Consider the following 72,089-nt stretch of genomic DNA (forward strand, 5'->3'; position numbering starts at 1 on the left):
TTATGAGGCAGACGCAATAACCCCTCCACCACCGAGCTGCCGACTTAAAGTCCTACTGAAGCCACTACTAGTGACCACGCAGTCTGATAGTTTATATATCAATGATGAAATCATAACATTGCAACACATGCCAATACGGCCGCTTTAGTTTAATAAATTGCAATATTAAATTTCCCGCGAGTTTCTTGTAGAAAACGTTGCGGACCAGCATGTTTTTCGATGGAGAAATTGTGATATATATCTTACCGAAGACATCAGTGGATTATTTGTTGTCCCGCAGCAGCTGTGAGCTTGGCTTCTCTGCTTCTCTCTGAGACCGTGTGTGTTTACCACAACCATCCCACCTTGAGGTATGTCTTTACAATCTTTACTTTACAATCTTTACAATCTCACTAAAACACTATTAAAACAATAAGCAGATAAGGGATCTTCCAGAATTGTCCTAGTAAATGTGACTAATAACATCTGAAACGCTAACACTGCCGTCACTTTTTTTTCTTTTCTCTATTACTTCACTATAAATATTTGTATTCACGAATCTTTAATCCTTGCTCAAATTAATGGGGAAATTGTCGCCTTCTCGGTCCGAATTGCTCCCCCTGCCGGTGGCTCCCATTAAAAACAATGGGAACACGTGTGGAGCCCTGCATTTCGCTGACATACTTCCGGTAAAGGCAGGGCCCCTCCACTAGCGACCAAAAGTTGCGGACTTCATGGTGGATGCTCTCCACCACATCCCTCCAGCAAAAATACGGCAATATCTCGATATTGCAAAAATATGGCAATATCACGATATTGCCATATTTTCGCTCAAAGGATCCAGTAGAGAACATCCACGACGAAGCTCGCAACCCCTGGTCACATGCAGCTAACATCCCTCCACAGTGTTTTAGCTACTTCTAAATCACTAATCCTGGCCTCCATGGCGATGAAGAAAGCAAGTTTCTTACAAGTAGCATTATCACTGGAGGACGAGGAATAGCTAAAGAAGCTTCACTACACAGCGTAGGATACAATAGCTCACCGCCGTCACAATGTAAACAAACGCCATGGGTGGATCTACACCTGACATCCACTGTAATGATACCAAGTACAAGAGCGTATCTAGTCGATACTACTATGATTACATCGATAATTTATCATCAAAACATATTTTTTCCTTTTTAAAAAGTCATATTATGCATATAAAGTCAGTAAATATGTCCCTGGACACATGATGAAAAATATCAATGTAATCATAGTAGTATCGATTAGATACGCTTTTGTACTTGATATCATTCCAGTGGATGTCAGGTGTAGATCCACCCATGGCGTTTGTTTACATTGTGACGGCGGTGAGCTATTGTATCCTACGCTGTGTAGTGAAGCTTCTTTAGCTATTCCTCGTCCTCCAGTGATAATGCTACTTGTAAGAAACTTGCTTTCTTCATCGCCATGGAGGCCAGGATTAGTGATTTAGAAGTAGCTAAAACACTGTGGAGGGATGTTAGCTGCATGTGTTAAAGCAGCTCTTCCTGAGGGTGTTTCAGTGTTAGAACTTCACCTTTATCTTCACTTTTTACAGCAAAATGCGTCCATTCTCCCTTTTCTGTCTCCACACTGTGTCTGCTTGTAAGTACTCTGTGTGTGTGCGCTGCCATACATGCTCCTAACAGCAGCAATGTCACCACGTGACGACGATGGGGGACCAGTACTTTTTAGAGGTGGTATCAATCAATCAATCAATCAATGTTTACTTATATAGCCCTAAATCACTAGTGTCTCAAAGGGCTGCATAGTACCGAATATGATGAATTAGTATGACGGTACTATACTAGTGGCGTTAAAGCACACAACCCTACCTCCAAATCTGACTTATGTTTGACTAGTGATGATGTCACTGATGTTACTGAAGTAAGAATGTTATTGCTGAATGTCCATGAAACACTGTGTCATGTCCTGATTGTGTCGGAAGGTGGAGTTGGAGTCAAAACATTACATCACACATTAAGAGTGTTACTAAAACAACTCTCTCATTTGAGTCATACATTAAGAGTGTTACTAAAACAACTCTCTCATTTGAGTCACACATTAAGAGTGTTACTAAAACAACTCTCTCATTTGAGTCACACATTAAGAGTGTTACTAAAACAACTCTCTCATTTGAGTCACACATTAAGAGTGTTACTAAAACAACTCTCTCCTTTGAGTCACACATTAAGAGTGTTACTAAAACAACTCTCTCCTTTGACTCACACATTAAGAGTGTTACTAAAACAACTCTCTCATTTGAGTCATACATTAAGAGTGTTACTAAAACAACTCTCTCATTTGAGTCATACATTAAGAGTGTTACTAAAACAACTCTCTCATTTGAGTCACACATTAAGAGTGTTACTAAAACAACTCTCTCATTTGAGTCACACATTAAGAGTGTTACTAAAACAACTCTCTCATTTGAGTCATACACCAGGAGTGTTACTAAAACAACTCTCTCATTTGAGTCACACATTAAGAGTGTTACTAAAACAACTCTCTCATTTGAGTCATACACCAAGAGTGTTACTAAAACAACTCTCTCATTTGAGTCATACACCAAGAGTGTTACTAAAACAAATCTCTCATTTGAGTCATACATTAAGAGTGTTACTAAAACAACTCTCTCATTTGAGTCACACATTAAGAGTGTTACTAAAACAACTCTCTCATTTGAGTCACACATTAAGAGTGTTACTAAAACAACTCTCTCATTTGAGTCATACATTAAGAGTGTTACTAAAACAACTCTCTCATTTGAGTCATACATTAAGAGTGTTACTAAAACAACTCTCTCATTTGAGTCACACATTAAGAGTGTTACTAAAACAACTCTCTCATTTGAGTCACACATTAAGAGTGTTACTAAAACAACTCTCTCATTTGAGTCACACATTAAGAGTGTTACTAAAACAACTCTCTCCTTTGAGTCACACATTAAGAGTGTTACTAAAACAACTCTCTCCTTTGACTCACACATTAAGAGTGTTACTAAAACAACTCTCTCATTTGAGTCATACATTAAGAGTGTTACTAAAACAACTCTCTCATTTGAGTCATACATTAAGAGTGTTACTAAAACAACTCTCTCATTTGAGTCACACATTAAGAGTGTTACTAAAACAACTCTCTCATTTGAGTCACACATTAAGAGTGTTACTAAAACAACTCTCTCATTTGAGTCATACACCAGGAGTGTTACTAAAACAACTCTCTCATTTGAGTCACACATTAAGAGTGTTACTAAAACAACTCTCTCATTTGAGTCATACACCAAGAGTGTTACTAAAACAAATCTCTCATTTGAGTCATACATTAAGAGTGTTACTAAAACAACTCTCTCATTTGAGTCACACATTAAGAGTGTTACTAAAACAACTCTCTCATTTGAGTCACACATTAAGAGTGTTACTAAAACAACTCTCTCATTTGAGTCATACATTAAGAGTGTTACTAAAACAACTCTCTCATTTGAGTCACACATTAAGAGTGTTACTAAAACAACTCTCTCATTTGAGTCACACATTAAGAGTGTTACTAAAACAACTCTCTCATTTGAGTCATACACCAAGAGTGTTACTAAAACAACTCTCTCATTTGAGTCATACATAAAGAGTGTTACTAAAACAACTCTCTCATTTGAGTCACACATTAAGAGTGTTACTAAAACAACTCTCTCATTTGAGTCACACATTAAGAGTGTTACTAAAACAACTCTCTCATTTGAGTCACACATTAAGAGTGTTACTAAAACAACTCTCTCCTTTGAGTCACACATTAAGAGTGTTACTAAAACAACTCTCTCCTTTGACTCACACATTAAGAGTGTTACTAAAACAACTCTCTCATTTGAGTCACACATTAAGAGTGTTACTAAAACAACTCTCTCATTTGAGTCATACATTAAGAGTGTTACTAAAACAACTCTCTCATTTGAGTCACACATTAAGAGTGTTACTAAAACAACTCTCTCATTTGAGTCACACATTAAGAGTGTTACTAAAACAACTCTCTCATTTGAGTCACACATTAAGAGTGTTACTAAAACAACTCTCTCATTTGAGTCACACATTAAGAGTGTTACTAAAACAACTCTCTCATTTGAGTCATACATTAAGAGTGTTACTAAAACAACTCTCTCATTTGAGTCACACATTAAGAGTGTTACTAAAACAACTCTCTCATTTGAGTCACACATTAAGAGTGTTACTAAAACAACTCTCTCATTTGAGTCACACATTAAGAGTGTTACTAAAACAACTCTCTCATTTGAGTCACACATTAAGAGTGTTACTAAAACAACTCTCTCATTTGAGTCACACATTAAGAGTGTTACTAAAACAACTCTCTCATTTGAGTCATACATTAAGAGTGTTACTAAAACCACTCTCTCATTTGAGTCACACATTAAGAGTGTTACTAAAACAACTCTCTCATTTGAGTCACACATTAAGAGTGTTACTAAAACAACTCTCTCATTTGAGTCACACATTAAGAGTGTTACTAAAACAACTCTCTCATTTGAGTCACACATTAAGAGTGTTACTAAAACAACTCTCTCCTTTGACTCACACATTAAGAGTGTTACTAAAACAACTCTCTCATTTGAGTCACACATTAAGAGTGTTACTAAAACAACTCTCTCATTTAAGTCACACATTAAGAGTGTTACTAAAACAACTCTCTCATTTGAGTCACACATTAAGAGTGTTACTAAAACAACTCTCTCATTTGAGTCACACATTAAGAGTGTTACTAAAACAACTCTCTCATTTGAGTCATACATTAAGAGTGTTACTAAAACAACTCTCTCATTTGAGTCACACATTAAGAGTGTTACTAAAACAACTCTCTCATTTGAGTCACACATTAAGAGTGTTACTAAAACAACTCTCTCATTTGAGTCACACATTAAGAGTGTTACTAAAACAACTCTCTCATTTGAGTCACACATTAAGAGTGTTACTAAAACAACTCTCTCATTTAAGTCACACATTAAGAGTGTTACTAAAACAACTCTCTCATTTGAGTCACACATTAAGAGTGTTACTAAAACAACTCTCTCATTTGAGTCACACATTAAGAGTGTTACTAAAACAACTCTCTCATTTGAGTCATACATTAAGAGTGTTACTAAAACAACTCTCTCATTTGAGTCACACATTAAGAGTGTTACTAAAACAACTCTCTCATTTGAGTCACACATTAAGAGTGTTACTAAAACAACTCTCTCATTTGAGTCACACATTAAGAGTGTTACTAAAACAACTCTCTCATTTGAGTCACACATTAAGAGTGTTACTAAAACAACTCTCTCCTTTGAGTCACACATTAAGAGTGTTACTAAAACAACTCTCTCCTTTGACTCACACATTAAGAGTGTTACTAAAACAACTCTCTCATTTGAGTCACACATTAAGAGTGTTACTAGAACAACTCTCTCATTTGAGTCATACATTAAGAGTGTTACTAAAACAACTCTCTCATTTGAGTCACACATTAAGAGTGTTACTAAAACAACTCTCTCATTTGAGTCACACATTAAGAGTGTTACTAAAACAACTCTCTCATTTGAGTCATACATTAAGAGTGTTACTAAAACAACTCTCTCATTTGAGTCATACATTAAGAGTGTTACTAAAACAACTCTCTCATTTGAGTCACACATTAAGAGTGTTACTAAAACAACTCTCTCATTTGAGTCACACATTAAGAGTGTTACTAAAACAACTCTCTCATTTGAGTCACACATTAAGAGTGTTACTAAAACAACTCTCTCATTTGAGTCACACATTAAGAGTTTTACTAAAACAACTCTCTCATTTGAGTCATACATTAAGAGTGTTACTAAAACAACTCTCTCATTTGAGTCATACATTAAGAGTGTTACTAAAACAACTCTCTCATTTGAGTCACACATTAAGAGTGTTACTAAAACAACTCTCTCATTTGAGTCACACATTAAGAGTGTTACTAAAACAACTCTCTCATTTGAGTCACACATTAAGAGTGTTACTAAAACAACTCTCTCCTTTGAGTCACACATTAAGAGTGTTACTAAAACAACTCTCTCCTTTGACTCGCACATTAAGAGTGTTACTAAAACAACTCTCTCATTTGAGTCACACATTAAGAGTGTTACTAAAACAACTCTCTCATTTGAGTCATACATTAAGAGTGTTACTAAAACAACTCTCTCATTTGAGTCACACATTAAGAGTGTTACTAAAACAACTCATCTCATTTGAGTCACACATTAAGAGTGTTACTAAAACAACTCTCTCATTTGAGTCATACATTAAGAGTGTTACTAAAACAACTCTCTCATTTGAGTCACACATTAAGAGTGTTACTAAAACAACTCTCTCATTTGAGTCACACATTAAGAGTGTTACTAAAACAACTCTCTCATTTGAGTCACACATTAAGAGTGTTACTAAAACAACTCTCTCATTTGAGTCACACATTAAGAGTGTTACTAAAACAACTCTCTCCTTGGAGTCACACATTAAGAGTGTTACTAAAACAACTCTCTCCTTTGACTCACACATTAAGAGTGTTACTAAAACAACTCTCTCATTTGAGTCATACATTAAGAGTGTTACTAAAACAACTCTCTCATTTGAGTCATACATTAAGAGTGTTACTAAAACAACTCTCTCATTTGAGTCACACATTAAGAGTGTTACTAAAACAACTCTCTCATTTGAGTCACACATTAAGAGTGTTACTAAAACAACTCTCTCATTTGAGTCACACATTAAGAGTGTTACTAAAACAACTCTCTCATTTGAGTCACACATTAAGAGTGTTACTAAAACAACTCTCTCATTTGAGTCATACATTAAGAGTGTTACTAAAACAACTCTCTCATTTGAGTCACACATTAAGAGTGTTACTAAAACAACTCTCTCATTTGAGTCACACATTAAGAGTGTTACTAAAACAACTCTCTCATTTGAGTCACACATTAAGAGTGTTACTAAAACAACTCTCTCATTTGAGTCACACATTAAGAGTGTTACTAAAACAACTCTCTCCTTTGAGTCACACATTAAGAGTGTTACTAAAACAACTCTCTCCTTTGACTCACACATTAAGAGTGTTACTAAAACAACTCTCTCATTTGAGTCATACATTAAGAGTGTTACTAAAACAACTCTCTCATTTGAGTCATACATTAAGAGTGTTACTAAAACAACTCTCTCATTTGAGTCACACATTAAGAGTGTTACTAAAACAACTCTCTCATTTGAGTCATACATTAAGAGTGTTACTAAAACAACTCTCTCATTTGAGTCACACATTAAGAGTGTTACTAAAACAACTCTCTCATTTGAGTCACACATTAAGAGTGTTACTAAAACAACTCTCTCATTTGAGTCACACATTAAGAGTGTTACTAAAACAACTCTCTCATTTGAGTCACACATTAAGAGTGTTACTAAAACAACTCTCTCATTTGAGTCATACATTAAGAGTGTTACTAAAACAACTCTCTCATTTGAGTCACACATTAAGAGTGTTACTAAAACAACTCTCTCATTTGAGTCACACATTAAGAGTGTTACTAAAACAACTCTCTCATTTGAGTCATACATTAAGAGTGTTACTAAAACAACTCTCTCATTTGAGTCACACATTAAGAGTGTTACTAAAACAACTCTCTCATTTGAGTCACACATTAAGAGTGTTACTAAAACAACTCTCTCCTTTGAGTCACACATTAAGAGTGTTACTAAAACAACTCTCTCCTTTGACTCACACATTAAGAGTGTTACTAAAACAACTCTCTCATTTGAGTCATACATTAAGAGTGTTACTAAAACAACTCTCTCATTTGAGTCATACATTAAGAGTGTTACTAAAACAACTCTCTCATTTGAGTCACACATTAAGAGTGTTACTAAAACAACTCTCTCATTTGAGTCACACATTAAGAGTGTTACTAAAACAACTCTCTCATTTGAGTCACACATTAAGAGTGTTACTAAAACAACTCTCTCATTTGAGTCACACATTAAGAGTGTTACTAAAACAACTCTCTCCTTTGACTCACACATTAAGAGTGTTACTAAAACAACTCTCTCCTTTGAGTCACACATTAAGAGTGTTACTAAAACAACTCTCTCATTTGAGTCACACATTAAGAGTGTTACTAAAACAACTCTCTCATTTGAGTCACACATTAAGAGTGTTACTAAAACAACTCTCTCATTTGAGTCATACATTAAGAGTGTTACTAAAACAACTCTCTCATTTGAGTCACACATTAAGAGTGTTACTAAAACAACTCTCTCATTTGAGTCACACATTAAGAGTGTTACTAAAACAACTCTCTCATTTGAGTCACACATTAAGAGTGTTACTAAAACAACTCTCTCATTTGAGTCACACATTAAGAGTGTTACTAAAACAACTCTCTCCTTTGAGTCACACATTAAGAGTGTTACTAAAACAACTCTCTCCTTTGACTCACACATTAAGAGTGTTACTAAAACAACTCTCTCATTTGAGTCATACATTAAGAGTGTTACTAAAACAACTCTCTCATTTGAGTCATACATTAAGAGTGTTACTAAAACAACTCTCTCATTTGAGTCACACATTAAGAGTGTTACTAAAACAACTCTCTCATTTGAGTCACACATTAAGAGTGTTACTAAAACAACTCTCTCATTTGAGTCACACATTAAGAGTGTTACTAAAACAACTCTCTCATTTGAGTCACACATTAAGAGTGTTACTAAAACAACTCTCTCCTTTGACTCACACATTAAGAGTGTTACTAAAACAACTCTCTCATTTGAGTCACACATTAAGAGTGTTACTAAAACAACTCTCTCATTTGAGTCACACATTAAGAGTGTTACTAAAACAACTCTCTCATTTGAGTCATACATTAAGAGTGTTACTAAAACAACTCTCTCATTTGAGTCATACATTAAGAGTGTTACTAAAACAACTCTCTCATTTGAGTCACACATTAAGAGTGTTACTAAAACAACTCTCTCATTTGAGTCACACATTAAGAGTGTTACTAAAACAACTCTCTCATTTGAGTCACACATTAAGAGTGTTACTAAAACAACTCTCTCCTTTGAGTCACACATTAAGAGTGTTACTAAAACAACTCTCTCCTTTGACTCACACATTAAGAGTGTTACTAAAACAACTCTCTCATTTGAGTCACACATTAAGAGTGTTACTAAAACAACTCTCTCATTTGAGTCACACATTAAGAGTGTTACTAAAACAACTCTCTCATTTGAGTCACACATTAAGAGTGTTACTAAAACAACTCTCTCATTTGAGTCACACATTAAGAGTGTTACTAAAACAACTCTCTCATTTGAGTCACACATTAAGAGTGTTACTAAAACAACTCTCTCATTTGAGTCACACATTAAGAGTGTTACTAAAACAACTCTCTCATTTGAGTCACACATTAAGAGTGTTACTAAAACAACTCTCTCATTTGAGTCATACATTAAGAGTGTTACTAAAACAACTCTATCATTTGAGTCATACATTAAGAGTGTTACTAAAACAACTCTCTCATTTGAGTCACACATTAAGAGTGTTACTAAAACAACTCTCTCATTTGAGTCACACATTAAGAGTGTTACTAAAACAACTCTCCCATTTGAGTCACACATTAAGAGTGTTACTAAAACAACTCTCTCATTTGAGTCATACATTAAGAGTGTTACTAAAACAACTCTCTCATTTGAGTCACACATTAAGAGTGTTACTAAAACAACTCTCTCATTTGAGTCATACACCAAGAGTGTTACTAAAACAACTCTCTCATTTGAGTCATACACCAAGAGTGTTACTAAAACAACTCTCTCATTTGAGTCACACATTAAGAGTGTTACTAAAACAACTCTCTCATTTGAGTCATACATTAAGAGTGTTACTAAAACAACTCTCTCATTTGAGTCACACATTAAGAGTGTTACTAAAACAACTCTCTCATTTGAGTCACACATTAAGAGTGTTACTAAAACAACTCTCTCATTTGAGTCACACATTAAGAGTGTTACTAAAACAACTCTCTCATTTGAGTCATACATTAAGAGTGTTACTAAAACAACTCTCTCATTTGAGTCACACATTAAGAGTGTTACTAAAACAACTCTCTCATTTGAGTCACACATTAAGAGTGTTACTAAAACAACTCTCTCATTGGAGTCACACATTAAGAGTGTTACTAAAACAACTCTCTCATTTGAGTCACACATTAAGAGTGTTACTAAAACAACTCTCTCATTTGAGTCATACACCAAGAGTGTTACTAAAACAACTCTCTCATTTGAGTCATACATAAAGAGTGTTACTAAAACAACTCTCTCATTTGAGTCACACATTAAGAGTGTTACTAAAACAACTCTCTCATTTGAGTCACACATTAAGAGTGTTACTAAAACAACTCTCTCATTTGAGTCACACATTAAGAGTGTTACTAAAACAACTCTCTCATTTGAGTCACACATTAAGAGTGTTACTAAAACAACTCTCTCATTTGAGTCATACATTAAGAGTGTTACTAAAACAACTCTCTCATTTGAGTCATACATTAAGAGTGTTACTAAAACAACTCTCTCATTTGAGTCACACATTAAGAGTGTTACTAAAACAACTCTCTCATTTGAGTCACACATTAAGAGTGTTACTAAAACAACTCTCTCATTTGAGTCACACATTAAGAGTGTTACTAAAACAACTCTCTCATTTGAGTCATACATTAAGAGTGTTACTAAAACAACTCTCTCATTTGAGTCACACATTAAGAGTGTTACTAAAACAACTCTCTCATTTGAGTCATACACCAAGAGTGTTACTAAAACAACTCTCTCATTTGAGTCATACATAAAGAGTGTTACTAAAACAACTCTCTCATTTGAGTCATACATTAAGAGTGTTACTAAAACAACTCTCTCATTTGAGTCACACATTAAGAGTGTTACTAAAACAACTCTCTCATTTGAGTCACACATTAAGAGTGTTACTAAAACAACTCTCTCATTTGAGTCACACATTAAGAGTGTTACTAAAACAACTCTCTCATTTGAGTCACACATTAAGAGTGTTACTAAAACAACTCTCTCATTTGAGTCATACATTAAGAGTGTTACTAAAACAACTCTCTCATTTGAGTCACACATTAAGAGTGTTACTAAAACAACTCTCTCATTTGAGTCACACATTAAGAGTGTTACCAAAACAACTCTCTCATTTGAGTCACACATTAAGAGTGTTACTAAAACAACTCTCTCATTTGAGTCACACATTAAGAGTGTTACTAAAACAACTCTCTCATTTGAGTCACACATTAAGAGTGTTACTAAAACAACTCTCTCATTTGAGTCATACACCAGGAGTGTTACTAAAACAACTCTCTCATTTGAGTCATACATAAAGAGTGTTACTAAAACAACTCTCTCATTTGAGTCATACATTAAGAGTGTTACTAAAACAACTCTCTCATTTGAGTCATACATTAAGAGTGTTACTAAAACAACTCTCTCATTTGAGTCATACATTAAGAGTGTTACTAAAACAACTCTCTCATTTGAGTCATAAATCAAGAGTGTTACTAAAACAACTCTCTCATTTGAGTCATACATTAAGAGTGTTACTAAAACAACTCTCTCATTTGAGTCATATAATAAGAGTATTACTAAAATGGCGTTCTTTCATCTCCCTAATATCGCTAAAATTTGTTCCATTTTGTCCACTAGCGACGCTGAGATCATTATTCATGTGTTCATTACGCCTCGTCTCGATTACTGTACTGTATTATTTTCATGTCTCCCCATGTCTAGCATTAAAAGATTACAGTTGGTACAAAATGCGGCTGCTAGACTTTTGACAAGAACAAGAAAGTTTGATCATATTATGCCTCTACTGTATATACCTTTACTTATATATATATATATATACATGTATATATATATATATATATATATATATATATATATATATATATATACTGTATATTCCTTTACATAGCTATACAATAGCCTAAGGTCTGGAACACACACACACACGCGAGGTGCAAGGGCATGGAGTAAAGCCAGCAAGTGTGTGACAATATTTAGCATCCTTGTGTCCGTGGTGGCAGCATGGTGGTACAGCGGTTGGTGGGTGTGGCTCACAATAAGAAGATCCTAAATTCGATCTTCCTGTTTGGGGTTTGCATGTTCTCTGCGTGGGTACTCCGGCTTCCTCCCACCTCCAAAGACATGCACCTGGGGATAGGCCCCTCCCACCTCCAAAGACATGCACCTGGGGATAGGCCCCTCCCACCTCCAAAGACATGCACCTGGGATAGGCCCCTCCCACCTCCAAAGACATGCACCTGGGGATAGGCCCCTCCCACCTCCAAAGACATGCACCTGGGGATAGGCCCCTCCCACCTCCAAAGACATGCACCTGGGGATAGGTTCCTCCCACCTCCAAAGACATGCACCTGGGGATAGGCCCCTCCCACCTCCAAAGACATGCACCTGGGGATAGGCCCCTCCCACCTCCAAAGACATGCACCTGGGGATAGGCCCCTCCCACCTCCAAAGACATGCACCTGGGGATAGGCCCCTCCCACCTCCAAAGACATGCACCTGGGGATAGGCCCCTCCCACCTCCAAAGACATGCACCTGGGGATAGGTTCCTCCCACCTCCAAAGACATGCACCTGGGGATAGGCCCCTCCCACCTCCAAAGACATGCACCTGGGGATAGGCCCCTCCCACCTCCAAAGACATGCACCTGGGGATAGGCCCCTCCCACCTCCAAAGACATGCACCTGGGGATAGGCCCCTCCCACCTCCAAAGACATGCACCTGGGGATAGGCCCCTCCCACCTGGGGATAGGTTGATTGGCAACACTAAATGGTCCCTCGCGTGTGAATGCTGTGTGTCTGCGATGAGGTGGCAACTTGTGCAGCTGGGATAGGCTCCAGCTACCCCTCGACCCCGAGAGGGACAAGCGGTAGAAAATGGATGGTTGGATGGCTGTGTCAACATTTGGGGCGTGTTGAGTCCAACAAGAGGTTCCTGTTGTGCACTTCCGCTAAATGTGGGTTGAGATCAGAGGTTGTGGTGGTTTGTGAGTCCTTGGAGTCATGTGACCAAGGGATTGATTGAGTGATCAAAACAGAAGTGAATGTGTGGAAGACATTGTAAGAGACAATTGTTGATATCATTTTTATTGGACTATTTTCTTAGAAAAACAAATATACATAAGAAAGGATAAATATAAAAGGAACTGCAGGAAGAGAAGAAGAGTCCAAAGTTAGAAAGTGAAAGCGTGCGCTCAGGTCACATGACGGCACCGAGTCACGTGACTTACAAAGTGAAGAAGAAGAAGCCAGGTCATGCAACTAACTCGCTCCACTTGATTGGTTGTGACCCCGCCCCCTGCGCTGCCATTGGCTGATTCTTGGAAGGGTCTGACCCTGCCCCCTTCGCTGATTCTTGGGACTCGCCCTGACTGAGCCAACCCTTTTCCTTGTGTGGGAGCCAATCAGCAGCTGGTATCTGATCACATGGGAGAAAGTCAGGCGGTGGGCTGAGCATCATGGGTAGTGTGGAGTGTGTGGAACCCGCCTTCAAGTTCCGCCTTCCTGTCTTGAGACCTCAACGCCTCACGCCAGGAAGACTCTTGTTTTATTGCAGGAAGCTCCGCCCACACCCGGAGACCGCCGTAGGATCTCGGCGGTCATGTGACCTCAGGGGGCAACCGAGTGACGGTCGGCCATGTTGGAGGATTGACCAATGAGAGAAGAGATGAGGTCATCAGAGGTCACAGAGCGTCCTGGTCCCAAAAGGTGGAGAAGAAAACTCTTCCATGTAAAGTGCTTGTTAGCTGTGGTTATTCTCCTCACTTCTAGAACATTCTCTCCCCCAGTGAAGGTGTGGTTATTCTTAGCTAAATACTCTCCTGTGTTACTCCTCACTTCTGGAATGTTCTCTCCCCCAGTGAAGGTGTGGTTATTCTTAGCTAAATACTCTCCAGTGTTACTCCTCACTTCTGGAACGTTCTCTCCCCCAGTGAAGGTGTGGTTATTCTTAGCTAAATACTCTCCACAAGTGTTCCACCTGACTTCTGGAATGTTCTGTCTGACACCTCCCCCAGTGTGTCAGGCTGAGCTGCTCCCGCTCCCGCCGGCCTGCAACAGGAGAGCAGCGTTAGTCACCCCTCACAGGTGCATCATGGGAACTGCCACAACCCCACAGGTTGGTTGGCCCACTGCCTTGGTAGCAAAGATGGCGTCCTGTGGTCACGCCAGTGGCTTTGGAGCAAACATCTTCTCCCATGGCTCAGACGCCTCCACGGGACTGTAGGGCGCCATCTTTGCTACAGGGCGCCATCTTTGCTACAGGGCGCCATCTTTGCTACAGGACGCCATCTTTGCTACAGGACGCCATCTTTGCTACAGGGCGCCATCTTTGCTACGGGACGCCATCTTTGCTACAGGACGCCATCTTTGCTACAGGACACCATCTTTGCTACAGGACACCATCTTTGCTACAGGGCGCCATCTTTGCTACAGGACGCCATCTTTGCTACAGGACGCCATCTTTGCTACAGGGCGCCATCTTTGCTACAGGACACCATCTTTGCTACAGGGCGCCATCTTTGCTACAGGACGCCATCTTTGCTACAGGACACCATCTTTGCTACAGGACGCCATCTTTGCTACAGGACACCATCTTTGCTACACATCTTTGCTACACATCTTTGCTACAGCCTAGAAAGCCAGTTGGTGTGCAACTAGAGCGAGGTGTCATACCGTGTGGTCACAGTGGTGCACGACCACTGGTTAAAGCACAGCGGTGACGTGTAAAGCAAACAGGAAGTGATGATGATGATGATGATGATGATGACGATGAGAAGTTAGCATGTAGCTGTTAGCGTGTCCGCTTCACATCCACAAGGAAGTCTGTTAGCATCCCGCCATTAGCAAACAGCATGCTTTGTGGTTAGCAGGCGGTCGTGCTTCCGTGGGCGTTGTCAGCGGGCTGCGTGGGAGGGGCGGAGCTTGGCGTGTGCAGCAGGCTGACAAACAGGAAGAGGGTGGAGGTGGGCAGGTAGACGCAGAGGAAGAGGACCACGTCCTCGCTGAGGCAGAGCGCCAAGTCGCCGTGCTCCATCAGCGCCCAGTCCACCAACACCCCCACCAGCAGGTAGTACACCTGGAACTCCTGAAGGTCCTCCCACTCGCCATTGACCACGCCTCCACCGCCGTCACTCACCATGGGCTTCATCTCGGCGCCCTCTGAGGAAGTGGCCTTCACTCTGCTGCGCCCGCGGCCGGCCACGCGCTCCAGGCGCCGGCTGCTCTCCACGAACTCCTGCGGAAGAGAGACAGGCGTCATCGCGGTCAACGGGCGGCATGCGGCGGGCGGCGGCCTCACCATCAGAGCCTTGTCCATGAAGAACTCCTTGCCCGGCGTGCCGTCGTTGTACTTGGTGTCGATGGCAAAGCACAGGAAGAGCACGTCCACCACCATCTCGAAGACAGACAGGAAGCAGTGCGCCGCCAGGAAGGCGAAGAGGCAGACGATGACCAGCGGCAGCAGCCACTCGGCGTAATCTCGCCGGGCGTTGAGCAGCAGCACGCCGGCGAACGCCGTCGTCGTAACGACGAGAATCTGCCAGAGGACAATGGTGGTCGGTGTCCGGGAGCTCCATGGCGGACGCACTCACCTTCCCCAGGAAGAGCACCAGGTCTCCGATGGCGTTGACGGTGGCGACTCGCAGGGCGTTCTCCACCAGGAGCACAAAAGCGTCTCGCGCTGACGTGCAGAAGCTGGTGCTGTTGATGGCGGTGGCGGCGTATGCGTTCTGCCCCGCGGACAGGAAGCCAGTGATTAGCAGGTGAGTGAAAGTCAAAGTGAAAGTCAAAGTGAAAGTCACCTGGTTGAGATAGTTGAGGCACTTCTCTAAACACCACAAGCAGCAGATGCAGGACTTCAACACACAGCGAGCGCAGGCGTTCTCCTGAAACACACCCAGGTCAGCTGACTGCCACCTTCGCCCCGTTCCATCACGCTACCTCGCCCTCTAGCTGACTGCCACCCTCGCCCCGTTCCATCACGCTACCTCGCCCCCTAGCTGACTGCCACTCTCGCCCCGTTCCATCACGCTACCTCGCCCCCTAGCTGACTGCCACTCTCGCCCCGTTCCATCACGCTACCTCGCCCCCTAGCTGACTGCCACCCTCGCCCCGTTCCATCACGCTAACTCGCCCCCTAGCTGCCTGCCACTCTCGGCCCGTTCCATCACGCTACCTCGCCCCCTAGCTGCCTGCCACCCTCGCCCCGTTCCATCACGCTACCTCGCCCCCTAGCTGCCTGCCACCCTCGCCCCGTTCCATCACGCTACCTCGCCCCCTAGCTGCCTGCCACTCTCGCCCCGTTCCATCACGCTACCTCGCCCCCTAGCTGCCTGCCACTCTCGCCCCGTTCCATCACGCTACCTCGCCCCCTAGCTGCCTGCCACTCTCGCCCCGTTCCATCACGCTACCTCGCCCCCTAGCTGCCTGCCACTCTCGCCCCGTTCCATCACGCTACCTCGCCCCCTAGCTGCCTGCCACTCTCGCCCCGTTCCATCACGCTACCTCGCCCCCTAGCTGCCTGCCACCCTCGCCCCGTTCCATCACGCTACCTCGCCCCCTAGCTGCCTGCCACCCTCGCCCCGTTCCATCACGCTACCTCGCCCCCTAGCTGCCTGCCACCCTCGCCCCGTTCCATCACGCTACCTCGCCCCCTAGCTGCCTGCCACTCTCGCCCCGTTCCATCACGCTACCTCGCCCCCTAGCTGCCTGCCACTCTCGCCCCGTTCCATCACGCTACCTCGCCCCCTAGCTGCCTGCCACTCTCGCCCCGTTCCATCACGCTACCTCGCCCCCTAGCTGCCTGCCACTCTCGCCCCGTTCCATCACGCTACCTCGCCCCCTAGCTGCCTGCCACTCTCGCCCCGTTCCATCACGCTACCTCGCCCCCTAGCTGCCTGCCACTCTCGCCCCGTTCCATCACGCTACCTCGCCCCCTAGCTGCCTGCCACTCTCGCCCCGTTCCATCACGCTACCTCGCCCCCTAGCTGCCTGCCACTCTCGCCCCGTTCCATCACGCTACCTCGCCCCCTAGCTGCCTGCCACCCTCGCCCCGTTCCATCACGCTACCTCGCCCCCTAGCTGCCTGCCACCCTCGCCCCGTTCCATCACGCTACCTCGCCCCCTAGCTGCCTGCCACTCTCGCCCCGTTCCATCACGCTACCTCGCCCCCTAGCTGCCTGCCACTCTCGCCCCGTTCCATCACGCTACCTCGCCCCCTAGCTGCCTGCCACTCTCGCCCCGTTCCATCACGCTACCTCGCCCCCTAGCTGCCTGCCACCCTCGCCCCGTTCCATCACGCTACCTCGCCCCCTAGCTGCCTGCCACTCTCGCCCCGTTCCATCACGCTACCTCGCCCCCTAGCTGCCTGCCACTCTCGCCCCGTTCCATCACGCTACCTCGCCCCCTAGCTGCCTGCCACTCTCGCCCCGTTCCATCACGCTACCTCGCCCCCTAGCTGACTGCCACTCTCGCCCCGTTCCATCACGCTACCTCGCCCCCTAGCTGACTGCCACCCTCGCCCCGTTCCATCACGCTACCTCGCCCCCTAGCTGACTGCCACCCTCGCCCCGTTCCATCACGCTACCTCGCCCCCTAGCTGACTGCCACCCTCGCCCCGTTCCATCACGCTACCTCGCCCCCTAGCTGCCTGCCACCCTCGCCCCGTTCCATCACGCTACCTCGCCCCCTAGCTGACTGCCACCCTCGCCCCGTTCCATCACGCTACCTCGCCCCCTAGCTGCCTGCCACCCTCGCCCCGTTCCATCACGCTACCTCGCCCCCTAGCTGCCTGCCACCCTCGCCCCGTTCCATCACGCTACCTCGCCCCCTAGCTGCCTGCCACCCTCGCCCCGTTCCGTCACGCTACCTCGCCCCCTAGCTGACTGCCACCCTCGCCCCGTTCCGTCACGCTACCTCGCCCCCTAGCTGACTGCCACCCTCGCCCCGTTCCGTCACGCTACCTCGCCCCCTAGCTGCCTGCCACCCTCGCCCCGTTCCGTCACGCTACCTCGCCCCCTAGCTGCCTGCCACCCTCGCCCCGTTCCGTCACGCTACCTCGCCCCCTAGCTGCCTGCCACCCTCGCCCCGTTCCGTCACGCTACCTCGCCCCCTAGCTGCCTGCCACCCTCGCCCCGTTCCGTCACGCTACCTCTCCCCCTAGCTGACTGCCACCCTCGCCCCGTTCCGTCACGCTACCTCGCCCCCTAGCTGACTGCCACCCTCGCCCCGTTCCGTCACGCTACCTCGCCCCCTAGCTGCCTGCCACCCTCGCCCCGTTCCATCACGCTACCTCGCCCCCTAGCTGCCTGCCACCCTCGCCCCGTTCCATCACGCTACCTCGCCCCCTAGCTGCCTGCCACCCTCGCCCCGTTCCATCACGCTACCTCGCCCCCTAGCTGCCTGCCACCCTCGCCCCGTTCCATCACGCTACCTCGCCCCCTAGCTGCCTGCCACCCTCGCCCCGTTCCATCACGCTACCTCGCCCCCTAGCTGCCTGCCACCCTCGCCCCGTTCCATCACGCTACCTCGCCCCCTAGCTGCCTGCCACCCTCGCCCCGTTCCATCACGCTACCTCGCCCCCTAGCTGCCTGCCACCCTCGCCCCGTTCCATCACGCTACCTCGCCCCCTAGCTGCCTGCCACCCTCGCCCCGTTCCATCACGCTACCTCGCCCCCTAGCTGCCTGCCACCCTCGCCCCGTTCCATCACGCTACCTCGCCCCCTAGCTGCCTGCCACCCTCGCCCCGTTCCATCACGCTACCTCGCCCCCTAGCTGCCTGCCACCCTCGCCCCGTTCCATCACGCTACCTCGCCCCCTAGCTGCCTGCCACCCTCGCCCCGTTCCATCACGCTACCTCGCCCTTCAGCTGACTGCCACCCTCGCCCCGTTCCATCACGCTACCTCTCCCCCTAGCTGCCTGCCACCCTCGCCCCGTTCCATCACGCTACCTCGCCCCCTAGCTGCCTGCCACCCTCGCCCCGTTCCATCACGCTACCTCGCCCCCTAGCTGCCTGCCACCCTCGCCCCGTTCCATCACGCTACCTCGCCCCCTAGCTGCCTGCCACCCTCGCCCCGTTCCATCACGCTACGTCACCCCCTAGCTGCCTGCCACCCTCGCCCCGTTCCATCACGCTACCTCGCCCCCTAGCTGCCTGCCACCCTCGCCCCGTTCCATCACGCTACCTCGCCCCCTAGCTGACTGCCACCCTCGCCCCGTTCCATCACGCTACCTCGCCCCCTAGCTGCCTGCCACCCTCGCCCCGTTCCATCACGCTACCTCGCCCCCTAGCTGCCTGCCACCCTCGCCCCGTTCCATCACGCTACCTCGCCCCCTAGCTGCCTGCCACCCTCGCCCCGTTCCATCACGCTACCTCGCCCCCTAGCTGCCTGCCACCCTCGCCCCGTTCCATCACGCTACGTCACCCCCTAGCTGCCTGCCACCCTCGCCCCGTTCCATCACGCTACCTCGCCCCCTAGCTGCCTGCCACCCTCGCCCCGTTCCATCACGCTACCTCGCCCCCTAGCTGACTGCCACCCTCGCCCCGTTCCATCACGCTACCTCGCCCCCTAGCTGCCTGCCACCCTCGCCCCGTTCCATCACGCTACCTCGCCCCCTAGCTGCCTGCCACTCTCGCCCCGTTCCATCACGCTACCTCGCCCCCTAGCTGCCTGCCACTCTCGCCCCGTTCCATCACGCTACCTCGCCCCCTAGCTGACTGCCACTCTCGCCCCGTTCCATCACGCTACCTCGCCCCCTAGCTGACTGCCACCCTCGCCCCGTTCCATCACGCTACCTCGCCCCCTAGCTGCCTGCCACTCTCGCCCCGTTCCATCACGCTACCTCGCCCCCTAGCTGCCTGCCACTCTCGCCCCGTTCCATCACGCTACCTCGCCCCCTAGCTGACTGCCACTCTCGCCCCGTTCCATCACGCTACCTCGCCCCCTAGCTGACTGCCACCCTCGCCCCGTTCCATCACGCTACCTCGCCCCCTAGCTGACTGCCACCCTCGCCCCGTTCCATCACGCTACCTCGCCCCCTAGCTGCCTGCCACCCTCGCCCCGTTCCATCACGCTACCTCGCCCCCTAGCTGACTGCCACTCTCGCCCCGTTTCATCACGCTACCTCGCCCCCTAGCTGCCTGCCACCCTCGCCCCGTTCCATCACGCTACCTCGCCCCCTAGCTGACTGCCACCCTCGCCCCGTTCCATCACGCTACCTCGCCCCCTAGCTGACTGCCACTCTCGCCCCGTTCCATCACGCTACCTCGCCCCCTAGCTGACTGCCACCCTCGCCCCGTTCCATCACGCTACATCGCCCCCTAGCTGCCTGCCACCCTCGCCCCGTTCCATCATGCTACCTCGCCCCCTAGCTGACTGCCACCCTCGCCCCGTTCCATCACGCTACCTCGCCCCCTAGCTGCCTGCCACTCTCGCCCCGTTCCATCACGCTACCTCGCCCCCTAGCTGACTGCCACTCTCGCCCCGTTCCATCACGCTACCTCGCCCCCTAGCTGCCTGCCACCCTCGCCCCGTTCCATCACGCTACCTCGCCCCCTAGCTGCCTGCCACCCTCGCCCCGTTCCATCATGCTACCTCGCCCCCTAGCTGCCTGCCACCCTCGCCCCGTTCCATCACGCTACCTCGCCCCCTAGCTGACTGCCACTCTCGCCCCGTTCCATCACGCTACCTCGCCCCCTAGCTGCCTGCCACCCTCGCCCCGTTCCATCACGCTACCTCGCCCCCTAGCTGCCTGCCACCCTCGCCCTGTTCCATCATGCTACCTCGCCCCCTAGCTGACTGCCACCCTCGCCCCGTTCCATCACGCTACCTCGCCCCCTAGCTGCCTGCCACTCTCGCCCCGTTCCATCACGCTACCTCGCCCCCTAGCTGCCTGCCACCCTCGCCCCGTTCCATCACGCTACCTCGCCCCCTAGCTGCCTGCCACCCTCGCCCCGTTCCATCATGCTACCTCGCCCCCTAGCTGACTGCCACCCTCGCCCCGTTCCATCACGCTACCTCGCCCCCTAGCTGCCTGCCACCCTCGCCCCGTTCCATCACGCTACCTCGCCCCCTAGCTGACTGCCACTCTCGCCCCGTTCCATCACGCTACCTCGCCCCCTAGCTGCCTGCCACCCTCGCCCCGTTCCATCACGCTACCTCGCCCCCTAGCTGACTGCCACCCTCGCCCCGTTCCATCACGCTACCTCGCCCCCTAGCTGACTGCCACTCTCGCCCCGTTCCATCACGCTACCTCGCCCCCTAGCTGACTGCCACCCTCGCCCCGTTCCATCACGCTACCTCGCCCCCTAGCTGCCTGCCACCCTCGCCCCGTTCCATCACGCTACCTCGCCCCCTAGCTGACTGCCACCCTCGCCCCGTTCCATCACGCTACCTCGCCCCCTAGCTGCCTGCCACCCTCGCCCCGTTCCATCACGCTACCTCGCCCCCTAGCTGCCTGCCACCCTCGCCCCGTTCCATCACGCTACCTCGCCCCCTAGCTGCCTGCCACCCTCGCCCCGTTCCATCACGCTACCTCGCCCCCTAGCTGCCTGCCACCCTCGCCCCGTTCCATCACGCTACCTCGCCCCCTAGCTGCCTGCCACCCTCGCCCCGTTCCATCACGCTACCTCGCCCCCTAGCTGACTGCCACTCTCGCCCCGTTCCATCACGCTACCTCGCCCCCTAGCTGCCTGCCACCCTCGCCCCGTTCCATCACGCTACCTCGCCCCCTAGCTGCCTGCCACCCTCGCCCCGTTCCATCACGCTACCTCGCCCCCTAGCTGCCTGCCACCCTCGCCCCGTTCCATCACGCTACCTTGCCCTTCAGCTGCCTGCTGACGTAGATGAGCATCAGACGAGGGACCTTCACCAGGGTGATGATGAAGGAGCCCTTGGCCACCGTGCCCACGTGGTACCTGAGCAGCCTCAGAGCCGCGTGCACAATGGGCCACGCAGGAAGTCGCTTCTTGTCCCTGCAGACAGCACACCTGGCCGTCAGCACACCTGGGTGCGCTCGTAGCTGCACCTGCACACACCTGGTGAAGTAGTAGGTGACCACCGCCCCCGCCACCGTCATCTGCTGGCACGCCAGGATGAACTCTGTGATCCACACCAGACCCACAGCGTGGTACCAGGTCAGGTACTCCAGAGGCCCCGTCAGACGGAACTCCGTCAGGCCCGTCTCCTCGTTGTGGACCGGCTCTCCTGCACGTCAAACACCACATCAGCAGCAGCTCCTACTGTCACGTTGCCATGGACACAACTCTCCCAGCCAATCAGATCGCAATGGCGGAACTGAAAAATCGTTATTTTATAATAGCATGGTGAAGGAATTAGCATGTTAAGACTCTCTGCTAATTTAGCAACCGCATACCACAAAGTCATATAACTTGCTACTGTTAGCATTATATTGCTTATAATAGCATGCTAACTTTTTAGCCAATTCTACCGCCGTGCAGCCATCACATAAGTTAGTACGTGACATATGTTAACTGTTAGCATGCTAACTTTGAATTGATAGGCTGTTAGCATTCTATCATGCTAACGTTAACATTAGCGTGCTATCAACCAATTTTACAGCTCAGAGTCATAAATAAATAGGCGATATATGTTGTTAGCATAGTAGCTTGCTAACTATTTGAGCCAGTTTTGCCACTGTACAGCACAGAGTCATAGAACTTGGTACAGGAAATATGTTAACTGTTAGCATGGGCGGGGCTTTCTACCGATCACCACCTGCTGGTGAGTTGGCTGCGATTGTGGGGGAGGATACTGGACAGACCTGGCAGACCCAAACGCCTTGTGAGGGTCTGCTGGGAACGTCAGAGAGAGTTTCAAATCCCACCTTTGGAAAAACTTGAACATGTCACGAGGGAGGTGCTGGACATTGAGTCCAAGTGGACCATGTTCTGTGCCTCCATTGTCGAGGCAGTTAATTGGAGGTGTGGCCGCAAGGTGGTTGGTGCTTGTCGTGGCGGTAATCCTAGAACCCCCTGGTGGAAAGAGTCCTATCGGGTTCTTTTGGCTCATAGGACTCCGGAGGCAGCAGACAGGTACCGACAGGCCAAGCGGTGTGCGGCTTCAGTGGTCGCGGAAGTAAAAACTCGGACATGGGAGGAGTTCAGGGAAACTATGGAAAACGACTTCCGGACGTCTTTAAAGCGATTCTGGACCACCATCCGCCGCCTCAGGAAGGGGAAGCTGTGCACTATCAACACCGTGTATGGTGCGGACGGTGTTCTGTTGACCTCAACTGTGGATGTTGTGGATCAGTGGAGGGAATACTTCGAAGACCTCCTCAATCCCACCAACACATCTTCCAAGGAGGAAGCAGTGCCTGGGGAGTCTGTGGTGGACTCTCCTATTTCTGGGGCTGAGGTCGGTGAGGTAGTTAAAAAGCTCCTCGGTGGCAAGAACCCGGGGGTGGATGAGACCCGCCCGGACTTCCTAAAGCTCTGGATGCTGTGGGGCTGTCTTGGTTGACAAGACTCTGCAGCATCGCGTGGACATCGGGGGCGGTACCTCTGGATTGGCAGACCGGGGTGGTGGTCCCTCTCTTTAAGAAGGGGGACCGGAGGGTGTGTTCCAACTACCGTGGGATCACACTCCTCAGCCTTCCCTGTAAGGTTTATTGAGGATAGTCTATGAGAATCAGCACCTCCAAGTCCGAGTCCATGGTTCTCGCCCAGAAAAGGGTGGAGTGCCACCTTCGGGTTGGGGAGGAGACCCTGCCCCAAGTGGAGGAGTTCAAGTACCTAGGAGTCTTGTTCACGAGTGAGGGAAGAGTGGATGGTGAGGTCAACAGGAGGATCGGTGCGGCGTCTTCAGTAATGCGGACGTTATACCGATCCGTTGTGGTGAAGAAGGAGCTGAGCCGGAAGGCAAAGCTCTCAATTTACCGGTCGATCTACGTTCCCATCCTCACCTATGGTCATGAGCTTTGGGTTATGACCGAAAGGATAAGATCACGGGTACAAGCGGCCCAAATGAGTTTGGGTCTCTCCCTTAGAGATAGGGTGAGAAGCTCTGCCATCCGGGAGGAACTCAAAGTAAAGCCGCTGCTCCTCCACATGGAGAGGAGCCAGATGAGGTGGTTCGGGCATCTGGTCAGGATGCCCGAACCACCTCCCTAGGGAGACCTCACCTCGGATAAGCAGGAGAAGATGGATGGATGAATAGATTCTTTTTTTTCTGCTTTAAGTGCTAGCTGTTGCTATGATAGCACGCTAGGATTATGGAGGTGATATGTGCTAGCTGTTGCTATGATAGCATGCTAAGATTATGGAGGTGATATGTGCTAGCTGTTGCTATGATAGCATGCTAAGATTATGGAGGTGATATGTGCTAGCTGTTGCTATGATAGCATGCTAACTTTCTCATCCAATGTTGCCACTGTACACCTTCGTCATGTTACTTGGGACATGACATAGGCCAACTGTTAGCATGATAGTGTTTTGAGTTGATTTTGCATGTCTCATCATAGAACTTGTCCATTCTGACCGTTGGCATGCTAATATTAGCATTTCAGTTGAATTGGCCCATGGTGTGTCATCTAGTTTGCATAATTGGTCATGCCGCAAGGGACGCACCGCTGGTCCCCAGGAAGAGCAGGACCAGGACCCAGTAGAGCCAGAAGAGGAGCAGCAGCAGGAAGGTGATGAAGGGCTGGAGGGTGAGGAGCGGCAGGTGGATGAAGACTTTGCCCGCCACGTGGAACAGAGCGATGGCCAACGCCACTCGCTTCCTCATGAAGAGCATCAGCAGCAGCAAGATGACCTGCAACCTCAACATTTGTCAGGACTTCAGAATAAAAGCACCGCTTGTTTACTGGGACCTACGGTGAAGACGCTGGCGGCGATGGCGTAGACCAGCAGCGTCTGGTTCGCGTCTGGCCTCGACGACTCCTCCTCCTCTTCCTCCGTCACCTTTGTGTGGGTGTCGTTGCCGTGGAGACGGTGGTCCACGTAGAACCACCACAGCACGCCGGTACCGCCTGAGACGGGATGACATGTCACGCTCTTGTTTTGAAAACAAGGCAGAAGTGAGCTCACCGAGAGAAGCCAGGACCGCCAAGGATGTGAGGATCCAGACCAGGACGGCCGAGATGTAGCGAATGATCACCATGAGGATCATGGACAGCACTGAGACCGAGAAAATGGCGGCTCAAGCTCGGGCATTTTCACAATAAGAGCGCCCTGTCCTAACTCACCCAACGCCAGAAGACAAAGTCCCACGATGACTTCTTTACTGGCCACCACGCCGGCGATGACTCGGTGCAGGAAGGAGTCGTCGCTGACGAAGGTGACCACGGCCTGTGCGAACTTGGTGTAGCACGCCAAGTCCAGCGGCGTGCAGCGGTTGAAGAGTGGCAGAGGCTTGCTGCACGGGACACACCACAGTTTCAAGGCGGGACACACCACAGTTTAAAGGCGGGACACACCACAGTTTAGAGGCGGGACACACCACAGTTTAAAGGCGGGACACACCACAGTTTAAAGGCGGGACAGACAAAGAGTGGCAGAGGCTTGCTGCATGGGACACACCACAGTTTAAAGGCGGGACACACCACAGTTTAAAGGCGGGACACACCACAGTTTAGAGGCGGGACACACCACAGTTTAAAGGCGGGACACACCACAGTTTAAAGGCGGGACACACCACAGTTTAGAGGCGGGACACACCACAGTTTAAAGGCGGGACACACCACAGTTTAAAGGCGGGACACACCACAGTTTAAAGGCGGGACACACCACAGTTTAAAGGCGGGACACACCACAGTTTAGAGGCGGGACACACCACAGTTTAAAGGCGGGACACACCACAGTTTAAAGGCGGGACACACCACAGTTTAAAGGCGGGACACACCACAGTTTAAAGGCGGGACACACCACAGTTTAAAGGCGGGACACACCACAGTTTAAAGGCGGGACACACCACAGTTTAAAGGCGGGACACACCACAGTTTAGAGGCGGGACACACCACAGTTTAGAGGCGGGACACACCACAGTTTAAAGGCGGGACACACCACAGTTTAAAGGCGGGACACACCACAGTTTAAAGGCGGGACAGACAAAGAGTGGCAGAGGCTTGCTGCATGGGACACACCACAGTTTAAAGGCGGGACACACCACAGTTTAAAGGCGGGACACACCACAGTTTAAAGGCGGGACACACCACAGTTTAAAGGCGGGACACACCACAGTTTAAAGGCGGGACACACCACAGTTTAAAGGCGGGACACACCACAGTTTAAAGGCGGGACACACCACAGTTTAAAGGCGGGACACACCACAGTTTAAAGGCGGGACACACCACAGTTTAAAGGCAGGACAGACAAAGAGTGGCAGAGGCTTGCTGCATGGGACACACCACAGTTTAAAGGCGGGACACACCACAGTTTAAAGGCGGGACACACCACAGTTTAAAGGCGGGACACACCACAGTTTAGAGGCGGGACACACCACAGTTTAAAGGCGGGACACACCACAGTTTAAAGGCGGGACACACCACAGTTTAGAGGCGGGACACACCACAGTTTAAAGGCGGGACACACCACAGTTTAAAGGCGGGACACACCACAGTTTAAAGGCGGGACACACCACAGTTTAGAGGCGGGACACACCACAGTTTAGAGGCGGGACACACCACAGTTTAAAGGCGGGACACACCACAGTTTAAAGGCGGGACACACCACAGTTTAAAGGCGGGACAGACAAAGAGTGGCAGAGGCTTGCTGCATGGGACACACCACAGTTTAAAGGCGGGACACACCACAGTTTAAAGGCGGGACACACCACAGTTTAAAGGCGGGACACACCACAGTTTAAAGGCGGGACACACCACAGTTTAAAGGCGGGACACACCACAGTTTAAAGGCGGGACACACCACAGTTTAAAGGCGGGACACACCACAGTTTAAAGGCGGGACACACCACAGTTTAAAGGCAGGACAGACAAAGAGTGGCAGAGGCTTGCTGCATGGGACACACCACAGTTTAAAGGCGGGACACACCACAGTTTAAAGGCGGGACACACCACAGTTTAAAGGCGGGACACACCACAGTTTAGAGGCGGGACACACCACAGTTTAAAGGCGGGACACACCACAGTTTAAAGGCGGGACACACCACAGTTTAAAGGCGGGACAGACAAAGAGTGGCAGAGGCTTGCTGCATGGGACACACCACAGTTTAAAGGCGGGACACACCACAGTTTAAAGGCGGGACACACCACAGTTTAAAGGCGGGACACACCACAGTTTAAAGGCGGGACACACCACAGTTTAAAGGCGGGACACACCACAGTTTAAAGGCGGGACACACCACAGTTTAAAGGCAGGACAGACAAAGAGTGGCAGAGGCTTGCTGCATGGGACACACCACAGTTTAAAGGCGGGACACACCACAGTTTAAAGGCGGGACACACCACAGTTTAAAGGCGGGACACACCACAGTTTAGAGGCGGGACACACCACAGTTTAGAGGCGGGACAGACAAAGAGTGGCAGAGGCTTGCTGCATGGGACACACCACAGTTTAAAGGCGGGACACACCACAGTTTAAAGGCGGGACACACCACAGTTTAAAGGCGGGACACACCACAGTTTAAAGGCGGGACACACCACAGTTTAAAGGCGGGACACACCACAGTTTAAAGGCGGGACACACCACAGTTTAAAGGCAGGACAGACAAAGAGTGGCAGAGGCTTGCTGCATGGGACACACCACAGTTTAAAGGCGGGACACACCACAGTTTAAAGGCGGGACACACCACAGTTTAAAGGCGGGACACACCACAGTTTAGAGGCGGGACACACCACAGTTTAGAGGCGGGACAGACAAAGAGTGGCAGAGGCTTGCTGCATGGGACACACCACAGTTTAAAGGCGGGACACACCACAGTTTAAAGGCGGGACACACCACAGTTTAGAGGCGGGACACACCACAGTTTAAAGGCGGGACACACCACAGTTTAAAGGTGGGACACACCACAGTTTAGAGGCGGGACACACCACAGTTTAAAGGCGGGACAGACAAAGAGTGGTAGAGGCTTGCTGCATGGGACACACCACAGTTTAAAGGCGGGACACACCACAGTTTAGAGGCGGGACACACCACAGTTTAAAGGCGGGACACACCACAGTTTAAAGGCAGGACACACCACAGTTTAAAGGCGGGACACACCACAGTTTAGAGGCGGGACACACCACAGTTTAGAGGCGGGACACACCACAGTTTAAAGGCGGGACACACCACAGTTTAAAGGCGGGACACACCACAGTTTAAAGGCGGGACAGACAAAGAGTGGCAGAGGCTTGCTGCATGGGACACACCACAGTTTAAAGGCGGGACACACCACAGTTTAAAGGCGGGACACACCACAGTTTAAAGGCGGGACACACCACAGTTTAAAGGCGGGACACACCACAGTTTAAAGGCGGGACACACCACAGTTTAAAGGCGGGACACACCACAGTTTAAAGGCAGGACAGACAAAGAGTGGCAGAGGCTTGCTGCATGGGACACACCACAGTTTAAAGGCGGGACACACCACAGTTTAAAGGCGGGACACACCACAGTTTAAAGGCGGGACACACCACAGTTTAGAGGCGGGACACACCACAGTTTAGAGGCGGGACAGACAAAGAGTGGCAGAGGCTGGCTGCATGGGACACACCACAGTTTAAAGGCGGGACACACCACAGTTTAAAGGCGGGACACACCACAGTTTAGAGGCGGGACACACCACAGTTTAAAGGCGGGACACACCACAGTTTAAAGGTGGGACACACCACAGTTTAGAGGCGGGACACACCACAGTTTAAAGGCGGGACAGACAAAGAGTGGCAGAGGCTTGCTGCATGGGACACACCACAGTTTAAAGGCGGGACACACCACAGTTTAAAGGCGGGACACACCACAGTTTAGAGGCGGGACAGACAAAGAGTGGCAGAGGCTTGCTGCATGGGACACACCACAGTTTAAAGGCGGGACACACCACAGTTTAAAGGCGGGACACACCACAGTTTAAAGGCGGGACACACCACAGTTTAAAGGCGGGACACACCACAGTTTAAAGGCGGGACACACCACAGTTTAAAGGCGGGACAGACAAAGAGTGGCAGAGGCTTGCTGCATGGGACACACCACAGTTTAAAGGCGGGACACACCACAGTTTAGAGGCGGGACAGACAAAGAGTGGCAGAGGCTTGCTGCATGGGACACACCACAGTTTAAAGGCGGGACACACCACAGTTTAAAGGCGGGACACACCACAGTTTAAAGGCGGGACACACCACAGTTTAGAGGTGGGACAAACAATGTTTAGAGGCGGGACAAACAAAGTTTAGAGGTGGGACAAACAAAGTTTAGAGGCGGGACAAAGCAAAGGCTAGAGGCGGGACAAAGCAAAGTTTAGAGGCGGGACAAAGCAAAGTTTAGAGGCGGGACAAAGCAAAGGCTAGAGGCGGGACAAAGCAAAGTTTAGAGGCGGGACAAAGCAAAGTTTAGAGGTGGGACAAAGCAAAGTTTAGAGGCGGGACACACCACAGTTTAAAGGCAGGACACACCACAGTTTAAAGGTGGGACACACCACAGTTTAGAGGCGGGACAGACAAAGAGTGGCAGAGGCTTGCTGCATGGGACACACCACAGTTTAAAGGCGGGACACACCACAGTTTAGAGGTGGGACAAACAAAGTTTAGAGGCGGGACAAACAAAGTTTAGAGGTGGGACAAACAAAGTTTAGAGGCGGGACAAAGCAAAGGCTAGAGGCGGGACAAAGCAAAGTTTAGAGGCGGGACAAAGCAAAGTTTAGAGGCGGGACAAAGCAAAGGCTAGAGGCGGGACAAAGCAAAGTTTAGAGGCGGGACAAAGCAAAGTTTAGAGGTGGGACAAAGCAAAGTTTAGAGGCGGGACAAACAAAGTTTAGAGGCGGGACAAAGCAAAGGCTAGAGGCGGGACAAAGCAAAGTTTAGAGGCGGGACAAAGCAAAGTTTAGAGGTGGGACAAAGCAAAGTTTAGAGGCGGGACAAAGCAAAGTTTAGAAGTGGGACAAAGCAAAGTTTAGAGGCGGGACAAAGCAAAGGCTAGAGGCGGGACAAAGCAAAGTTTAGAGGCGGGACAAAGCAAAGTTTAGAGGTGGGACAAAGCAAAGTTTAGAGGCGGGACAAAGCAAAGTCTAGAGGCGGGACAAAGCAAAGTTTAGAGGCGGGACAAAGACCGCTTGGAGACTGGACTCACCTGGGCGGGACAGGGAGTTTGGGACACTTGGAGAACCTCTCGGGCACAGCGGGGTACTTGTGACCAGCTAGCTCGTACGAGCACAACTCCGAACCTGAAAGTCATGTGACCATGTAACCATGACAACGTTTGAAAGAGGTTAAAACCCGTTTAAAATTCTCTGCCAAAGAAGTCTGGACCCATACCAAGTTATTTGTATATGGTAGGTGGGATGATGCGGACCCCTTTGTTACTGAATACTTCCCAACACTGCCTTGGAGACTTTGGATGTAACATCATTATTTATCTTAGTTCAGGGGTCTGCCACCTGCGGCTCTTTGGCAACTCTGATGCGGCTCAGCTGCACAATCGCCGACCCCCCAGATTGTTGCAGGGAGATTCCGGAATTCGATGCCTCTCCCGGACATCACCCGGAATCAACGTACTCCAATTTTCACTCGGACTACAATATTAAGGGCGTGCCGTGATGATATTACTCTTAACGTCCTCTTGAACGTCATACCGCCCGCCATTCACGGAATGCTATTTGCGTCCTCTTGAACGTCATCACGCCCGCCATTCACGGAATGCTATTTGCGTCCTCTTGAACGTCATCACGCCCGCCATTCGTGCGGACCTTACACATGCATTTTGCTGCTTCTATCGACACATGCATGAGATTGCAAAGCATACTGGGTGACACAGAGTACACTGACGGTTGTGATATAAACAACTTTCACACTCCTACTAATATGCGCCACATTGTGAACCCACACAAAAGAAGAATGACAAACTCATTTCGGGAGAAAATCCTCACAGTAACACAACATAAATGCAACACAACAAATACCCAGAATCCTTTGCATCCATGACACTTGGTGACTATGTTATGTCAATCACATGCAACATTACCCTGTCACTCACATGCAACATTACCCTGTCGCTCACATGCAATATTACCCTGTCACTCACATGCAACATGTGTTCATCACAGACATGACTTACACTCCACTACAGTGTCACTCACATGCAACATGTGTTCATCACAGACATGACTTACACTCCACTACAGTGTCACTCACATGCAACATGTGTTCATCACAGACATGACTTACACTCCACTACAGTGTCACTCACATGCAACATGTGTTCATCACAGACATGACTTACACTCCACTACAGTGTCACTCACATGCAACATCATGTGTTCATCACAGACATGACTTACACTCCACTACAGTGTCACTCACATGCAACATCATGTGTTCATCACAGACATGACTTACACTCCACTACAGTGTCACTCACATGCAACATGTGTTCATCATAGACATGACTTACACTCCACTACAGTGTCACTCACATGCAACATCATGTGTTCATCACAGACATGACTTACACTCCACTACAGTGTCACTCACATGCAACATCATGTGTTCATCACAGACATGACTTACACTCCACTACAGTGTCACTCACATGCAACATGTGTTCATCATAGACATGACTTACACTCCACTACAGTGTCACTCACATGCAACATCATGTGTTCATCACAGACATGACTTACACTCCACTACAGTGTCACTCACATGCAACATCATGTGTTCATCACAGACATCATCCTCAAGGCTTTGGTCAGGCTGATTACAAAAAGAAATACTCATCCAAAATAGTGCAAAAGGGACTCATTAAAAGTGATGAAAAAGTTCACATGCAATGATTTAGTGCCACAACTATTCAATGAATAATAAGTAGTTGATGAGTGAATGCTCCGAAGCTGAAGTTGAAGTGAAATGCCAACAAAACGTAGTTTGAATGGAAGAATAGTTTGGATGTTGGAATGTTTCAATGTTGAAGACTTTCCAGGAAAAGGGGATTTAGGTTTGGAAGTTGGGAAAGTGTGAGTGTGAATGTCCAGGAGGAGTGGATGTTGGAATTGTGTCAATCAGAAGGTGGCGATATTGGAAGGTGATGTGGTGATATTGGAAGGTGATGTGGTGATATTGGAAGGTGATGTGGTGATATTGGAAGGTGATGTGGTGATATTGGAAGGTGATGTGGTGATATTGGAAGGTGATGTGGTGATATTGGAAGGTGATGTGGTGATATTGGAAGGTGATGTGGTGATATTGGAAGGTGATGTGGTGATATTGGAAGGTGATGTGGTGATATTTGAAGGTGATGTGGTGATATTCTAAGGTGATGTGGTGATATTGGAAGGTGATGTGGTGATATTGGAAGGTGATGTGGTGATATTGGAAGGTGATGTGGTGATATTGGAAGGTGATGTGGTGATATTGGAAGGTGATGTGGTGATATTGGAAGGTGATGTGGTGATATCGGAAGGTGATGTGGTGATATCGGAAGGTGATGTGGTGATATTGGAAGGTGATGTGGTGATATTGGAAGGTGATGTGGTGATATTGGAAGGTGATGTGGTGATATTTGAAGGTGATGTGGTGATATTTGAAGGTGATGTGGTGATATTGGAAGGTGATGTGGTGATATTGGAAGGTGATGTGGTGATATTGGAAGGTGATGTGGTGATATTGGAAGGTGATGTGGTGATATTGGAAGGTGATGTGGTGATATTGGAAGGTGATGTGGTGATATTTGAAGGTGATGTGGTGATATTGGAAGGTGATGTGGTGATATTTGAAGGTGATGTGGTGATATTTGAAGGTGATGTGGTGATATTTGAAGGTGATGTGGTGATATTGGAAGGTGATGTGGTGATATTGGAAGGTGATGTGGTGATATTGGAAGGTGATGTGGTGATATTGGAAGGTGATGTGGTGATATTTGAAGGTGATGTGGTGATATTTGAAGGTGATGTGGTGATAATGGAAGGTGATGTGGTGATATTGGAAGGTGATGTGGTGATATTGGAAGGTGATGTGGTGATATTGGAAGGTGATGTGGTGATATTGGAAGGTGATGTGGTGATATTGGAAGGTGATGTGGTGATATTGGAAGGTGATGTGGTGATATTGGAAGGTGATGTGGTGATATTGGAAGGTGATGTGGTGATATTGGAAGGTGATGTGGTGATATTTGAAGGTGATGTGGTGATATTCTAAGGTGATGTGGTGATATTTGAAGGTGATGTGGTGATATTGGAAGGTGATGTGGTGATATTGGAAGGTGATGTGGTGATATTGGAAGGTGATGTGGTGATATTGGAAGGTGATGTGGTGATATTGGAAGGTGATGTGGTGATATCGGAAGGTGATGTGGTGATATCGGAAGGTGATGTGGTGATATTGGAAGGTGATGTGGTGATATTGGAAGGTGATGTGGTGATATTGGAAGGTGATGTGGTGATATTTGAAGGTGATGTGGTGATATTTGAAGGTGATGTGGTGATATTGGAAGGTGATGTGGTGATATTGGAAGGTGATGTGGTGATATTGGAAGGTGATGTGGTGATATTGGAAGGTGATGTGGTGATATTGGAAGGTGATGTGGTGATATTGGAAGGTGATGTGGTGATATTTGAAGGTGATGTGGTGATATTGGAAGGTGATGTGGTGATATTTGAAGGTGATGTGGTGATATTTGAAGGTGATGTGGTGATATTTGAAGGTGATGTGGTGATATTGGAAGGTGATGTGGTGATATTGGAAGGTGATGTGGTGATATTGGAAGGTGATGTGGTGATATTGGAAGGTGATGTGGTGATATTTGAAGGTGATGTGGTGATATTTGAAGGTGATGTGGTGATAATGGAAGGTGATGTGGTGATATTGGAAGGTGATGTGGTGATATTGGAAGGTGATGTGGTGATATTGGAAGGTGATGTGGTGATATTTGAAGGTGATGTGGTGATATTGGAAGGTGATGTGGTGATATTTGAAGGTGATGTGGTGATATCTGAAGGTGATGTGGTGATATTTGAAGGTGATGTGGTGATATTGGAAGGTGATGTGGTGATATTGGAAGGTGATGTGGTGATATTTGAAGGTGATGTGGTGATATTTGAAGGTGATGTGGTGATATTGGAAGGTGATGTGGTGATATTGGAAGGTGATGTGGTGATATTGGAAGGTGATGTGGTGATATTGGAAGGTGATGTGGTGATATTTGAAGGTGATGTGGTGATATTGGAAGGTGATGTGGTGATATTTGAAGGTGATGTGGTGATATTGGAAGGTGATGTGGTGATATTTGAAGGTGATCTGGTGATATCTGAAGGTGATGTGGTGATATTTGAAGGTGATGTGGTGATATTGGAAGGTGATGTGGTGATATTGGAAGGTGATGTGGTGATATTTGAAGGTGATGTGGTGATATTTGAAGGTGATGTGGTGATATTGGAAGGTGATGTGGTGATATTGGAAGGTGATGTGGTGATATTGGAAGGTGATGTGGTGATATTGGAAGGTGATGTGGTGATATTTGAAGGTGATGTGGTGATATTGGAAGGTGATGTGGTGATATTTGAAGGTGATGTGGTGATATTTGAAGGTGATGTGGTGATATTGGAAGGTGATGTGGTGATATGGAAGGTGATGTGGTGATATTGGAAGGTGATGTGGTGATATTGGAAGGTGATGTGGTGATATTGGAAGGTGATGTGGTGATATTGGAAGGTGATGTGGTGATATTGGAAGGTGATGTGGTGATATTGGAAGGTGATGTGGTGATATTTGAAGGTGATGTGGTGATATTTGAAGGTGATGTGGTGATAATGGAAGGTGATGTGGTGATATTGGAAGGTGATGTGGTGATATTGGAAGGTGATGTGGTGATATTGGAAGGTGATGTGGTGATATTTGAAGGTGATGTGGTGATATTGGAAGGTGATGTGGTGATATTTGAAGGTGATGTGGTGATATTTGAAGGTGATGTGGTGATAATGGAAGGTGATGTGGTGATATTGGAAGGTGATGTGGTGATATTGGAAGGTGATGTGGTGATATTGGAAGGTGATGTGGTGATATTTGAAGGTGATGTGATGATATTGGAAGGTGATGTGGTGATATTTGAAGGTGATCTGGTGATATCTGAAGGTGATGTGGTGATATTTGAAGGTGATGTGGTGATATTGGAAGGTGATGTGGTGATATTTGAAGGTGATCTGGTGATATCTGAAGGTGATGTGGTGATATTTGAAGGTGATGTGGTGATATTGGAAGGTGATGTGGTGATATTGGAAGGTGATGTGGTGATATTGGAAGGTGATGTGGTGATATTTGAAGGTGATGTGGTGATATTGGAAGGTGATGTGGTGATATTGGAAGGTGATGTGGTGATATTGGAAGGTGATGTGGTGATATTTGAAGGTGATGTGGTGATATTTGAAGGTGATGTGGTGATATTGGAAGGTGATGTGGTGATATTTGAAGGTGATGTGGTGATATTTGAAGGTGATGTGGTGATATTGGAAGGTGATGTGGTGATATTGGAAGGTGATGTGGTGATATTGGAAGGTGATGTGGTGATATTGGAAGGTGATGTGGTGATATTGGAAGGTGATGTGGTGATATTTGAAGGTGATGTGGTGATATTTGAAGGTGATGTGGTGATATTGGAAGGTGATGTGGTGATATTTGAAGGTGATGTGGTGATATTTGAAGGTGATGTGGTGATATTGGAAGGTGATGTGGTGATATTGGAAGGTGATGTGGTGATATTGGAAGGTGATGTGGTGATATTTGAAGGTGATGTGGTGATATTTGAAGGTGATGTGGTGATATTGGAAGGTGATGTGGTGATATTGGAAGGTGATGTGGTGATATTTGAAGGTGATGTGGTGATATTGGAAGGTGATGTGGTGATATTTGAAGGTGATGTGATGATATTGGAAGGTGATGTGGTGATATTTGAAGGTGATCTGGTGATATCTGAAGGTGATGTGGTGATATTTGAAGGTGATGTGGTGATATTGGAAGGTGATGTGGTGATATTTGAAGGTGATCTGGTGATATCTGAAGGTGATGTGGTGATATTTGAAGGTGATGTGGTGATATTGGAAGGTGATGTGGTGATATTGGAAGGTGATGTGGTGATATTGGAAGGTGATGTGGTGATATTTGAAGGTGATGTGGTGATATTGGAAGGTGATGTGGTGATATTGGAAGGTGATGTGGTGATATTGGAAGGTGATGTGGTTATATTTGAAGGTGATGTGGTGATATTTGAAGGTGATGTGGTGATATTGGAAGGTGATGTGGTGATATTTGAAGGTGATGTGGTGATATTTGAAGGTGATGTGGTGATATTGGAAGGTGATGTGGTGATATTGGAAGGTGATGTGGTGATATTGGAAGGTGATGTGGTGATATTGGAAGGTGATGTGGTGATATTGGAAGGTGATGTGGTGATATTTGAAGGTGATGTGGTGATATTTGAAGGTGATGTGGTGATATTGGAAGGTGATGTGGTGATATTTGAAGGTGATGTGGTGATATTTGAAGGTGATGTGGTGATATTGGAAGGTGATGTGGTGATATTGGAAGGTGATGTGGTGATATTGGAAGGTGATGTGGTGATATTGGAAGGTGATGTGGTGATATTTGAAGGGGATGTGGTGATATTGGAAGGTGATGTGGTGATATTTGAAGGTGATGTGGTGATATTTGAAGGTGATGTGGTGATATTGGAAGGTGATGTGGTGATATTGGAAGGTGATGTGGTGATATTGGAAGGTGATGTGGTGATATTGGAAGGTGATGTGGTGATATTGGAAGGTGATGTGGTGATATTTGAAGGTGATGTGGTGATATTGGAAGGTGATGTGGTGATATTGGAAGGTGATGTGGTGATATTGGAAGGTGATGTGGTGATATTGGAAGGTGATGTGGTGATATTGGAAGGTGATGTGGTGATATTGGAAGGTGATGTGGTGATATTGGAAGGTGATGTGGTGATATTGGAAGGTGATGTGGTGATATTTGAAGGTGATGTGGTGATATTTGAAGGTGATGTGGTGATAATGGAAGGTGATGTGGTGATATTGGAAGGTGATGTGGTGATATTGGAAGGTGATGTGGTGATATTTGAAGGTGATGTGGTGATAATGGAAGGTGATGTGGTGATATTGGAAGGTGATGTGGTGATATTGGAAGGTGATGTGGTGATATTTGAAGGTGATGTGGTGATATTGGAAGGTGATGTGGTGATATTTGAAGGTGATGTGGTGATATTTGAAGGTGATCTGGTGATATCTGAAGGTGATGTGGTGATATTGCTCCTGGACATTATGAAAGATGATATATAAGGTGATGTGTTTGTATTGCTCCTGGACATTATGAAAGATGATATATAAGGTGATGTGTTTGTATTGCTCCTGGACATTATGATTGGAGACTCACCGTTGACCATAGCGAACCTCTTGAGGTCCTGGTAGGTGTGCAGGACTTGAGGAGGACACAGGGACACGCACAACGCCAGCGACTTGATCTTCCTCTGAACGATGTCGATGTTGCAAGGATCCAAGAAGAAGACGAAGCTGGCAGGAAGACACATCACATTATGTCATCACATCTGCAAGTAAGCTGGCAGGAAGACACATCACATTATGTCATCACATCTGCAAGTAGTACATTGCAAACATGTTGTTCACATAACAGATAAATACACAGCAAGTTGCCCTCAATCCTACATTTTGCAGTAAAAAACTTTACTGGAAAAATACAGTGCTACCATTTTTGTAAAAAAAACAACCATACATTTTAGGATAATAAAGGAAAAAAAAGCCAGCTCAGTCGTCAGAATGTGAGGTTAAAACAACAAGTGTGTGAAGTAATCCAAAGTCCAAACAACTGTTGATTTGACCACAAAAACAACTAACAGCTGAGTTGCAACAATTGTAGTGTAAACAACATTTTTACAGTAAAACTTTCTTTTGGAGCATAAACACCGGCACTGTTTTTGCATTACAATGTGAAATCAACTGCAGATTTTACTGTCACCTGCTCGGTGGCTTAGTGGTGAGAGGGTCCGCCCTGACACTGCAAGGTTGTGAGTTCAAACCCCGGCCCAGTCACACCAAAGACTATAACAATGGGAGCCATTACCTGCCTGCTTGCCACTCAGCATCAAGGCTTGGACTTGGGGGTCCAACACCAGAAAGTATGGCCAATGCTGCTGCTCACTGCTCCCCTCACCTCCCAGGGGGTGAACAAGGGGATGGGACAAATATCACCACACCTAGTGTGTGCGTGTGTGTGTGTGTGTCTGTGTGTGTGTGTCATTGCTACTTTGACTTTAAAATCTCTGGTAAAAAAAAAAAAAAGAAGTGTGGTATTGTTTTTCCATTTCGACTATTTTACCCTAAAAAACAGTGCATCTGTTTTTTCATTTTCCAATAATATTTTACTCTAAAACTCTGGCAACTGTACTGTCAGTTCTTTACCTTAAATAATAGTAATATATATATATTTTTTTTTTAATTACAGTAATATGCTGAAAAAAACACAAATATTTATGGTTACAATTTGGCAACTGACCTGACTTTTTTTTTACCGTAAAAGCTACAACTGTTTTCTGTAGGAGGAACAAAAGAATAATAATATCAAAAGTTAAAAGAATATAATATTAAAAGTAAAAGGATAATAATATCGAAAGTTAAAAGAATATAATATTAAAAGTAAAAGAATAATAATATCGAAAGTATGATGTGAAATGACTACTAAAACTCCACACACAAACTAAAAGTGTTTTACTCACACACAAATATTCACTAGTCAAACTATTTTCTCCACCTTCAAACTTCTGTGATCTCATAACAGCCTCATTGACACTCTGCTACCTCAGTGAGTCTGTCATTGACACTCTGCTACCACAGTGAGTCTGTCATTGACACTCTGCTACCACAGTGAGTCTGTCATTGACACTCTGCTACCACAGTGAGTCTGTCATTGACACTCTGCTACCACAGTGAGTCTGTCATTGACACTCTGCTACCACAGTGAGTCTGTCATTGACACTGTGCTACCACAGTGAGTCTGTCATTGACACTCTGCTACCACAGTGAGTCTGTCATTGACACTCTGCTACCACAGTGAGTCTGTCATTGACACTGTGCTACCACAGTGAGTCTGTCATTGAATATTCATGTGTGAGAGTAAATTAGACACGAATATTCATGTGTAATATTACTGTTACACCTTATATGTGAATATCAGATCAATCAAACCAGATCAAGAAAAGCAGATCAATAAAACCAGATCAAGGAAAGGAATGTTGGCATGGCAACCCTCATGTGATGAGTCATGGTTTGTTGGAGCGAGTAGAAAAGTCCCAGGTCAAGTTGGCCAATCAGACTCACTTTCTGTCGGTGTGGTCCAGGCCGCTGAGCGGGACCTGGTCCAGGTGCTGGTTGGGGCGGCCGCAGGTGTTGCCGTAGCTGTCGTAGCCCATTACCAGGCGGGCGGCGCCACCTGTGACCACGGTGTAGGCGCACACGCTCCCCTGCCGGGCACAGGAAGTGGCTTAGCGTGCTGTAGCATCACAGGAAGTAGGTGATATAGCATTACAGGAAGTGGGTTAGCATGATGCCGCTTGAGAGGAAGTAGGTGGTGTAGCATGAGAGGAAGTAGGCGGTGTAGCATGAGAGGAAGTAGATGGTGTAGCATGACAGGAAGTAGGTGGTGTAGCATGAGAGGAAGTAAATGGTGTAGCATGAGAGGAAGTAGGTGGTGTAGCATGAGAGGAAGTAAGTGGTGTAGCATGAGAGGAAGTAGGTGATGTAGCATGAGAGGAAGTAAATGGTGTAGCATGAGAGGAAGTAGATGGTGTAGCATGAGAGGAAGTAGGTGATGTAGCATGAGAGGAAGTAGATGGTGTAGCATGAGAGGAAGTAGGTGATGTAGCATGAGAGGAAGTAGATGGTGTAGCATGAGAGGAAGTAGGTGATGTAGCATGAGAGGAAGTAGATGGTGTAGCATGAGAGGAAGTAGGCAATGTAGCATGAGAGGAAGTAGATGGTGTAGCATGAGAGGAAGTAGGTGATGTAGCATGAGAGGAAGTAGGCGATGTAGCATGAGAGGAAGTAGGCGATGTAGCATGAGAGGAAGTAGGCGATGTAGCATGAGAGGAAGTAGGCGATGTAGCATGAGAGGAAGTAGGCGATGTAGCATGAGAGGAAGTAGGCGATGTAGCATGAGAGGAAGTAGGTGATGTAGCATGAGAGGAAGTAAATGGTGTAGCATGAGAGGAAGTAGATGGTGAGCATGAGAGGAAGTAGGTGATGTAGCATGAGAGGAAGTAGATGGTGTAGCATGAGAGGAAGTAGGCAATGTAGCATGAGAGGAAGTAGATGGTGTAGCATGAGAGGAAGTAGGTGATGTAGCATGAGAGGAAGTAGGCGATTTAGCATGAGAGGAAGTAGGCGATGTAGCATGAGAGGAAGTAGGCGATGTAGCATGAGAGGAAGTAGGCGATGTAGCATGAGAGGAAGTAGGCGATGTAGCATGAGAGGAAGTAGGCGATGTAGCATGAGAGGAAGTAGGCGATGTAGCATGAGAGGAAGTAGGCGATGTAGCATGAGAGGAAGTAGGCGATGTAGCATGAGAGGAAGTAGGCGATGTAGCATGAGAGGAAGTAGGTGATGTAGCATGAGAGGAAGTAGGCGATGTAGCATGAGAGGAAGTAGGCGATGTAGCATGAGAGGAAGTAGGCGATGTAGCATGAGAGGAAGTAGGTTATAGTGTTACCATGCCGACGCAGAAGAGGGTGAAGAGCAGGAACCAGGGCAGGTCAGTGCAGCTTCTCTCCTCCAGTGGTCTCCATTCTCTCTTTGTCCTCTGCAGCGCGCACACACACACACACACACACACACACACACACACACACACACACACACACACACACACACACACACGCACGCGCACGTTAGCAGGCCAACTCACCGGCCAGGCGGCTAATTGGATGAATTCTTCTTCTTCTAATTGGATGAATTCTTCTTCTAATCACACGTCGGGCGCCGTGAAGGCGGACGACATCGACGACGACGAGCGAAGCCCGGCGGACTCACCTCCGCACTCCCGCAGCATCCCATCGCAGGCGGAGGGCGGGCGTGTCGGAGCGAGCAGCCCCGGGCCGAGGAGGCGACAGGCGGGCGGTCAGGATGGTCAGGATGGTCAGGATGGTCAGGGCGGGCGTGTCGGAGCGAGCAGCCCCGGGCCGAGGAGGCGGCAGGCGGATGGTCAGGATGGTCAGGGCGGGCGTGTCGGAGCGAGCAGCCCCGGGCCGAGGAGGCGACAGGCGGATGGTCAGGATGGTCAGGGCGGGCGTGTCGGAGCGAGCAGCCCCGGGCCGAGGAGGCGACAGGCGGATGGTCAGGATGGTCAGGGCGGGCGTGTCGGAGCGAGCAGCCCCGGGCCGAGGAGGCGACAGGCGGGCGGGGAACCCCGCAGACTGCCCGCATCAACCCAGGTCCCGGAGGCCGAATCCGGGTCGGAGCCGGTACCGACGCGGCCGGCGTCGCTGCCTCCTCCGATCTCAGTCGCAAAGGCCGCAGAACGTCGGATTATTTGTCCGCCACACTTCCTGGTGGGCTGTAAACGCGGCCGCCATTCATCTCATTGCGCATGCGCAATCCCACCACAACAAAGCCTGGACACCCGTGATGCAGTACCCGGCCGCACCGCTAGGGGGCGTCATCGCTCTCGCTTCTATTTTCTCTTCACTATTCTTCATTTCTTTCCGCATAAATACTTCTTTCTGTGACTCTTCTTGTTTTTCAGCAAACACTTTCCCAAAGAAGTGGTTTGAAGGCAACAAACCATTTATACAAACAAAGGAAATGATTAGCTTTTTATGCTATAGTTGACTAAGCAAATGAGTGTTATAGGTAATATTGTTAATTATTACGTCATTTCATTTGTCAAATAATTAAACAAGCCGCTGACCGAATGTGAAACAATATTTTCAGAAATATTTCTTAATTTTTTAAATCACTTTTATGGTCAATGAAGTTGTTTAGAGTTTAAAAATAAGATTGAAATAAAGCAATTATTAGCTTTGTGCTATAGTTGACAAAGTAAATTAGTGTCATCGCTAATGATGTTTATTATCAAGTCTCTTTAATTGTAAAATTGTAAAACAAAAATCTGCTGACCTGAAATGAAACATATTTCAAAATGAATGTTCATGATTTTGAATCATTTAATCATGACCAATAAATTAGTTTATGTCAAAAAACTATTATTGTCAATCTATTTGAAGGAACCATTAGCTAGAAGTCAGTGGTTGTTTCCACCAAGTACCACTTCAAGTAATACATAATTAAACACAGCAGTCAGCTAGACCTAAGTATTCATCAAGTACCACTTCAAGTAATACATCATTAAATACAGCAGTCAGCTAGACCTAAGTATTCATCAAGTACCACTTCAAGTAATACATCATTAAATACAGCAGTCAGTAGACCTAAGTATTCATCAAGTACCACTTCAAGTAATACATCATTAAATACAGCAGTCAGCTAGACCTAAGTATTCATCAAGTACCACTTCAAGTAATACATCATTAAATACAGCAGTCAGCTAGACCTAAGTATTCATCAAGTACCACTTCAAGTAATACATCATTAAATACAGCAGTCAGCTAGACCTAAGTATTCATCAAGTACCACTTCAAGTAATACATCATTAAATACAGCAGTCAGTAGACCTAAGTATTCATCAAGTACCACTTCAAGTAATACATCATTAAATACAGCAGTCAGCTAGACCTAAGTATTCATCAAGTACCACTTCAAGTAATACATCATTAAATACAGCAGTCAGCTAGACCTAAGTATTCATCAAGTACCACTTCAAGTAATACATCATTAAATACAGCAGTCAGCTAGACCTAAGTATTAATTAAGTAGCACCATCATGACAACATTAAATACAGTAGTGTAGTAGACCTAAGTATTAATTAAGTAGCACCATCATGACAACATTAAATACAGTAGTGTAGTAGACCTAAGTATTCATTAAGTACAACCATCATGACAACAATAAATACAGTAGTGTAGTAGACCTAAGTATTCATTAAGTACCACCATCATGACAACATTAAATACAGTAGTGTAGTAGACCTAAGTATTCATTAAGTACCACCATCATGACAACAATAAATACAGTAGTGTAGTAGACCTAAGTATTCATTAAGTACCAGCATCATGACAACATTAAATACAGTAGTGTAGTAGACCTAAGTATTCATTAAGTACCACCATAACACTCCTCTCTGAGCCGCCACCTTAACGTGGTAGAGGAGTGTGCGTGTCCCAATGATCCTAGGAGCTATGTTGTCCGAGGTCTTTATGCCCCCTGGTAGGGTCTCTCCAGACAAACAGGTCCCAGGTGAGGGATCAGACAAACAGAGGACCCAGATTTCCCTGGCCCAGATGCGGGTCACCGGGGTCCCCCTCTGGAGCCAGGCCCGAGGTGGACTATGATGTCCTGGGTCCTGACTGTTTGTGCTTACACGCCAACCAGCAGCTCAGACTACCACCCTGTTTGGATACACTGGAGGGTGGCAGCAGGTAGCTAACTGCTTTGTAGATGTCGGGAACGACCATGATGCTTTGCAGGTAAAAATGCTTCAACCAAAAAAAAAAAAAAAGGTGAGTGCCATGACAACCAGCACCAAAATAGGAGTGCAAGACAAGAAGTAAAATACTACACACAAGTAAACAGCAAACACGTCCAAATAAGTCAGGTAGTGATGTGACAGGTGGTGACAGTACACCTACTTTGAGACAAGAACTATACTGATACAGTACACCTACTTTGAGACAAGAACTATACTGATACAGTACATCTACTTTGAGACAAGAACTATATTGATACAGTACACCTACTTTGAGACAAGAACTATACTGATACAGTACACCTACTTTGAGACAAGAACTATACTGATACAGTACACCTACTTTGAGACAAGAACTATACTGATACAGTACATCTACTTTGAGACAAGAACTATACTGATACAGTACACCTACTTTGAGACAAGACCTATACTGATACAGTACACCTACTTTGAGACAAGAACTATACTGATACAGTACACCTACTTTGAGACAAGAACTATACTGATACAGTACACCTACTTTGAGACAAGAACTATACTGATACAGTACACCTACTTTGAGACAAGAACTATACTGATACAGTACATCTACTTTGAGACAAGAACTATATTGATACAGTACACCTACTTTGAGACAAGACCTATATTGATACAGTACACCTACTTTGAGACAAGAACTATACTGATACAGTACATCTACTTTGAGACAAGAACTATACTGATACAGTACACCTACTTTGAGACAAGAACTATACTGATACAGTACACCTACTTTGAGACAAGAACTATACTGATACAGTACATCTACTTTGAGACAAGAACTATACTGATACAGTACATCTACTTTGAGACAAGAACTATACTGATACAGTACACCTACTTTGAGACAAGAACTATACTGATACAGTACACCTACTTTGAGACAAGAACTATACTGATACAGTACATCTACTTTGAGACAAGAACTATATTGATACAGTACACCTACTTTGTGACAAGAACTATACTGATACAGTACACCTACTTTGAGACAAGAACTATACTGATACAGTACACCTACTTTGAGACAAGAACTATACTGATACAGTACACCTACTTTGAGACAAGAACTATACTGATACAGTACATCTACTTTGAGACAAGAACTATATTGATACAGTACACCTACTTTGAGACAAGACCTATATTGATACAGTACACCTACTTTGAGACAAGAACTATACTGATACAGTACACCTACTTTGAGACAAGAACTATACTGATACAGTACATCTACTTTGAGACAAGAACTATACTGATACAGTACATCTACTTTGAGACAAGAACTATACTGATACAGTACACCTACTTTGAGACAAGAACTATACTGATACAGTACATCTACTTTGAGACAAGAACTATATTGATACAGTACACCTACTTTGAGACAAGACCTATATTGATACAGTACACCTACTTTGAGACAAGAACTATACTGATACAGTACATCTACTTTGAGACAAGAACTATACTGATACAGTACACCTACTTTGAGACAAGAACTATACTGATACAGTACACCTACTTTGAGACAAGAACTATACTAATACAGTACATCTACTTTGAGACAAGAACTATACTGATACAGTACATCTACTTTGAGACAAGAACTATACTGATACAGTACACCTACTTTGAGACAAGAACTATACTGATACAGTACACCTACTTTGAGACAAGAACTATACTGATACAGTACATCTACTTTGAGACAAGAACTATATTGATACAGTACACCTACTTTGAGACAAGAACTATACTGATACAGTACACCTACTTTGAGACAAGAACTATACTGATACAGTACACCTACTTTGAGACAAGAACTATACTGATACAGTACACCTACTTTGAGACAAGAACTATACTGATACAGTACATCTACTTTGAGACAAGAACTATATTGATACAGTACACCTACTTTGAGACAAGACCTATATTGATACAGTACACCTACTTTGAGACAAGAACTATACTGATACAGTACACCTACTTTGAGACAAGAACTATACTGATACAGTACATCTACTTTGAGACAAGAACTATACTGATACAGTACATCTACTTTGAGACAAGAACTATACTGATACAGTACATCTACTTTGAGACAAGAACTATACTGATACAGTACATCTACTTTGAGACAAGAACTATACTGATACAGTACACCTACTTTGAGACAAGAACTATACTGATACAGTACATCTACTTTGAGACAAGAACTATACTGATACAGTACACCTACTTTGAGACAAGAACTATACTGATACAGTACACCTACTTTGAGACAAGAACTATACTGATACAGTACACCTACTTTGAGACAAGAACTATACTGATACAGTACACCTACTTTGAGACAAGAACTATACTGATACAGTACATCTACTTTGAGACAAGAACTATACTGATACAGTACACCTACTTTGAGACAAGACCTATACTGATACAGTACACCTACTTTGAGACAAGAACTATACTGATACAGTACACCTACTTTGAGACAAGAACTATACTGATACAGTACACCTACTTTGAGACAAGAACTATACTGATACAGTACACCTACTTTGAGACAAGAACTATACTGATACAGTACACCTACTTTGAGACAAGAACTATACTGATACAGTACACCTACTTTGAGACAAGAACTATACTGATACAGTACATCTACTTTGAGACAAGAACTATACTGATACAGTACACCTACTTTGAGAAAAGACCTATACTGATACAGTACACCTACTTTGAGACAAGACCTATACTGATACAGTACACCTACTTTGAGACAAGAACTATACTGATACAGTACACCTACTTTGAGACAAGACCTATACTGATACAGTACACCTACTTTGAGACAAGAACTATACTGATACAGTACACCTACTTTGAGACAAGAACTATACTGATACAGTACATCTACTTTGAGACAAGAACTATATTGATACAGTACACCTACTTTGAGACAAGACCTATATTGATACAGTACACCTACTTTGAGACAAGAACTATACTGATACAGTACACCTACTTTGAGACAAGAACTATACTGATACAGTACATCTACTTTGAGACAAGAACTATACTGATACAGTACACCTACTTTGAGACAAGAACTATACTGATACAGTACACCTACTTTGAGACAAGAACTATACTGATACAGTACATCTACTTTGAGACAAGAACTATACTGATACAGTACACCTACTTTGAGACAAGACCTATACTGATACAGTACACCTACTTTGAGACAAGACCTATACTGATACAGTACACCTACTTTGAGACAAGAACTATACTGATACAGTACACCTACTTTGAGACAAGAACTATACTGATACAGTACACCTACTTTGAGACAAGAACTATACTGATACAGTACACCTACTTTGAGACAAGAACTATACTGATACAGTACACCTACTTTGAGACAAGAACTATACTGATACAGTACATCTACTTTGAGACAAGAACTATACTGATACAGTACACCTACTTTGAGACAAGAACTATATTGATACAGTACATCTACTTTGAGACAAGAACTATACTGATACAGTACATCTACTTTGAGACAAGAACTATACTGATACAGTACACCTACTTTGAGACAAGAACTATACTGATACAGTACATCTACTTTGAGACAAGAACTATACTGATACAGTACACCTACTTTGAGACAAGACCTATATTGATACAGTACATCTACTTTGAGACAAGAACTATACTGATACAGTACACCTACTTTGAGACAAGAACTATACTGATACAGTACATCTACTTTGAGACAAGAACTATACTGATACAGTACATCTACTTTGAGACAAGAACTATACTGATACAGTACATCTACTTTGAGACAAGAACTATACTGATACAGTACACCTACTTTGAGACAAGAACTATACTGATACAGTACACCTACTTTGAGACAAGAACTATACTGATACAGTACACCTACTTTGAGACAAGAACTATACTGATACAGTACACCTACTTTGAGACAAGAACTATACTGATACAGTACATCTACTTTGAGACAAGAACTATACTGATACAGTACACCTACTTTGAGACAAGACCTATACTGATACAGTACACCTACTTTGAGACAAGACCTATACTGATACAGTACACCTACTTTGAGACAAGAACTATACTGATACAGTACTCCTACTTTGAGACAAGAACTATACTGATACAGTACACCTACTTTGAGACAAGAACTATACTGATACAGTACACCTACTTTGAGACAAGAACTATACTGATACAGTACATCTACTTTGAGACAAGAACTATACTGATACAGTACACCTACTTTGAGACAAGACCTATACTGATACAGTACACCTACTTTGAGACAAGACCTATACTGATACAGTACACCTACTTTGAGACAAGAACTATACTGATACAGTACACCTACTTTGAGACAAGAACTATACTGATACAGTACACCTACTTTGAGACAAGAACTATACTGATACAGTACACCTACTTTGAGACAAGAACTATACTGATACAGTACATCTACTTTGAGACAAGAACTATACTGATACAGTACACCTACTTTGAGACAAGAACTATATTGATACAGTACATCTACTTTGAGACAAGAACTATACTGATACAGTACATCTACTTTGAGACAAGAACTATACTGATACAGTACACCTACTTTGAGACAAGAACTATACTGATACAGTACATCTACTTTGAGACAAGAACTATATTGATACAGTACACCTACTTTGAGACAAGACCTATATTGATACAGTACACCTACTTTGAGACAAGACCTATACTGATACAGTACATCTACTTTGAGACAAGACGTATATTGATACAGTACATCTACTTTGAGACAAGACGTATATTGATACAGTACATCTACTTTGAGACAAGACCTATATTGATACAGTACATCTACTTTGAGACAAGACCTATATTGATACAGTACATCTACTTTGAGACAAGACGTATATTGATACAGTACATCTACTTTGAGACAAGACCTATATTGATACAGTACACCTACTTTGAGACAAGAACTATACGGATACAGTACATCTACTTTGAGACAAGACGTATATTGATACAGTACATCTACTTTGAGACAAGAACTATACTGATACAGTACATCTACTTTGAGACAAGACCTATATTGATACAGTACACCTACTTTGAGACAAGAACTATACTGATACAGTACACCTACTTTGAGACAAGACCTATACTGATACAGTACATCTACTTTGAGACAAGACGTATACTGATACAGTACACCTACTTTGAGACAAGACCTTTATTGATACAGTACATCTACTTTGAGACAAGAACTATATTGATACAGTACACCTACTTTGAGACAAGAACTATACTGATACAGTACACCTACTTTGAGACAAGAACTATACTGATACAGTACATCTACTTTGAGACAAGAACTATACTGATACAGTACATCTACTTTGAGACAAGAACTATACTGATACAGTACACCTACTTTGAGACAAGACCTATATTGATACAGTACATCTACTTTGAGACAAGAACTATATTGATACAGTACATCTACTTTGAGACAAGAACTATATTGATACAGTACATCTACTTTGAGACAAGACGTATATTGATACAGTACATCTACTTTGAGACAAGACGTATATTGATACAGTACATCTACTTTGAGACAAGACGTATATTGATACAGTACATCTACTTTGAGACAAGACGTATATTGATACAGTACATCTACTTTGAGACAAGACGTATATTGATACAGTACATCTACTTTGAGACAAGACCTATATTGATACAGTACACCTACTTTGAGACAAGAACTATACTGATACAGTACATCTACTTTGAGACAAGAACTATACTGATACAGTACACCTACTTTGAGACAAGAACTATACTGATACAGTACATCTACTTTGAGACAAGAACTATACTGATACAGTACACCTACTTTGAGACAAGAACTATATTGATACAGTACACCTACTTTGAGACAAGAACTATACTGATACAGTACATCTACTTTGAGACAAGAACTATACTGATACAGTACATCTACTTTGAGACAAGAACTATACTGATACAGTACACCTACTTTGAGACAAGAACTATATTGATACAGTACACCTACTTTGAGACAAGAACTATACTGATACAGTACATCTACTTTGAGACAAGAACTATATTGATACAGTACACCTACTTTGAGACAAGAACTATACTGATACAGTACACCTACTTTGAGACAAGAACTATACTGATACAGTACACCTACTTTGAGACAAGAACTATACTGATACAGTACACCTACTTTGAGACAAGGACTATACTGATACAGTACATCTACTTTGAGACAAGAACTATACTGATACAGTACACCTACTTTGAGACAAGAACTATACTGATACAGTACACCTACTTTGAGAAAAGAACTATACTGATACAGTACATCTACTTTGAGACAAGAACTATACTGATACAGTACACCTACTTTGAGACAAGAACTATACTGATACAGTACACCTACTTTGAGACAAGACCTATATTGATACAGTACACCTACTTTGAGACAAGAACTATACTGATACAGTACATCTACTTTGAGACAAGAACTATACTGATACAGTACACCTACTTTGAGACAAGAACTATACTGATACAGTACACCTACTTTGAGACAAGACCTATACTGATACAGTACATCTACTTTGAGACAAGAACTATACTGATACAGTACATCTACTTTGAGACAAGAACTATACTGATACAGTACACCTACTTTGAGACAAGAACTATACTGATACAGTACATCTACTTTGAGACAAGAACTATACTGATACAGTAGACCGACTTTGAGACAAGAACTATACTGATACAGTACATCTACTTTGAGACAAGACCTATATTGATACAGTACACCTACTTTGAAACAAGAACTATACTGATACAGTACACCTACTTTGAGACAAGACCTATACTGATACAGTACATCTACTTTGAGACAAGACGTATATTGATACAGTACATCTACTTTGAGACAAGAACTATACTGATACAGTACATCTACTTTGAGACAAGAACTATACTGATACAGTACACCTACTTTGAGACAAGAACTATACTGATACAGTACACCTACTTTGAGACAAGACCTATATTGATACAGTACACCTACTTTGAGACAAGACCTATACTGATACAGTACATCTACTTTGAGACAAGACGTATATTGATACAGTACATCTACTTTGAGACAAGACGTATATTGATACAGTACATCTACTTTGAGACAAGACCTATATTGATACAGTACATCTACTTTGAGACAAGACCTATATTGATACAGTACATCTACTTTGAGACAAGACGTATATTGATACAGTACATCTACTTTGAGACAAGACCTATATTGATACAGTACACCTACTTTGAGACAAGAACTATACTGATACAGTACATCTACTTTGAGACAAGACGTATATTGATACAGTACATCTACTTTGAGACAAGTACTATACTGATACAGTACATCTACTTTGAGACAAGACCTATATTGATACAGTACACCTACTTTGAGACAAGAACTATACTGATACAGTACACCTACTTTGAGACAAGAACTATACTGATACAGTACACCTACTTTGAGACAAGAACTATACTGATACAGTACACCTACTTTGAGACAAGAACTATACTGATACAGTACATCTACTTTGAGACAAGAACTATACTGATACAGTACACCTACTTTGAGACAAGAACTATATTGATACAGTACATCTACTTTGAGACAAGAACTATACTGATACAGTACATCTACTTTGAGACAAGAACTATACTGATACAGTACACCTACTTTGAGACAAGAACTATACTGATACAGTACATCTACTTTGAGACAAGAACTATACTGATACAGTACACCTACTTTGAGACAAGAACTATACTGATACAGTACACCTACTTTGAGACAAGACCTATATTGATACAGTACACCTACTTTGAGACAAGACCTATACTGATACAGTACATCTACTTTGAGACAAGACGTATATTGATACAGTACATCTACTTTGAGACAAGACGTATATTGATACAGTACATCTACTTTGAGACAAGACCTATATTGATACAGTACATCTACTTTGAGACAAGACCTATATTGATACAGTACATCTACTTTGAGACAAGACGTATATTGATACAGTACATCTACTTTGAGACAAGACCTATATTGATACAGTACACCTACTTTGAGACAAGAACTATACTGATACAGTACATCTACTTTGAGACAAGACGTATATTGATACAGTACATCTACTTTGAGACAAGAACTATACTGATACAGTACATCTACTTTGAGACAAGACCTATATTGATACAGTACACCTATTTTGAGACAAGAACTATACTGATACAGTACACCTACTTTGAGACAAGAACTATACTGATACAGTACATCTACTTTGAGACAAGAACTATATTGATACAGTACATCTACTTTGAGACAAGAACTATACTGATACAGTACACCTACTTTGAGACAAGAACTATACTGATACAGTACATCTACTTTGAGACAAGAACTATATTGATACAGTACACCTACTTTGAGACAAGAACTATACTGATACAGTACACCTACTTTGAGACAAGAACTATACTGATACAGTACATCTACTTTGAGACAAGAACTATACTGATACAGTACATCTACTTTGAGACAAGAACTATACTGATACAGTACACCTACTTTGAGACAAGACCTATATTGATACAGTACACCTACTTTGAGACAAGAACTATATTGATACAGTACATCTACTTTGAGACAAGAACTATATTGATACAGTACATCTACTTTGAGACAAGACGTATATTGATACAGTACATCTACTTTGAGACAAGACGTATATTGATACAGTACATCTACTTTGAGACAAGACCTATATTGATACAGTACATCTACTTTGAGACAAGACCTATATTGATACAGTACATCTACTTTGAGACAAGACGTATATTGATACAGTACATCTACTTTGAGACAAGACCTATATTGATACAGTACACCTACTTTGAGACAAGAACTATACTGATACAGTACATCTACTTTGAGACAAGAACTATACTGATACAGTACACCTACTTTGAGACAAGAACTATACTGATACAGTACATCTACTTTGAGACAAGAACTATACTGATACAGTACACCTACTTTGAGACAAGAACTATATTGATACAGTACACCTACTTTGAGACAAGAACTATACTGATACAGTACATCTACTTTGAGACAAGAACTATACTGATACAGTACATCTACTTTGAGACAAGAACTATACTGATACAGTACACCTACTTTGAGACAAGACCTATACTGATACAGTACATCTACTTTGAGACAAGACGTATATTGATACAGTACATCTACTTTGAGACAAGACGTATATTGATACAGTACATCTACTTTGAGACAAGACCTATATTGATACAGTACATCTACTTTGAGACAAGACCTATATTGATACAGTACATCTACTTTGAGACAAGACGTATATTGATACAGTACATCTACTTTGAGACAAGACCAATATTGATACAGTACATCTACTTTGAGACAAGACCTATATTGATACAGTACATCTACTTTGAGACAAGACGTATATTGATACAGTACATCTACTTTGAGACAAGAACTATACTGATACAGTACATCTACTTTGAGACAAGACCTATATTGATACAGTACACCTACTTTGAGACAAGAACTATACTGATACAGTACACCTACTTTGAGACAAGAACTATACTGATACAGTACACCTACTTTGAGACAAGAACTATACTGATACAGTACATCTACTTTGAGACAAGAACTATACTGATACAGTACACCTACTTTGAGACAAGACCTATATTGATACAGTACATCTACTTTGAGACAAGAACTATACTGATACAGTACATCTACTTTGAGACAAGAACTATATTGATACAGTACACCTACTTTGAGACAAGAACTATACTGATACAGTACACCTACTTTGAGACAAGAACTATACTGATACAGTACACCTACTTTGAGACAAGACCTTTATTGATACAGTACATCTACTTTGAGACAAGAACTATATTGATACAGTACACCTACTTTGAGACAAGAACTATACTGATACAGTACACCTACTTTGAGACAAGAACTATACTGATACAGTACATCTACTTTGAGACAAGAACTATACTGATACAGTACACCTACTTTGAGACAAGAACTATACTGATACAGTACACCTACTTTGAGACAAGACCTATATTGATACAGTACACCTACTTTGAGACAAGACCTATACTGATACAGTACATCTACTTTGAGACAAGACGTATATTGATACAGTACATCTACTTTGAGACAAGACCTATACTGATACAGTACATCTACTTTGAGACAAGACCTATATTGATACAGTACATCTACTTTGAGACAAGACCTATATTGATACAGTACATCTACTTTGAGACAAGACGTATATTGATACAGTACATCTACTTTGAGACAAGACGTATATTGATACAGTACATCTACTTTGAGACAAGACCTATATTGATACAGTACATCTACTTTGAGACAAGACCTATATAGATACAGTACATCTACTTTGAGACAAGACGTATATTGATACAGTACATCTACTTTGAGACAAGACCTATATTGATACAGTACACCTACTTTGAGACAAGAACTATACTGATACAGTACATCTACTTTGAGACAAGAACTATACTGATACAGTACATCTACTTTGAGACAAGACCTATATTGATACAGTACACCTACTTTGAGACAAGAACTATACTGATACAGTACACCTACTTTGAGACAAGAACTATACTGATACAGTACATCTACTTTGAGACAAGAACTATACTGATACAGTACATCTACTTTGAGACAAGAACTATATTGATACAGTACATCTACTTTGAGACAAGAACTATACTGATACAGTACACCTACTTTGAGACAAGAACTATACTGATACAGTACATCTACTTTGAGACAAGAACTATATTGATACAGTACACCTACTTTGAGACAAGACCTATATTGATACAGTACATCTACTTTGAGACAAGAACTATACTGATACAGTACACCTACTTTGAGACAAGAACTATACTGATACAGTACACCTACTTTGAGACAAGACCTTTATTGATACAGTACATCTACTTTGAGACAAGAACTATATTGATACAGTACACCTACTTTGAGACAAGACCTATATTGATACAGTACATCTACTTTGAGACAAGAACTATACTGATACAGTACACCTACTTTGAGACAAGAACTATACTGATACAGTACACCTACTTTGAGACAAGACCTTTATTGATACAGTACATCTACTTTGAGACAAGAACTATATTGATACAGTACACCTACTTTGAGACAAGAACTATACTGATACAGTACACCTACTTTGAGACAAGAACTATACTGATACAGTACATCTACTTTGAGACAAGAACTATACTGATACAGTACATCTACTTTGAGACAAGAACTATACTGATACAGTACACCTACTTTGAGACAAGAACTATACTGATACAGTACACCTACTTTGAGACAAGAACTATACTGATACAGTACACCTACTTTGAGACAAGAACTATACTGATACAGTACACCTACTTTGAGACAAGAACTATACTGATACAGTACACCTACTTTGAGACAAGAACTATACTGATACAGTACATCTACTTTGAGACAAGAACTATACTGATACAGTACACCTACTTTGAGACAAGACCTATACTGATACAGTACACCTACTTTGAGACAAGAACTATACTGATACAGTACATCTACTTTGAGACAAGAACTATACTGATACAGTACACCTACTTTGAGACAAGACCTATATTGATACAGTACATCTACTTTGAGACAAGAACTATATTGATAGAGTACACCTACTTTGAGACAAGAACTATACTGATACAGTACACCTACTTTGAGACAAGAACTATATTGATACAGTACACCTACTTTGAGACAAGACCTTTATTGATACAGTACACCTACTTTGAGACAAGAACTATACTGATACAGTACATCTACTTTGAGACAAGAACTATACTGATACAGTACACCTGCTTTGAGACAAGAACTATATTGATACAGTACACCTACTTTGAGACAAGACCTTTATTGATACAGTACACCTACTTTGAGACAAGAACTATACTGATACAGTACACCTACTTTGAGACAAGAACTATACTGATACAGTACATCTACTTTGAGACAAGAACTATACTGATACAGTACATCTACTTTGAGACAAGAACTATACTGATACAGTACACCTACTTTGAGACAAGAACTATATTGATACAGTACACCTACTTTGAGACAAGAACTATACTGATACAGTACACCTACTTTGAGACAAGAACTATACTGATACAGTACACCTACTTTGAGACAAGAACTATACTGATACAGTACATCTACTTTGAGACAAGAACTATACTGATACAGTACATCTACTTTGAGACAAGACCTATACTGATACAGTACACCTACTTTGAGACAAGACCTATATTGATACAGTACATCTACTTTGAGACAAGAACTATATTGATACAGTACACCTACTTTGAGACAAGACCTTTATTGATACAGTACATCTACTTTGAGACAAGAACTATACTGATACAGTACACCTACTTTGAGACAAGAACTATATTGATACAGTACACCTACTTTGAGACAAGAACTATACTGATACAGTACACCTACTTTGAGACAAGAACTATATTGATACAGTACACCTACTTTGAGACAAGAACTATACTGATACAGTACACCTACTTTGAGACAAGAACTATACTGATACAGTACATCTACTTTGAGACAAGAACTATACTGATACAGTACATCTACTTTGAGACAAGAACTATACTGATACAGTACATCTACTTTGAGACAAGACCTATATTGATACAGTACATCTACTTTGAGACGGTGTGGCGCAGTGGGAGAGTGGCCGTGCGCAACCCAAGGGTCCCTGGTTCAATCCCCACCTAGTACCAACCTCGTCATGTCTGTTGTGTCCTGAGCAAGACACTTCACCCTTGCTCCTGATGGGTGCTGGTTGGGGCCTTGCATGGCAGCTCCCTCCATCAGTGTGTGAATGTGTGTGTGAATGTGGAAGTAGTGTCAAAGTGCTTTGAGTACCTTGAAGGTAGAAAAGCGCTATACAAGTACAACCCATTTATCATATATTTATTTAGACAAGACCTATATTGATACAGTACATCTACTATGAGACAAGACTTACTGTATGTTGATACATGCTTGGTTATGATTGGAATTCATATCCAACAATTGCGACCACAACTTTTTATTGTCAATATCAACTTCTGAGTTTCATTTTGTAAAGAGTGGTGGTGGTGCTGGTGTGTCTTGGTAGTTTTGAAGTGAGAAAAATGTGCCAAAGCTCAGAAAAGGTAGAAGAAGACTGTTCTACTCGACAGGACATGATTTATTGAAATGATGTTCTACCTTCAGCCGGAAGTGAACCTGCTGCTGCTGCTTGGACTCCATGTCAGTGGTTCTGGTTCTGGATGAGACCGGTGAGGCCTGTAAGAGTCCTGGAGAGGCCTGGAAAGACCGGGGAAGACCTGGAGAGACCCGTGCAGTCATGGTGGTCCTGAGGGAGTGAGGACCGTGGTTCTGATCACACAGAGACCTTTGTCCTTTTGTTGACACTTGTACCAGGCTGTGTGTGTGTCTGTGTGTGTGTGTCTGTGTCTGTCTGTGTGTGTGTGTGTGTGTATATGTGTGTGTGTGTGTGTGTGTGTGTGTGTGTGTGTGTGTGTGTGTGTGTGTGTGTGTGTGTGTGTGTGTGTGTGTGTGTGTGTGTGTGTGTGTGTGCTAACCCTAAGATGTCAGCAGAAGATCCTGGGCATGACAAGTGAGGACAGAGTGCGGCACACAGAAGTGCTGGAGAGGTCATGCAGCTGCAGTGTGGCGTCCATCATGAGCCAACATCAAGTCATGTCATCTGGATGTCCATCCATAGACCGCCACGCAACATCCTCTATGGTCACTTACACCTGGGCCAACATCCTCTATGGTCACTTACACCTGGGCCAACACAGTGCTGGTGGGCAGAAGAAGCGGTTCAAAGACCAAATGAAGACCACACTGAAGAGATGCCAGATCAACCCCTCTTCACTGGAGGAACTTGCTTACTGCCGAGACCTCTGCTGCTCCCACTCCTCACAGGGAGTGCATCATATAGAGGAACAGGGAGTGGATCATATAGAGGAACAGGGAGTGGATCATATAGAGGAACAGGGAGTGGATCATATAGAGGAACAGGGAGTGCATCATATAGAGGAACAGGGAGTGGATCATATAGAGGAACAGGGAGTGGATCATATAGAGGAACAGGGAGTGGATCATATAGAGGAACAGGGAGTGGATCATATAGAGGAACAGCGTGCAGCAAAGAGGCATGCTCACCAAGCCACCCAGCACCTCCTTCACATGCCCGCTCTGTAACCGCATCTGTGGATCCAGGATCAAACATCAGCAGACTGACAAATAAAAGCAGATGGTCATCATCGAATGGATGGACAACCATAAACAAGTCAGTAAGTGTGTGTGTACAAACACATCATTTTCTTGAGGAAAACACTTTCCTTGATGATCACTGATCAGAATAGTAAGCACAACTTGCATTGATTAGTGAATCATTTCTGCAAAAGAATCATTTCTGCAATTGAATCCTCAGCCTGCCAAATGCAAGAAGTTTGAGCAGAGCGCCCTCCTGTGGCAAAGAGGGGACGTGTCGTGACGTCATCACAGCAGTGGGCCGATACCAAATACATGGCGAGATATTGATGGACTTTGTATAGATGGCTGTATCGCTGGGGATTGTGATAAATACAAAACATGGGATTGTGATGAATACAAAACATGGGATTGTGATAAATACAAAACACACTACATGGATTTCTTCAGCAAACTTATTTGCTATCAATTTGATGGATTACACAAATAATATTTTTTGTTGCAAAATAAGTGAACAAAAGCAAAAACTACTATTGACTTTGATTCAAATCCTTTGGTTTTTGCCCTCAAAATGATCCTGTGTCCAAAATGCGTTGCAGACAAAATAACAACGGGAAAAAATGAATGCAAGACCAACACAACAGGAACACCAAAAGTTTATAAGGACAACTAGAAATATATCAACATGATATTGATCGTATTGAACCGATACTGCTACTACCGTTGATATCGAACTGGACTTTTCGAAAGTAGTCTACTATGGAGGTCAAACAGGCAACACATTTTTTTTTAAATCCTCAAATAATTCAACTATAATTTGTATTATATATTCATAAATGTGACATTGATTTTTTTTTAATCATCTTGATTAAGCATATAGTTAGTTATTCAAGCAAGTAACTATTATTTTTTTTCTGGATTTATTTAAATATTTGTTTGATGAAGCGGTCATCATTAATGACCGGTAACTGTATCTGTCAAAGTCAGCCATCAAAGTCAGGGGGCGGGGCTAACAGGACTCTCGTCCAATGATTGCTCTTTGGAAAGAAGGCGGCTAAAACAAATATACACCTGCTTTTTGGGGAGTTGCTGGTCAATAAGTCAGACCTTGCAAGGCTGAAAGTAGACCAAAGTTGGCACATTTACACCAAGATATTTTGGGGAGTTGCTGGTCAATAAGTCAGACCTTGCAAGGCTGAAAGTAGACCAAAGTTGGCACATTTACACCAAGATATCATCGAGCGCTTCGCGGCTCCAAGCAGTGGCAAGTAGCCAATCAGGTGATAGGACCCGCCCACTGACTTTGATCTATCATTATAGCATTCATGAATCATTTATTAAACAGTGTAATAATTGATTACATCGTAAAATAAATATTGAAATATTTAATTCAATATTTACTTAAGGAATTCTGAATTTACTTGAGATTAATTGTTGAAGCATTTGATAACAAATATTTGTTTGATTCTGATTACAACGCCATTGTTTAAGTAATTATTCAATTATTCGTCTTCTATTTCTGCACCTGCAGTTTTATGTGATGTACTTACACTTGTCTGTATGTTGGGAGTTGTCCTTTATTTTGGAGGAGCACACTCTTCGACCGGACGTGGGCGATACCGGAAAGGTCAACATTCTTATCACAGGTTATGTTGATATTATGTTGTTGCAACAGCTCTGGATCACAACACCAACAGGAAGTTAAATCACTATTTATTTGCCAGTTGAGATGAGATTTTTTTTCTGGAAGGAAAATGCGAAGTAAAACATCGGGAAAGAAAACTTATCTGCAGGTGTCTGCGTGAATGATGAGTACTTAAACGGCGGCTGTGTGAATGTGTGAATGTGGAAATAGTGTCCCAAGCGCTTGGCGAACCTTGAAGGTAGGAAAGCGCTAGAACCCATAGACGTCGTTGTCTTATTTTGAAAGTCCGGACGGAAGCAGCAGATGTGCTGAGTGCGGCGAACATCACTGATCCGAGCGGAGCAGGCGGACTTGTCACTTGGAGCTCACTTGCTCCCGACTCAAGCTACAAGACGACAACACAACACAACAACAACAACACAACACGAAACAACAACAACAACAACAGAAGAAGAAGAGCTGCGGTAGACTGGTAAGTGGCCATGACGTCATGTGTGTGTTTAGCAGCAAGACAAGGTGATTGTTCACTAAAGTGTGTGGCAGCAACTTGACTAAAACCGCCGAAGAGCCACAAATGAGAAGTAAGAAAAGAGCAAAAGTGTTTTTGTGTCACGTCTCAGCAACTTGATGGACTTCTTCGATAAGACTTTTGTCAATCAGTCAATCAATCAATGATTAATCACTTGCTTATTTCTGCAAACGGGTCATTCTTTCTCTTTTTACACAACAGAAATATGGATTAGCTTTACTCATCTCCATATTTAACTTAGTGGATTCATTTATAACCTTTACATTTTACAAATTAATAAACAAAAAGTACTTCAAACATTAGCCACGCTAATCTACTTGCTAATTATGTATATTGATAGCCAAGCTAATAAACATGCTAATGAATCTATAATGTTTGCCACCCTAATGAACTTTCTAATTATGTATAATGTTAGCCGAGCTAATTAACGGAACCTCCAATGTTAGCCACGCTAATGAACATGCCAATGAATCTATAATGTTAGACATGCTAATTAACATAAGCTAATATGTCAGACATGCTAATGAATCTATAATGTTAAACATGCTAATTAACATAAGCTAATATGTTAGCCATGCTAATGAACATGCTAAAGAATCTATAATTTTAGACATGCTAATTAACATAAGCTAATATGTTAGCCATGCTAATGAACATGCTAAAGAATCTATAATTTTAGACATGCTAATTAACATAAGCTAATATGTTTGACATGCTAATAAATCTATACTGTTAAACATGCTAATTAACATAAGCTAATATGATTGCCATGCTAATGAATCTATAATGTTAAACATGCTAATTAACATAAGCTAATATGTTAGCCATGCTAATGAACATGCTAAAGAATCTATAATTTTAGACATGCTAATTAACATAAGCTAATATGTTAGCCATGCTAATGAACATGCTAAAGAATCTATAATTTTAGACATGCTAATTAACATAAGCCAATATGTTTGCCATGCTAATAAATCTATAATCTTCCATTTTTTCTACCGCTTATTCCCTAATTAACATAAGCCAATGTGTTAGCCATGCTAATGAACATGCTAAAGAATCTATAATTTTAGACATGCTAATTAACATAAGCTAATATGTTTGACATGCTAATAAATCTATACTGTTAAACATGCTAATTAACATAAGCTAATATGATTGCCATGCTAATGAATCTATAATGTTAAACATGCTAATTAACATAAGATAATATGTTAGCCATGCTAATGAACATGCTAAAGAATCTATAATTTTAGACATGCTAATTAACATAAGATAATGTTAGCCATGCTAATGAATCTATAATGTTAGACATGCTAATTAACATGAGCTATAATGTTAGCCACACTAATGAACTTTAATTATGTATAATGTTAGCCGAGCTAATTAACGGAACCTCGAATGTTAGCCACGCTAATGAACATGCTAATGAAACTATAATGTCAGACATGCTAATTAACATAAGCTAATACGTCAGACATGCTAATGAATCTATAATGTTAGACATGCTAAATAACATAAACTATAATGTTAACCATGCTAATGAACATGCTAAAGAAACTATAATTTTAGACATGCTAATTAACATAATCTAATATGTTAGCCATGCTAATGAACATGCTAATGAATCTATAATGTTAGACATGCTAATTAACATGAGCTATAATGTTAGCCACACTAATGAACTTTCTATTTATGTATAATGTTAGCCGAGCTAATTAACGGAACCTCGAATGTTAGCCACGCTAATGAACGTGCTAATAAAACTATAATGTTAGACATGCCAATTAACATGCTATTGAATCTATAATATTAGACATGCTAATTAACATATGCTATAATGTTAGCCATGCTAATGAACATGCTAATGAATATATAATGTTAGACATGCTAATTAATGTGAGCTATATTATTAGACATGCTAAGGAAGTGAAGTGAATTATATTTATATAGCGCTTTTCTCTAGTAACTCAAAGCGCTTTACATAGTGAAAGCCAAGATTTAAGTTCCATTTAAAGCAGTGTGGGTGGTCCTGTGTCTTACCCAAGGACACAATGGCAGTGACTAGGATGGCGGAAGTGGGGATCGAACCTGGAACCATCAGGTTGCTGGCACAGCCACTCTACTACCCGAGCTATACTGCCTGTGCTAATTAATGTATAATTTTAGCCCTGCTATTAAAAGTAACACAATTAACCCATGATGTTAGTCACATATTAATGAACATACTAATGAATGTATAATGTTAGCCATGTGCTAATGGACATGCTAATCATGTTAGCCACATGTTAATGAACAAGCTAATGAAAGTATGTTAGCCACATGCTAATGAAGGTATGTTAGCCACATGCTAATGAAGGTGTGTTAGCCACATGCTAATGAAGGTATGTTAGCCACATGCCAATGAAGGTGTCTTAGCCACATGCTATAGAAGGTATGTTAGCCACATGCTATAGAAGGTATGTTAGCCACATGCTAATGAAGGTATGTTAGCCACATGCTAATGAAGGTGTGTTAGCCACATGCTAATGAAGGTGTGTTAGCCACATGCTAATGAAGGTGTGTTAGCCACATGCTAATGAAGGTGTGTTAGCCACATGCTATAAAAGTATGTTAGCCACATGCCAATGAAGGTATGTTAGCCGCATGCTAATGAAGGTATGTTAGCCACATGCTAATGAAGGTATGTTAGCCACATGCTAATGAAGGTGTGTTAGCCACATGCTAATGAAAGTGTGTTAGCCACATGCTAATGAAGGTGTGTTAGCCACATGCTAATGAAGAAGTGAGCAGGTAGTAGGAGTTAGATGCTTATGTTGATGAGGTTTTTTTTTTTTACATTTTCTGTAACATTGGCATGTTTATTGATGGATGGTGTTTCTGATCACCTGACCATGGTGACACCAGGAGGACACAACATTAGGAACACTTTCCATGTCAACATGGACAAGTTATTGATTATTGATCAGTGGAAGATTATCAAGGGTTCCTAAAATAATGACCGGCTGTAACAAGATAGTGTGTGTGTGTGTGTGTGTGTGTGTGTGTGTATGTGATCAGCACCTTGACTATCTGACTGTTGACCTTTGACCCTTGAGAGGTGCTGTTAAAGGTTGCTGCTGCGCTGCTTCCTCACATTGTGTGTCGACATGTCTGACTGGACTCAGCTGGCTCTGCTGCTCTGGAAGAACTTCACCTACAGACGACGCCAGACTGTGAGACGCGCACACACACACACACACACACACACACACACACACACACACACACACACACACACACACACACACGTATGAACATCTGCTGTCAATCAATCTATTGATTCTTTGTGGACTTTAAGCGTTTGGGACAACACTGTTTGTGAAGTGATCATGTACACACACACACATGCACATTCACACACACACACACACACACACACACACACACACACACACACCCCTTTAGGACCAGCCTTTCTAGACGTATAAATAATAGGACATACAACATGAATACTATTTGGGACAACACTGTCTGTGAAGTGATCGTGTACACACACCCACACACACACATACACACACACCCACCCCTTTAGGACCAGCCTTTCTAGACGTATAAATAATAGGACATACAACATGAATAATATATACATACCATAGCAAATATAAAACAGCTTGTTGTGAAAAATGAGTTGGAATTTCACAAGAAAAACATAGAATTATGGCAGTTTTATAGTAAAAGTCCTCATTTTACTCCACACAAGTCCATCCATCCATCCATCTTCCTCCGCTTATCGGAAAAACTGAACATTGGTGCAATATTATGATAACCGTTGGAATTTTACTCAATAACAGTCGCAATTGTACAAGAAAAGATGAACATTTTGGCAATTTAATGAAAAAAGTTAAATAAATAAATGGTAAATGGGTTGTACTTGTATAGCACTTTTCTACCTTCAAGGTACTCAAAGCACTTTGACACTACTTCCACATTCACACACACATTCACACACTGATGGAGGGAGCTGCCATGCAAGGCGCTAACCAGCAGCCATCAGGAGCAAGGGTGAAGTGTCTTGCTCAGGACACAACGGACGTGACGAGGTTGGTACTAGGTGGGGATTGAACCAGGGACCCTCAAGTTGCGCACGGCCACTCTTCCACTGCGCCACGCCGTCCCCAAGTTGTCATTTTACTCAACAAAAGTCAGTTTTCCAAGAAAACTTTTATAATGTTGGCAATATTATAATAATAATCGGAATTTTACTTTGTAAAATGATGACAAAAGTCATTATTTTACCCCAAAAATGTCAAGAACAACCAAATAATTGACAATATTGTGATAAGTCAGAATTTTATATGACCCCTATCACCATTTTGCAATAAAACGTAATCAGTTTACATAAATAAAGTAATAAGTTTACAAGCAAATGTTGCAATATTACACAAACAGAAAGAATATGAGAAATTGTTCCTAATTTTATAGGAAAAAAGTCAGCACATTGTGAGAAAAAGACTGCTTTTAGTTCTTTTTGAAAAAGAAAAAAAAATGTGTTTGTAATTGTTTTTTAATCTTCATTATTTACTTCAAGTTACTACAGAATGTCTCTATATACATATTTATTTATCAATTTTGGCCAAAGGGGGCGCATTTCAATTTCTTACACACACTTGTTATTTCATATGTTGACCAGAGGGGGAGCACTTTTAAAAGCGACCCACAGTCAATGTGACAATCCCTCCTTTTTTGGGAGCACCCTCATGTTGATGATGTCACATTGTCTACTGCAGTGGTTCTCCACCTTTTTTCAGTCATGTACCCCCTGTCAACATGTTCTTCATTCAAGTACCCCCTAATCACAGCAAAGCATTTTTGGTTGAAAAAAAGAAGAGTTAAAGAAGTAAAATACAGCAGTATGTGTAACCGGTGGTCTTTTCCTCTGCGTTGTGTGTGATTTATGGAACACCACTGCACTTTACTGATAATACAGAATACAATTGTCATGGACAACTTTCTGCCATCGTGGAGCTCCTCTCCCGTTATCCTAGACAAAAAGGGAAGTTGGAGGGCGTGTCCAAGACAGGTGTCACAGTAATTATTGCAGTAGGAGGGACAAGGAGACAGTGGTTCCACATTGACAAAACATCAAACAACATTCAGGTATTTACATGTAACTTACATAGTTTGTGTAATTATGACAATAATAAAACATTAGAAAATACATTATTTACAAGACGAAATTGACCCTGTTACATATGTCATCAGTTTCTGATTTATTATATTGTATAACAGTGCAAAATATTGCTCATTTGTAGTGGTCTTTCTTCAACTATTTGGGAAAGAAGATATAAAAAATAACTAAAAATTTGTTGAAAAATAAACAAGTGATTCAATTATAAATAAAGATTTCTAATCATCAAGTTAAAGTGTCCTCTTTGGGGATTGTAATAAAGATCCATCTGGATTCATCAACTTACTTCTAGACATTTCTTCACAAAAAAAGAAATCTTTAACATCAATATTTATGGAACATGTCCACAGAAAATCTAGCTGTCAACACTGAATATTGCATTGTTGCATTTCTTTTCACACTTTATGAACTTACATTCATATTTTGTTGAAGTATTATTCAATAAATATATTTAGAAAGGATTTTTAAACTGTTGCTATTTTTAGAATATTTTTAAACAATCTCACGTACCCCTTGGCATACCTTCAAGTACCCCCAGGGGTACACGTACCTCCATTTGAGAACCACTGCTCTAGTGGATGCAATCTTATTGTGTCATCACTTGTTCACACCTCCTCATATGGAAGATACTTTTCCTTCTTCACGCCTCAAGAAGGCTAGAAATACAGGAACACACACCCAATGAAATGTGAATGTTTCATGATGAGGTGAAATGTGATTGTAAAGAAGGTTGGTGTTGCAGCTCCAACTGCTGGTGGAGATCCTCTGGCCGCTCTTCATCTTCTTCATCCTCATCGCCGTGCGACTCAGTTACCCGCCCTACGAGCAACATGAGTGTGAGTGCTCCTTTCTTTCCTGCAACTCTCATATTAACTCTTCATCTGGACACCACACTAACTCTCATCTTAACTCTTCATGTTTACATCACACTAACTCTCATAACAACTATTCATGTTTACATCACACTAACTCTCATCTTAACTCTTCATGTTTACACCACACTAACTCTCTCATCTTAACTCTTCATGTTTACATCACACTAACTCTCTCATCTTAACTCTTCATGTTTACATCACACTAACTCTCATAACAACTATTCATGTTTACATCACAGTAACTCTGTCATCTTAACTCTTCATGTTTACATCACACTAACTCTCTCATCTTAAGTCTTCATGTTTACATCACACTAACTCTCTCATCTTAAGTCTTCATGTTTACATCACACTAACTCTCTCATCTTAACTCTTCATGTTTACATCACACTAACTCTCATAACAACTATTCATGTTTACATCACAGTAACTCTGTCATCTTAACTCTTCATGTTTACATCACACTAACTCTCTCATCTTAAGTCTTCATGTTTACATCACACTAACTCTCTCATCTTAAGTCTTCATGTTTACATCACACTAACTCTTTCATCTTAACTCTTCATGTTTACATCACACTAACTCTGTCATCCTAACTCTTCATGTTTACATCACACTAACTCTCTCATATTACCTCTTCATCTTTACACCACACTAACCCTGTCATCTTAACTATTCATGTTTACATCACACTAACTCTGTCATCTTAACTCTTCATGTTTACATTACACTAACTCTGTCATAATAACTCTTCATGTTTACATCACCCTAGCTCTGTCATCTTAACTCTCTGTTTACATCACACTAACTCTGTCATCTTAACTCTTCATTTTTACATTACGCTAACTCTGTCATATTAACTCTTCATGTTTACATTACACTAACTTTGTCATATTACCTCTTCATGTTTACATCGCACTGACTCTGTCATATTAACGCTTCATGTTTACATCATGAGTGTGACTGCATCTTTCTGTCTATTCACACAATATGTCAAATTGGGTGTTTGTCCACTCACATACAGGCAGGCCCACATGCACCATGTAAATGTGTCTGTCTATTCACACACTATGTCAAAGTGGGTGTCTGTCCACTCACATACAGGCAGGCCCACATGCGCCATGTAAATGTGTCTGTCTATTCACACACTATGTCAAAGTGGGTGTCTGTCCACTCACATACAGGCAGGCCCACATGCACCATGTAAATGTGTCCGTCTATTCACACACTATGTCAAAGTGGGTGTCTGTCCACTCACATACAGGCAGGCCCACATGCACCATGTAAATGTGTCTGTCTATTCACACACTATGTCAAAGTGGGTGTCTGTCCACTCACATACAGGCAGGTCCACATGCACCATCTAAATGTGTCTGTCTATTCACACACTATGTCAAAGTGGGTGTTTGTCCACTCACATACAGGCAGGTCCACATGCACCATCTAAATGTGTCTGTCTATTCACACACTATGTCAAAGTGGGTGTTTGTCCACTCACATGCAGGCAGGCCCACATGCACAATGTAAATGTGTCAGTCTATTCACACATTATGTCAAAGTGGGTGTCTGTCCACTCACATACAGGCAGGCCTACATGCACCATGTAAATGTGTCTGTCTATTCACACACTATGTCAAAGTGGTTGTCTGTCCACTCACATACAGGCAGGCCCACATGCACCATCTAAATGTGTCTGTCTATTCACACACTATGTCAAAGTGGGTGTTTGTCCACTCACATGCAGGCAGGCCCACATGCACAATGTAAATGTGTCAGTCTATTCACACATTATGTCAAAGTGGGTGTCTGTCCACTCACATACAGGCAGGCCTACATGCACCATGTAAATGTGTCTTTCTATTCACACACTATGTCAAAGTGGTTGTCTGTCCACTCACATACAGGCAGGCCCACATGCACCATCTAAATGTGTCTGTCTATTCACACACTATGTCAAAGTGGGTGTTTGTCCACTCACATACAGGCAGGTCCACATGCACCATCTAAATGTGTCTGTTTATTCACACACTATGTAAAAGTGGGTGTTTGTCCACTCACATGCAGGCAGGCCTACATGCACCATGTAAATGTGTCAGTCTATTCACACATTATGTCAAAGTGGGTGTCTGTCCACTCACATACAGGCAGGCCTACATGCACCATGTAAATGGGTCTGTCTGTTCACACACTATGGCAAAATGAGTGTTTGTCCGCTCACAGGCACACACCTAGTAAACAGGTCTGTGCATTCACACACACATTTCAAGTGAACATGTCAGTTCATTCACACAAACACATACTCCCCATGTAAACCTGTCAATCTGTTCACTCCACATATTCCCACAGACTATATATTTGTCTATTTATTCACACAAGCGTACACACACACGTCTCTCCGCTCACACTCACACTATTTTAATGTGTCACACAAACACACACACACACGCATACAAACACACGCGCACACACACCTCTGTCTGCTCACACACAGTATTTTAGTGTGTCACACGCACACACACACACACACACACCTCTGTCCGCTTACACACACTATTTTAGTGTGTCACACACACACACACACACACACTATTTTAGTGTGTCACAGGCACACACATACACACAACATTTCAAAGTGTGTGTCCATTCACACGTAGGAGTCTTTTCTCCCTTGCTGATTGATGAGTGAGGCGTTGGAGGCGGAGCTTCCTCCACAAGTGGATTTATGATTGGATCATAGTTTATGATTGGATCCTAGTTTATGGATGTCATAACTTGACCATAAAGTATGACTGGTCAATATGGCCTTTTTTTAATATCTGGATATGTTTATGCCATATCGCGATACACGATACATATGTGGATATTTTGCCTTGGCCTTGAATGAACACTTGATACATATAATGACAGCAGTATGATGATTCTATGTGTCTACATTCAAACATTCTTCTTCATACTGCATTCATATATGCACATTTTAAACTTTCATGCAGAGAGGGAAATCACAAGTAAAATTGTGTTTATGAAACAGTTATTGGCACAGTGGCACAAACATTCATGTCATTTCCAAAACAGAAAGTGCAAGATTGTCAGAGACATTTTCAGTGTCAAATAAAAAGGAGCTGCATAATAGGAAATAAAATAGTGTTACTCCTTCGCTATGTGGTAGCTTACTACGGACATTATTAAATTCCATTTTTTTCAAACGGTGTTGATGTGGAAATGTTCGCCTCTGCATTTTGTTGGTGTGGCACCAAACGGAGATGTTGCCATGCAGAGTAAGCACTCTTCACTCTCTAGCAGGTGACTTTTCAAATGATGCCACATATTAGCAGTACTGCTACTTTTTATAGCAACGCTTGTACTGCATGCTTGACTTATTACGCTTGTCTGTTCGACATCTTCCCACTTGAAGCCAAACCACCGCCAGACGATGTTGTTTTTCTTGGGAATTAATTCTTCCTTCATTTGCACCTTCTATCTCTCGTATCACCACTCGCACAGCTCTGCTAGCATCTCTGCTAACGTTACGCAGTCTGCTACCTCTCTGCTGGGCGAGGGCGTATACATATGTGAAGGGTGAGGTGACAGTATGTGACGTGTGAGGTGACAGTATGTGACGTAGGACGTGACAGTATGTGACGTATGAGGTGACAGTATGTGACGTAGGACGTGACAGTATGTGACGTATGAGGTGACAGTATGTGACGTGTGAGGTGACAGTCTGTGACGTAGGACGTGACAGTATGTGACGTAGGACGTGACAGTATGTGACGTATGAGGTGACAGTATGTGACGTGTGAGGTGACAGTCTGTGACGTAGGACGTGACAGTATGTGACGTATGAGGTGACAGTATGTGACGTGTGAGGTGACAGTATGTGACGTAGGACGTGACAGTATGTGACGTATGAGGTGACAGTATGTGACGTGTGAGGTGACAGTCTGTGACGTAGGACGTGACAGTATGTGACGTATGAGGTGACAGTATGTGATGTATGAGGTGACAGTATGTGACAAGTGAGGTGACAGTATGTGACGTACGACGTGACAGTATGTGACGTGTGAGGTGACAGTCTGTGACGTAGGACGTGACGTATGAGGTGACAGTATGTGACGTATGAGGTGACAGTATGTGACGTGTGAGGTGACAGTATGTGACGTATGAGGTGACAGTATGTGACGTGTGAGGTGACAGTATGTGACGTATGAGGTGACAGTATGTGACGTATGAGGCGACAGTATGTGACGTGTGAGGTGACAGTATGTGACGTATGAGGTGACAGTATGTGAGGTATGAGGTGACAGTATGTGACGTGTGAGGTGACAGTATGTGACGTATGAGGTGACAGTATGTGACGTATGAGGCGACAGTATGTGACGTGTGAGGTGACAGTATGTGACGTATGAGGTGACAGTATGTGACGTATGAGGTGACAGTATGTGACGTATGAGGTGACAGTATGTGAAGTATGAGGTGACAGTATGTGAAGTATGAGGTGACAGTATGTGACGTATGAGGTGACAGTATGTGACGTATGAGGTGACAGTATGTGACGTATGAGGTGACAGTATGTGACGTATGAGGTGACAGTATGTGACGTGTGAGGTGACAGTATGTGACGTGTGAGGTGACAGTATGTGACGTGTGAGGTGACAGTATGTGACGTATGAGGTGACAGTATGTGAAGTATCAGGTGACAGTATGTGACGTATGAGGTGACAGTATGTGACGTATGAGGTGACAGTATGTGAAGTATGAGGTGACAGTATGTGACGTATGAGGTGACAGTATGTGAAGTATGAGGTGACAGTATGTGACGTATGAGGTGACAGTATGTGACGTATGAGGTGACAGTATGTGACGTATGAGGTGACAGTATGTGACGTGTGAGCTGACAGTATGTGACTTGTGAGGTGACAGTATGTGACGTGTGAGGTGACAGTATGTGACGTATGAGGTGACAGTATGTGAAGTATGAGGTGACAGTATGTGAAGTATGAGGTGACAGTATGTGACGTATGAGGTGACAGTATGTGACGTATGAGGTGACAGTATGTGACGTATGAGGTGACAGTATGTGACGTATGAGGTGACAGTATGTGACGTGTGAGGTGACAGTATGTGACGTGTGAGGTGACAGTATGTGACGTGTGAGGTGACAGTATGTGACGTATGAGGTGACAGTATGTGAAGTATCAGGTGACAGTATGTGACGTATGAGGTGACAGTATGTGACGTATGAGGTGACAGTATGTGAAGTATGAGGTGACAGTATGTGACGTAT

The 72,089-nt window shown here is 43.5% G+C and overlaps 2 protein-coding genes across 5 annotated transcripts in view; one reads left to right on the plus strand and one right to left on the minus strand.

Annotated features, from left to right (window-relative positions):
• Positions 1-13,212: 13,212 nt before the first annotated feature.
• Positions 13,213-57,712, minus strand: slc44a1b (solute carrier family 44 member 1b). Of its 2 annotated transcripts, none has more exons than XM_061891857.1 (16): positions 57,570-57,712; positions 41,026-41,115; positions 39,639-39,781; positions 37,681-37,817; positions 30,383-30,476; positions 25,351-25,520; positions 25,193-25,282; positions 24,980-25,134; positions 24,731-24,917; positions 22,178-22,346; positions 21,958-22,114; positions 15,944-16,027; positions 15,734-15,871; positions 15,442-15,678; positions 15,280-15,378; positions 13,213-14,192 (listed from the first exon to the last, which is right to left on the minus strand). In XM_061891857.1, the coding sequence occupies exons 1-16, from the start codon at positions 57,708-57,710 to the stop codon at positions 14,163-14,165; spliced, it is 2,121 nt and encodes a 706-aa protein (XP_061747841.1). In that variant the 5' UTR covers positions 57,711-57,712; the 3' UTR covers positions 13,213-14,162. The 2 variants fall into 2 exon arrangements, with proteins under 2 accessions (XP_061747841.1, XP_061747840.1); XM_061891856.1 differs by lacking the exon at positions 57,570-57,712 and adding an exon at positions 41,346-41,921.
• A 2,826-nt stretch (positions 57,713-60,538) lies between these two features.
• abca4a (ATP-binding cassette, sub-family A (ABC1), member 4a) overlaps positions 60,539-72,089 on the plus strand; it is a 28,280-nt gene continuing 16,729 nt past the window's right edge. Inside the window, exons 1-3 of one of the 3 annotated variants that reach the window (XM_061891567.1) lie at positions 60,539-60,703; positions 63,859-63,975; positions 66,673-66,766. In XM_061891567.1, coding sequence (XP_061747551.1) covers positions 63,910-63,975; positions 66,673-66,766 — 160 coding nt within the window. In that variant the 5' untranslated portion in view covers positions 60,539-60,703; positions 63,859-63,909. Of the gene's footprint in view, positions 60,704-63,820; positions 63,976-66,672; positions 66,767-72,089 lie in introns of all 3 variants that reach the window. The other 2 variants (XM_061891564.1, XM_061891566.1) reach the window with 2 other exon arrangements.

This window comes from Nerophis ophidion, linkage group LG29 (assembly GCF_033978795.1).
Source record: "Nerophis ophidion isolate RoL-2023_Sa linkage group LG29, RoL_Noph_v1.0, whole genome shotgun sequence".
NCBI classification, from domain to species: domain Eukaryota; kingdom Metazoa; phylum Chordata; class Actinopteri; order Syngnathiformes; family Syngnathidae; genus Nerophis; species Nerophis ophidion.

Excerpts from the sequence above, each read along its gene's own strand:
- slc44a1b (XM_061891856.1), bottom strand. The coding sequence starts at position 41,738 with ATGCGGGCAGTCTGCGGGGTTCCCCGCCCGCCTGTCGCCTCCTCGGCC. Across the intron at positions 37,818-39,638 it reads CTGGACCACACCGACAGAAA|CTTCGTCTTCTTCTTGGATC; the intron begins GTGAGTCTGATT and ends TCTTCCTGCCAG. Across the intron at positions 14,193-15,279 it reads GCGCCGAGATGAAGCCCATG|GCCGGCGGGAGCGGGAGCAG; the intron begins GTGAGTGACGGC and ends CTCCTGTTGCAG.